The 72,089-nt window shown below is 33.8% G+C and overlaps 1 pseudogene; it reads left to right on the forward strand.

Annotated features, from left to right (window-relative positions):
- The first annotated feature begins 32,083 nt into the window (after positions 1 to 32,083).
- Positions 32,084 to 58,125, forward strand: LOC109457147 (guanine nucleotide-binding protein G(I)/G(S)/G(O) subunit gamma-5; annotated as a pseudogene).
- The last annotated feature ends 13,964 nt before the right edge of the window (positions 58,126 to 72,089 follow it).

A 72,089-nucleotide genomic window follows, 5' to 3' on the forward strand; every position in this document is an offset into this window, starting at 1 on the left:
AAAAAAATATATACAAGTGGACATTTTGGTCAACGTTGCCAAAGCAGTAGTTTGCTGTAATCAGAAGTGTATGGACGCTGACGGTAACCACTTTGAGCACCTCTTGGAAATGCAGAAGTCAAATGTAATTTGTATTCATCTTTTGTTGTCGGTAGATATTGAGTATTACAATTTTAAGAGTTTACTCTTTTCTTACATTGTGTATACCTTTTTTTTTGGCACCCTCTGTATATTTATTTGACTGCAATATGTGACACAGGAATTAATGACAATACACTGTTATCATGAAAGTTTATATGTAAATACAAAAAAAAAAACCCTCAAATAAATAGAATAATGAGGAAAAACATTTGAACAACACTTCATTGAAGATAAATTTAATTAAAAATAATTATTGGGAAGGTTTTAAAACTCATTGGAAAGAAAAAATGCAAATTAAATTTCAACCTCCATTAAATTGGCAACATTTTAAAAGTCTGTGTATATGAAATGATTCTGAGGATGTGTAGTAATGGGCAAATTCACATCCTGCTCTTGTAAAATAGTATACTGGTAACAGCACTTCAGAAAAAATGTAGACATTGCTGAAGTTGAAGTACTCATATCTGGTGAACTGGGAGTTTTACTGTTAGGTATAAAACCAAGATCAGAGATTATTAGAATTTATTTATGTGTGTGGACCCTGTGGTAATCTGATAACACCTATGGATGACTTCTCAGACTAAATTTTTAAATGAATCAATTAAAATACATAAAATTTCAAAGAAACAATTATCAAAATATTAATATAAAAACTATACACAGAGGAAATGTCAGCGTGAATTCATTCATGTAAATTATTTGACATTTTTTTAATAATTCATTTGTTTTATATTTACTATAGAGCACTAGATGCCAGAAAATAAGAACATAAACAATACTTGCAGAGAGTCTTACATGATATGAAAACGAGAAACATCCAGTTCTTGGGGATGCTATTATGGGGAATATTGCTAACTCAGCAGGGTGTGTCTGAATTCAGAGATCAGAAAGTTGGGGTAGGACTACCTCATATGTTTATTTATAACAGATATTTATGGAAGAGCTCATATTCCAGGCTTAGCTTTAAATTCTTAACAAATCTCAAGATCCTGCTCTCTTTTACCAGATCTCCTGATGTCGACAGACTATGATATCAAGTAGTAATAAATGCTACAAGAAACATAAGATTGTATAAGAGGATATGTAATATAAATGTGAAGGACTGAAGCATAATGTATAAGACCATCTGGGAAAAGATCATCAGCATTTTACAGAAAGTTCATCATTGTTTACAGTTTTGAGTAGTTCTGAGACAATGATATAAAGCCATAGAACACTAGTGATAATTTATTCTAATGACAGTGGGTTGGAAGAGAATCGGGCTATTAAAATCATAGAGATCGATGCAAAGAAACTCAATATTTAAAAGTGCATTTTAGTAGAGTGCCAAATTAAAGAAAAAAATAATTTAATGAAAAGGTCCCTAAATCAAGAGGTAGTCACACCAGAGGACATGAACAGTGACAGGACGATAACAAGGCAACAGAGTATGTACCGGTTCTCAATGTATGCACAGATATCTCATAGGGTAGATATCAGTACTCCACAAATTCCATTGATAATTCCCTAAACGTTTCAGTGTCCTAATCGCTCCATCTATTTTATGGATAGATTTCTGGAGATTCAGGAAATCCTCACAAATGAGGCAAAGCTCATATTCTTAGTGCAGAGAAATAAGCTAAAAAGCATCCAGTAAGGAAATTTACATTAAAATACTTTATAATTTCTGCCCTAAATGTGGCACTCTGAAAGTATACAATATATGGTATTGAGTTTATTCTTTTCTTTATTGTGAACAAATTTATACTAATTTTGGACTCAAAATTTATGAGCAATTTCAACATTTTAATATGATGTTACGTGAAAAACTGACCTAATATCTTTGAACTTTCCCTTGTTCCTCTTTCAAAAAAATGATACTGATACTCCCTGACACATTAAAGGTACATTTTAAATGTGTACTTTTGATATATATTTCTAACGGTATAAATATATTTGTAATGGTGTATCATCCTCATCAGCATACGAGGGCTGGCAATTAAGTTCGTGATCTTGCTGCAATGATGTTGCTAAAATTTTTTGGTATCAGAGGGATTATTCATTATGGATTTGTACAAACTGGACAGTTAATCAAGTTTACTATTTGGAAGGGATGAAAAGGCTGCGTGGAAAAGTTAGATGAAAAAGACCTGAACTTTTCGCCAACAATTCATGGCTCTGGCATCACGACAATGCACCAACTCACAGGGCGCTGTCTGTGAGGGAGTTTTTAGCAAGTTAACAAATAACTGTATTGGAATAATTCACCTGATCTGACCCCCAATGACTTTCTGAAGATAAAGGAAATATTGAAAGGAAGATGTTTTGATGACATTCAGGACATCAAGGGTAATATGATGACAGCTCTGATGGCCATTCCAGAAAAAGAGTTCCAAAATTGCTTTGAAGGGTGGACTAGGCACTGGCGTTGGTGCATACCTTTCCAAGGGAAGTACTTGGAAGGTGACTGACTCTAGTAATATTCAGCAATGAGGTATGTAGCACTTTTTCTAGGATGAGTTCATGAACTTAATTGTCTGATCTCGTATATAGCCTATACAATCTGTAGTTTAATTTTATTGAATATTTTAGGTTAATATAAAATAGTTTGTGTTACCATTTTTTATATCACAAAATAAAGTATTTGTAGAGCATACATTTCAGCATACATCCATGTAATCTGTACAAATATGTATTTAAACACATAACGCAGAGAAAAGTGCCCATGTTGTAAGTGTATAACACAAAGAATGATCCTAAAGATCAGTAAAACACCACCCAGGTCCAGAAAAAGCCAGAATAAAAAGTATCTCTGATGTTCCTGCTGGATCACTATTTCCTCGAGGCCTCCTCATGAAGTGTAAAAGCATCCCTGACCCTCAACACAATAATTTGCTACATGTTTTTTTAAACTTTGTATTTACAGAATCACTTTGTAATTATAGAATTGTCTCTAGGCAATTTCACTCAAAATTTTATCATTGTGAGCTTAATCTATGTGTTATGTATAGCGTTAGTTAATTAATTTCAGTGCAGTACATTATCCCATTGTATGACTATATCCAGTGTTTTTATCATTTCCACTGTCGATGGATTTTGAGTTTGGAGGGTGCTTGTTTTTAATTTTTAATGTTTGTTTATAATTGAGTTTAGAGTTATTATGAATAATACTGCCATGAACAGCTTGTTCCTATCTCTTGGCACACAAGTGAATTCAATTCTTACGAGTTTATTCTTGAGCACAGAGTTAAAAGATTATAAAGTTAATGTTGAAAAATTTTAATAATGTTAAGGATTTTCCAAAATGTTTTTATAATTTACAGTCTCATAAGCAGTTCGTGTGGAAGCCTATTCCTCTACTTGTTGCTAACCCCAAAAATGACAATATGCGTCATTTTAAATATGTATCGTAGCTTATTACAGTATATATTAAATTTTCCTGATTTCTATGAATATTGAAGAATTTCCATATGGTTATTGAAATTTGGAAATTATCTTTTGTAAAATATTTGCTCAAATCTCTTGCTCAGATTTCTACCGTGTTGTCTTTTTTATTGATTATAAATATATTTCATATAGAAAAATCACAACACACATACTCCCTCACGCAAGGGACAGGTCCTTTATTGTATATAGCTTCTATAAATATTATTTATTCTCCCACTATATGTCTTGCCCTCACTCTTTTAAAGTTGTGTTTTAAAGAACTAATTTCTGAATTTATAATAATCCAATTTAGTCATTATTTTTCCATTGTGGTCAGTGCTTTTTGTATTCTGTTTAAGAAATTCTTGCCACCTTTGAGATAATAAAAGTATTATTTTTTATTTTTTTCTCATTATTTTGCTCTATACATTTAAATATGCAATCCACTGAAAAGGATATTTTTATTTAATTCTAATCCGTTTAAATCGTAGAGTCTACTAACACTTCCTTTATGTTTCACAGAAAACTCTTCCCAGGAATCATCTAGAGCCCTTCATTTACAAAGTATCATACAACATATATTCAACAGTTTTATTCCACACTTCCCTAGCTTCTAGGAAATTTCCAGAATCTTAAGTTTCAGTTGTCCAGAATTCAAAAATGCAGCATAGGTGGTACATGAGAAGGAATAAACAGAAAAAAAAATGTGCTTGTGTTTGTGTGTGTATGTGTGAATGTGTGAGTATATTTGATGATCATTCTTTTGTAATTAAAACCAGTCAAAATTATTCCAATAGTAATGCATTCATTTTGAAAATATTCAATTTTAGTGATTTGAAGTAGTCTGCAATTACTTTATCCTCTGTGATCTATAGTTCAGCTCACAAACTGCATGAATGGGCACTGCCTCACAGGTACCATGTTTCCCCGAAAATAAGACCGGGTCTTAAATTAATTTTTGCTCCAAAAGATGCATTAGGGCTTATGTTCAAAGTATGTCATACTGAAAAATCATGTGAGGGCTTCTTTTCCGGGTAGGTCTTATTTTCTGGGAAACAGTAGTTTACAAAACAGAAACAAAAAAAAGTAGTGTTCTCATGTAAGATAGTACTATCTACTGCTTGCTTGATTTAATGGGTGGAACCAAAAGTTTTGTTGCTAATAAAAGTAATCTTTGTAAAATTACCCAGTCATTTGGAGTGCTATAAAAGAGCTGTTGTCAATAAAAACTGTAATTATTTCTATGGTTTCATTCCATTTCTGTGATAATTAGTTATTATCATTATTTATTACTGTATTTTATGGTTATTGCTTGCAATTTCCGACTTTAAATACTAAAAGCATAAATAGTGCTAATTTAATTACAGTGTTAGAATTTTTAAAACTGCATGCAGTGTTAAGATTATTCAGTATATTTCAGATGACTATTCTAATAACAATTTTAATTTTTGCCTAACTTCTTGTTCATCATTATTTTGCACAAATTGATATGTTTCTAGTCTTGATAATTGTGATGCATAAATGAATGCTATTCTCATGGGGATGATTTTAGGAATTAAATTCTATAATGTTTGTAGTTAAATAAGGAAAAAATACTGATTAAAAAAGAAAAATCATATATTTAATACATTATATATTAATTATTTAAAGGCATCTTCTAAGAGAGACTTAAAAACTTAAAATATCATGCAATATGAACAATATGAAAAAAAGGATGACAGCTAAACCTTCCTCCAATTGATTTATTTTAGATAAGGCATAGGGTCTCTATTAAGATTAGGAAAGTTTTGTTCAAGATTTATCTTGAACTTGCTGATTCTATCTGACTTTGTACTTCCAACCCCTTGTAATGTTCATCAAAGTATCAGTGAATTGCACCATTGAAAGATTAATAGATTTCATGAATGGGAAAAATAGTCCCATTTGAGTAAATAGTAATTAGCCAGGAAGAAATAAGAAGATGGATGGCATTTTGGATGCTTTCAAAAGTCTTCTTGTATAACTTAATGAAAACTAACACATTCAGAGTAAGGATAACAGTAGTCTGGCAATAACCTCTTGTGACAACATCCTTGGATTGACTAGAGATAAAAGACATTTCTATGGGGAGTATGAAGGATAATACACATCATTTACACACATGTACACTTATATAGAAACACATACATACAAGCCTTCAGAAAATAACAATTCAGTGGGACTTGCAGGTTCAAAAAAAGCAAGATGGAGATGTCTTTGTAAAGACAGGAATGGATCAGAATGACTTCACCCAGATTCCCTGGGAAAGACTGAGTTAGAAATTTATATACTGGAAATTTATTAAGGAGTGTTCTCATGAACATCTATGAGAAAGCAAGGGAAGCAGGACTGAAAAGGGGGAGAACAGATCAGCTTCAGCTCATTCCATGAAGAGCTTTGAAATTCCTACACCTCATTGAGGCACCATGGGGGTCTTACAACTACCATACATCATAGTCACATGACTACAAGACATAGTATACATGATTAATAAAGTGGCAATACTAAGTTCTTCCTATCAGCAATTACTTTAAAAATAAATGGATTAAACTCCAGAGTAAAAAGACATGTAGTGGCTATATATACTTAAAAACAGGATCCAACTATGTGCTGCTACAAGAAATTTACTTTAGATATAAGGACATATATAGGCTGAAACTGAGAGGAAGGAAAAAGATAATCCATGCAAATGGTAACCAAAAGAGAGCAGGAATGTCTACACTAATATACAAAATAGACTTCAGTCAAAAATTGTTATAAGAGACAAAGATGGATACTATAGAATGATAAAAGTATCTATTCACCAAGAATATATTAATATTATCAATATTTATGCACCAGACTTTAGAGTTCTGAAATATACTCATATGAAGCAAACATTGACAGAATTGAATGGAAAACAGACAGGAACACAATAATAGTAAAAATATAAAAAATTAGTACCCAAATTTCAATAATGGATAGAACAACCATATAGAAAAGGAATTATAGGACCTGAACAAAACTACAGACCAAATGGACCTAACAGAAACCCAGAGAACACTTCATAAACAGCAACAGAATGTACATTAATTTTAAGTGCACATAGAACATTCTCCAGGATAGATCACATGTTAGGACACAGGAAAAGACTTGACGAATTCAAGACGATTGAAATCACACAAAATATCTTTTCTGATTACAGTGGAATGAAACTAGAACTCAATAGCAGAGAGAAAACTGGAAAATTCACAAGTATGTAAAATTCAACAACACACTCTTAAACAACTGATGTGTCAAAGAAGAAATCTCAAAGGCAGTGAGGAAATGCCTTGAGACAAAGGAAACCAAAAACATACTACACACCAAAACTTATGGAATGCAATAAACGCTGTACTATAAGGGAAGTTTATAGCCATAGATGTATACATTACAAAATAAGTACACCTCAATGAACTTTACACCTCAATGAACTAGAAAAAATAATAAACTAAACCCAAAGATGGTAAAAGAAAGGGAATGATAAAGATTGGAACAGGGATATATAAAACAGAGAGAAGAAATCCAATAGAAAAAAATAAATGAAACTAAGAGTTGTGATTCCAAAGACATATGTGTACAACCATGATCATAGCACCACTAGTCACAATTCCCAAGAGGGTCAAACCAAAGTCCACCAATAGATAAAATACCAACAAAATGTGGATATATGTGCAAAGGAATGTCATTGAGCCTTAAAAAGGAATGAAATCCTGTCATATGCTATAACATAGATGAACCTAAGAACATTATGATAAGTAAAACAAGCCAAACAGAAAAAGACAAATACTATATGATTTCATCTATATACGTTATCTATAGTAGTCAAATGCCTAGAAACAGAAACTAAAATGGTGGTTAACAGGGGAGGGTGAAATGGGACTTTTTATTTAATAGGTATAGAATTTCAGATTTGTAAGACAAAAGTTCTGGAAAATTATGTCAGAACAATGTGAATATACTTAACACTACTGAACTATATACTTACAAATAATTAAGATGGCAAACGTTATGTTATGGGTTTTTACCACAATAAATATTCTCTCTCTCTCTCTCTCTCTATATATATATAGATAGATAGATGATAGATAGATAGATAGATAGATAGATAGATAGATAGATAGATAGATAGATAGAGATAGAGATAGAGATAGATAGATATACACAATATATGCATACTTTAAGGAAGGAAAAAACTGCATTATTAATAAAATTGTAATACTCAATATATACTGGGAAAAAAGATGAATACCAGACATGTTTGACTTCTGCAATTTCAAGAGGTGCTCCAAGTGGTTATCATCAGCGCAATTTTAATACAGTTTTTTTTTCTTTCTTAAAATGTGTATAAATTTTTTGGCATCCTTGTATGTGTGTGAATATACATATAGTAAATCTATCTATCTATCTATCTATCTATCTATCTATCTATCTATCTATCTATCTATGTATATGTATATATATAGTCAGACAATTAAGTTTGGGAACTAATCCTAGAAAAAGTGCTACGTACCTCATTGCTGAATATCACTGTGATCACCTTTGAAGTACTCCACTTGGGAAGCCAGTGTTTAGTGCACCTTTCAAAACAATTTTGGAACTCTTTTTCTGGAATGGCCATCAGAACTGTCAGCATATTACCCTTGATGTGCTGAATGTCATCAAAACGTCTTCCTTTAAATATTTCCTTTATCTTCAGGTAAAGAAAGAAGTTATTAGGGCCAGATCACGTGAGTAGGGAGGGTGTTCCCATACAGTTATTTGTTTACTAGCTAAAAACTCCCTCACAGAGTTCTGTGAGCTGGTGCATTGCTGTAATGCAAAAGCCATGAATTGTTGGCAAAAAGTTCAGGTCGTCTAACTTTTCCATGCAACCTTTCAGCACGTCCAAATAGCAAACTTGGTTAACTGTCCAGTTGGTACAAGATTTTTTTTTTTTTTAATTTATTTTTTAAATTTATTGGGGTGACAATTATTAGTAAAATTACATAGATTTCAGGTGTACAATTCTGTATTACATCATCTATAAATCCCCTTGTGTGTTCACCACCCAGAGTCAGTTCTCCTTCCATCACCATATATTTGATCCCCCTTACCCTCATCTCCCACCCCCCACCCCCGTTACCCTCTGGTAACAACTAAACTATTGTCTGTGTCTATGAGTTTTTGTTTCTCATTTGTTTGTCTTGTTCTTTTGTTGGTTTTAGTTTATATACCACATATCAGTGAACATTTGTGACAACATGGATGGATCTTGAGAGTGTAATGCTGAGCGAAATAAGTCAGACAGAAAAAGCAGAGAACCATGTGATTGCACTGGTACAAGTTTAAAATGAATAATCTCTCTGATATCAAAAAACGATTGCAACATCATTGCAACAAGTTTGAGAACTTAGTTTTCAGATCTGTGAGTTCATATTTTTAACTGCAGATTGTTTTATCAATTTGTAGGTTATTTTACAGATGCCACAATAGTATTATCATTATAATTCATTTTCTCTGATTTGTTGCCAAAATGAATAATGATAGTGTAATTTGATGATGATAAAAAGATTAAAGTATTATAGTTTATTATTTAATTCATTGACAATCATCTTAAAATTAAGTTAATTAAGCTAGAAACCTAAGCATCACCTTTGACTTATCCCTGTTCATGGTAAAGATCTTTGCTAGATGTTCACTTTTCTTCATTCCCAAGACATATCATCCCATATTTTTAAATTTTGTACAAATTTTGATTCGATAATTCCACATCTAGGAAGTAATAAAATATATGTTCAATTATCTATATACAGAAACATTTGAAATACAAATTTTATCAAAGTACTGAGGAATGTTTATAAAAATTAATTTTCCTCCATATGAATGTGATATATTACCTTATTCTATAAAATATACTTTATGAATGTAAAATGCTCATATTTAAATACAAGGTTATGAAAAGGTAAAAAAATAGAGTATTATTTAATTTTCAAAATCACATTTCTATGTATATATGTGGATATACATAATATATGCAATTATATGTGCTTTTAAAGCCCATTCATAGAATATACACATATGTGTGTGTGTATATATATATATATATATATATATATATATATATATATAATACAATTATATGTGCTTCTATAATCCCATTTGAAGACCCAGAAGTAGAATTATATAGACATATAATTTAAGTATAGTACTTGGTATACTGTTGTTTTAAATATGGTGTTATAAATGCTTTTATTGTGGTTGTTTAAGCATTCTCTATTGACCATGTAATTTTCCCATTAGAAAATAATTATATGTGATTTTCATATATATGATTATAAATATATACGACAATTTGTTTTTTGGGGATAATATAAAATTAAAATTGAATCATTAATACAAATAAATAAAAACAAGAAATTGTGATATTAGAAAACAGAATGCATACATATGTATTATATGTATGCTGGAGATGAACCACAAATTTGATCCTTCTTTAGACATCATACCACTAATAATAGTCAATAACAAGATTACAAAAATGTCGGGTCAGTAAAGCACAGGTTTTCCAGAAGGTGAAGTTGACTTATTTTTCTCTTTTTGTCCACTTGGAGAGTATACTGTAAAGTGTAACAAGTGGCATGTTTGCAGTACTATTATCTTATGAACAGTGACAGGTTTTATTAGACTGTCTGCTATGTTTGATAAACATAAAATAATTATATAAATTTAATATTTTTAAACTTGAAAAAGAAACTATGACTGATAAGGTAAACTAGCTCCACGATGGGGGAAAAAAAAAAAAAAATATATATATATATATATATATATATATATATATATATATATATATATATATTTCTTGAGGAAGTAGGATGAAAAGAGGAATTATTTAAAAACAGATGTCAAAGCTAGGTGATTCTCCCATATCTAGTTTGATCATGAGTATATCTTTAAAAGGTTAGCATTCCTTGTGGGAGACTCCCTTTTTGGGTAAAAACATTCTATTTTAGAATTACCCATGATGAAAGCCTGCACGTGCCCTAGAAAAAAACTGTTTTGAAATATCAAGTAAGCTATTATTTGGAAAATGTTTCAAAATAAAAGTTTTCTTGAAGATGTACTGAATGTTCAGAAAATAGTTTAGTGGTTTCCAGAGGGTAAGGGGGGTGGGGGTGGGAGATGAGGGTAAGGGGGATCAAATATATGGTGATGGAAGGAGAACTGACTCTGGGTGGTGAACACACAATGGGATTTATAGATGATGTATTACAGAATTGTACAACTGAAATCTATGTAATATTACTAACAACTGTCACCCCAATAAATTTAAAAAGAAAAAAAAATTAACTGCTATTTTTACAATTCTATCATGAAATAATATGGTCTATAAAAAAGATCCCGGAGCAAAATTTAGAAGTATGGAGGAGGATGTGTATTGTTTAACCAGCTGCTATAAATTTAATGTCGTAACATTATTGTCACAAAGAATTTTATTGATTTTTTTTCCCAAGTTACTTATCTACACATTTATTGCATCAATTCCCAAATTTATTTTACTATGAATTCCAGTAAGAACATATAAATTAACTGCTATTTAAAATGAATGTAAAGAAATCTGATTTAATTTGAATAAGGATTTAACCGAATACAAGTATTGTGCTGACATTTAAATGCTTTCCTTTTTGCTTGACTTTGAAAAATGTCACGTAACTTAAAATTTATTTTATCAACATGCGCATATTCACATGACTCTCTTTGAAAAAGAACTTCAGTTTGTGTTCTTCTCCACTGTATGGTATGTTTATAAATCTAAATGGATTATTCCATTGATTTACACCAGTACCATTAACATACATACATTCTAATGGTATTTTCTTTCTTTCTTTCTTTCTTTCTTTCTTTCTTTCTTTCTTTCTTTCTTTCTTTCTTTCTTTCTCTCTCTCTCTCTCTCTCTCTCTCTCTCTCTCTCTCTCTTTCTTTCTTTCTTTTTTAATTAGGAAGACTAAGGCTATCTGGTACCATACCAAGCATATAATAGTTAACCTAGAAAATAGCCCTTAATGGACATTCTCTTTTCCCATTTTACAACAAGGAATTGAAAGCATTAATATGGAAGCCATCCCAGGCATGTAACTTACTAAGATAGTTCTTCATTTCTTAGCTCAGAGTTGCCTTTGCATTTACATCTGTGGGTATTTGAATCTGAACCTAAAACATTTTAATTCCTGAGATATCACAACTTTAAGTTCCTTTCCTAGTGCAGGTTCTGGGAGGGAGGGTGTTTTAAGACGCTAACACGGTAAAACTTCCATATCAGTTTTCACGTGGTAACAACTCTCTCAAGTACTTATGATTTGTGGATGTTCTGCATGCATCTAAAACTAAAAAGAAAAAGAAAAAACAAATATGCAATTTTCCTCTCTATACTTAAACCTAATAATAACTTTACCCGTGTCTCATGGTGTCTGGCACTGCTTTGGATATTAGAGTTTAAAAGGACTAATAAATAGTACCTCTTGTGTCAATTAACTATTGCTACAAAAATGAATCACACTACAGTATGGCTGGAAATTACAATCATGTATTGTGATCAACCTACATACAGATCAACTGGAAATTGTTTGATTTAGGGTAGGTTCAGCTTGGTGGCTCTACTTGGTACTAGGATTTAACTGAGATTAACTAGGGCAAGATACTTCCCATAAGTGTTCCAGCAAGTGTCCAAATTGAAATGGCAGGAGCTTCAAGGGAACTTTTATTTGGCAAAATACAAAGATCCTCAGTCCTAGAACAGGAATTTGTACATTGTCACTTCCTCCCCATTTATTTAGTCAAATTTATATATCGGGGGTGCCAAAAAATATATATACATTTTAAGAGATTGTCAACGTTACTCAAGCAGTAGTTCACCATAATCAGAAGTGTCTGGATACTGATGGTAACCACTTAGAACACGTCTTGTAATTGCAAAAGTCAAATGTGACTTGTGCTGAAATACAAAGTGTCCACTTATATACATTTTTTGGCACCCCCGGAATATGTGTATGTATGTATATTATGTGTGTGTGAGCATGTGTGTGTGTGTGTGTGTGTGTGTGTGTGTGTGTGTAGAGAGAGAGAGAGAAACCTCTTGTTAAGATTATCATAAATTTCGACAGGAAGAGAATACCTTTGCATAAGAGATAAATCTTTATATTAGTAGACTAAATGCCAAATATCTCATTTTCCCTGTGTTCAGTTTTAAATTTAGTGTAAACTTAACCAAAATAACATGGCATACTTTTCTCCTATCAGATGGGCAACATCAAAAAGTTTGATGACATATTCTCCTTATAATCCTTTGGGAGTATAGACTCTTGCATACATTGCTAGACTAGAATAAAAATAATGTAACCTCAGTTTCAGCATTGATATATAGAGAGCTGGGAAGACATCATTTCTCTCATCTTGCAAATTAATGACTTTTCTTGAATTCATCAAAGAACTAGGTTGTAAGGCAAGCAACCAAAACAAAGAATATATTGTGGTAAAAGAATGATTTGTTTGAATTTATGATTGCTGTGAACTCTTTATAGAGATCAGATAATTACATGTAACTAGGAATGACTGCTTAAAGGTTATGTGTTTATAGGTTTCTTTCTTCTCTTCTCTTTATTTGATTTTACATAGGAGGAAATGGACTGAAAGCAACAACTAGAAGAAAAAAGAGAGCACTGATCTCATTTATCCAAAGGAGAAAAATTCACTGAGTTAAGCCAACCTACAACAAAATATTTCATAAAATAAAAATGTTGGACACTCAGTTAAATCTGAATATCAGATAAAAACAAATATTTTATATGTATGGCCCATACAACATTTGGGGTGTTTTTATATTAAAGGATCATTCATCGTTTAGCTGAATATCACATTTATCTGATAACACTCTTTACAATAAGTGTAATTCCACTATAAATTCATGTAACTAATTTATTTAGAATATAAATTGTCACTCAGCAGCTCTGCCAATGAGTTCTTTTAAAAAGTGAACAAAATGATATAAAATTAGAGGTTATACATGGTACTTTGTTTCAGGTACTCCTTTTTCAATTTCTCCCTGTTGTCCTGAGTATATGTTTCTATATTATTTTATAATCCCAACTACTGCTTAAAATACAAAGATGCTATAAGTAAATATATCTAGTTGGATTAGTAATATGATACAAGTATGATTGGGTTGCTAGAGAACTGGGGAATCATGATACATTTAGTTCTTTGCTCATGGACAGCAGTAGAGGATCCTAGCTGATAGGTAGAAAGGAAGCAGCTGCAAACTATAACTTTATTTATCAATTATATTCATTTTTCTTAGTGACATAATGAATATCTAGGGAATGTCTAATGTCAAGAGTGGAAAATAAATAAAGCAGAGGGAGAAGTGTAATGTGGAACAAAAAAATTTAGAAAAGTCAAGTGCAACCTGAAGAACTAACTTACTGGTTTGACCTCATAATCAATGTCTGCTGAAATAGAGGATTAGCAAAGGAGTGAGTACATATGAACCTTTATTCTGCATTTTAATAGGTTACTGCAGATTTTCTACAGGTAAATTATAATTTATCCAGAAGTCAGATGTCATTTCTATCATACATGTAGAGAGAAATATTTGTGATGGTTTTAGTTGTTTGGTTTACAGAAGGAAAAACCTAAAGTATATCCCAGTTTGGCTTTATGTTGCTAAACATGTCTTGTTTCTCTCTCTCTCTCTCTCCCCCCACCACTTACTCTCTCTTCCTCCAGACATTCAGAAAATATAGTGCATTGAAAGAGAATTTATTACTGCTTACCATCAACTCTGGCCAGTAACCAACTCAACCATCACTACAAAAAAGGATAGCTGAACAGATATCTGTGGTCCCATATTCATTGCAACTTTATTCATAGTAGCCAAGATATGGAAACAACCTAAGTACCTGTCAGTGGATGAATAGATCAAGAAAATTTAGCATATATACACAATAGAATATTTTAGCCTTAAAAAAGAAGGAAATCCTGCTGAATACAACAACATAGATAAACCTGGGGGACATTACGCTAAGAGTAATAAGCCAGACACACAGGACAAGAACTGCATGATCTCACTTACATATAGAATCTACAAAAGTCAAACTAAATAACAGAAAGAATTGTGGTTACCAGGATCTGGAGGGTTAGAGAAATGGAAAAATGTTGGTCAAAAGGTACAAACTTTCAGCTATAGACAAGAAAGTTCTGGAAACTTAATGTATAGCATGATGACTATAGCTAATAACATTGTATTGTGTGTTTAAAATTTGCTAAAACAGTAAATCTCAAGTGTTTTCATCTCCTCCTGAACACACACACACACAAATGGTACCTATGTGAGGTGATGGATATGGTAATTAGCTTGGTTATGGCAATCACTTCACAGTATATACATATATCAAAACACCGTGTTTTACACTTGAAATACATATATCATTTATTTGTCAATCATACCTCAATAAAGCTAGAGGTGGAGGAAACATAGTCAATTTTCCCAGATCTTATTTATGCTCGACTTATTCTAGTTATGATCCTTCAAATAAGAGACAGCAATTTTGTATAGCTAGTGATTAGTTCATTAAAATATTCAATGGCTTAACAATTAGTGACAAAAATGATGAAAGCTTATAATCGTATGTCCCACTCAAAAAAAAAAAAATCTTTATCTATCCTAACTGATTTTTCCCATCTCTGATTTTCTTAAAAACAGAATCTGGCCATGCTGATTTGTGCTAAACTCCATAGTAAAGTGAAAAGATTTTTGGATCAGAAGAGGAACATTTTTAGACTTACACTGACATGACCTTAGGTTTGTATGTCTACTTGTTTCTTCTTGTGTTTACTCTATTTCAGCTGAGTGTGAAATCCCTCACATGGCTTCTGAGTACCAAATGAATAATTACAATGTATATTATCAGTGTTTTAGTCTTATCTCTAACTAGACTTTTAAAAATCTTGTTACCCAAATATTTTGTAAAGTCCTTAGGAATAGTAAGAATTTTTCTTAAAGCATTTATTTCCCACAATATCTACCATTTTCTGTGTAAATTTATAAAAGTGAATCTTTTCAGGCTGTATTGAGTATGTTGCATGCATTACATCAATTACTGCTTCTTAAAATAAGAGTATTATCACTTTTCCATTTTGTAGATGAATAAAGTGATGTTTAGATAAGTTGAGTAACTTTCACAAGGACAGACAGATATTGAGTGGCAAACCTACCATCTTAAAAATCAGGGATTTTTAATTTGCAAACCCAAATGTTAAATCTCTATGCAATCTATCTGCATCTTATATGCCAAGTAATTAGTGAATTCATTCAATAAATGAGATGATCAAAGTACAGATTATCATAGCATCAGATAATAAAATTGTAAGAGAAAAATAGCATGCTTTCCACATTCTTCATATACGATAACTATCTATTAATGTGAAAATAAATGATGCATTATAGAATTGTACACTTGAAACCTATGTCATTTAACTAATCATTGTCACCTCAATAAATTTAATATAAAAAAATTGGGGGTATAAACTCCAATTTTTGCTTTCGATTTTTACCTTAAATTATTTTTCAGATGTTGAAATTTACTCCAAAATAGTGAGAAGTACACGGATAGCTGTAGTTCTACAGTGAAATATTTTAGGTAAAAGTACATAATGCCATGTCTCAGAAGTTGTCTGAGATTCAGCTTATTAATTGGAATAGAACCAGTGATTCTCAAATGTAATGGTTCCCCTGGTATGCTGAAATAAAATGCACGTTCATGGGCACTATCAACAAATTATGGTTTAGCATATGTTAGAAGAACCCTGTAAATGTGCATTTTAAAAGACGTCATAAATCATTCTGATACAGATGACCCAACATTCCTTTAGCCCATCCATTGAACTCATTGTAATCACATTCTTAAATGAGAGGATCACTTGGTACAGCAACAATACTTCCTTCCATTGCACCACTATAGATAGAGAGAGAGAGAGAGAGAGAGAGAGAGAGAGAGAGAGAGAGAGAGAGAGAGAGATTTAACAACAAAGTTGTAAACAACTTGGAACAACTGTGAATTTTCCATGAAATCATAAATCAGTCTAAAGTCATTGGAAAACTCATTTTCAATGGAAAAGGGATAGGAATTTTAAGACCTAAAATATCAGAGATTTTACATAAAGTTATTCTGATGATAACAATAGAAACAACATGCACAGCAATTTAAATAACATATAAATTAGAATTAAATGCACAAAAATCATTTTTTGAAAATAATAGGCAGAAATTGCCGTACTATGAGTGATGTGTGACACGGAACCTTTCTGTTGTGATCAAACAATACAGTGAATTCTGCTGCCGAATGCCATCCAATGGAAAGGCAGGGATCTTCAATATGGAAAATGGTACGTTGAACCTTAATAATAGTCTGTGACAAGTTTCAACTTGTTCGGTGCAATCAGTTGACTGTGAGCTACAGTTGAGAGAAAGTGTGTTTACAGTGTGCTGTAAATCATCCTCCATCATCCAATGCTCTGTGTCACACATCTCTTCTGGTAGACTGCTATCTGTCACCATATACCAATATTAATTCAAACTGTATCAAAGACTTAACCATAAGACCTAAAATAATAAACTGCAAAGAAGAAAACATAGGTACTAAACTTATGGACCTTGGTCTCACAGAGGATTTTATGAATTTGACCCCAAAAGCAAAAATAAATGAATGGGACTAACAAACTAGAAGGCTTCTTCACAGCAAAAAACAAAAAAACAACACACAAACAAACAAAAATGTCAACCGAACAAAAAGGCAACCAATTGAATGGGAGAAGATATTTGCAAACAATAACTCTGATAAGGGGGTAATATCAGAAATATATAAAGAACAATAACAACAAAAAGACAATCTATTAAAAAATGGGCTGAGGACTTGAACAGATACTTCTCCCAAGAAGACAGACAAATGGTTAACAGACAAATGAGAAAATGCTCAACTTCACCAGCTATTAGGGAAATGCAAATGAAAACCACAATAAGGTATTACCGCACGCCTGTTAGAATGACTATGATCAACAAGACAGTACATAACAAGTGTTGGAGAGGCTGTGGAGAAAAAGGAACTCCATACACTGCTGGAGGGAATGTAAATTGGTACAGTCACTAGGGAAAACTGTATGGAATTTCCTCAAATAATTAAGAATAAAATTACCACATGACCCAGCAATCCCTCTTCTGGGTATCTACCCCCAAATCTGAAAACTTTTATCCATAAAGATGTATGCACCCCTATGTTCACTGTAGCATTACTCATTTTGGCCAAGACATGGAAACAACCAAAGAGTCCTTCAATAGATTATTGGATAAAGAAGATGTGGTACACATACACAGTGGAATATTACTCAGCCATAAGAAAAGATGAAACACTGACATTTGCAGCAGCATGGATGTATCTTGAGATTATCACGCTAAATGACATAAGTAAGACAAAATTCAGCATTATATGACTTCACTCATATGTGTCATATAAAACTGAAAGCAACTAACAAACAAGGCAAACAAACAAACTCATAGACACAGACAACAGGTTAGTGGTTACCAGGGAGTAAGGGGGGATGGAGGTGGTGGAAGAGGGTAAAGGGGGTCAGACATATGGTAAAGGAAGGAGAACTGACTCTGGGTGTTGAACACACAATGCAATATAGATGATGTAATATAGAATTGTATACTTGAATCCTATATAATTTTACTAAACAAATGTCACTCCAATAAATTTAATAAAAATTAAACAACAACAACAATAGTTATAATGATGCTCAATGAACTTAAGGAAAGAATGAATGAACTCATTGAGAACTTCAACAAAGGTATAATAAGCATAAAATAGGACATAGAAATCATAAAAAAGAACCAATCAGAAATTAAGAATACAATAAATAAAATAAAGAATGTGCTAGAAGGAATAACCAGGAGACTAGATAAAGCAGAGGATCATATCAGTGATTTGGAAGACAAGGTACCAGAAAATACCCAATCAGAAAAGAAAAAAAAAAAATTAAAAAAAAAAAAAAATGAGGATAGCTTAAGAGACCAACAATTATTGTACAAAAAAAAAGTGTAGAAAAGAACCTATTTTTTCCTCCCCAAATATGTAGGGTTCCATTATCCATTATTTAAATAACATTTATTCCAATACTTTAACATGTTCCAAAAAGTAGAAAAGACAACATGACTTTATATAGCTTCAAAATTCAAATTATAATTGTTTATTGTTGGCATATAGAAAAGTGACCAATATTTCTATGTTATATTCTGCAGTCTTTCTATATTTGCTTATTAGTTTCAGGCATTTATTTCTTGATTTTTTAAGATATTTTTCCCTAGACATTCTTGTCATTTGAGATTAAAGTCAGTTTATTTCTTCCTTTTTGCACTATACATTTTTCGTGTGTGTGTGTGTGTGTGTGTGTGTGTGTGTGTGTGTTTTATTGCATTAACTAGGACTTCCTGTATGATGTTGAGAAGGTCACTCTTGACATGTCCCTGGTCTTAGGATGAAAATATCCAGTTTCTTATCATTAAGCAAAATGTTAGCACCAAACTTAAATATGAGATTATCTCTTTTCTTATAGCATCCCTTTGATGTTTTCATTATGAGCTCCATTTTGCAAATAAGATAAATAAAACAACACAAATTAACATTAAATAACATATCTATATCATATCAATTCGACAAATACACAGCCTATAGCTGTGTCCTATTAATGATAAATCACTGCTCTGACATATTATTCTACATTATTTTTACTACTGAAAAAGTACCCGGGCCCCCCAAAAAACAGCAAAAGTGGCTGGAATGAGTTATAAGTAGTTATAGCTCTATAACGCTTGCTGATATTCAGTTGTCTGGCTGAATAAGTATACTGGTTGTTTATAGCCAATATCTGTCCTGATTTAGTAAATAGCTTGGCCACTACCATACTGTGTTAAATATGTTGAATCCTTTATTATTGCATAATATAAAATACTTTTTAGACATTAAAAATTATGTTTTGGCATGGAGTACAAAGTGAAAAAATAAATTTATAAATATCGTGTTTGATGAAATCCTGATATGGAGAGTATACCAGAAATAATTGTGATCAAGATGCTAAACTTGGATGTTAAGATTACAAGTAGTATTTTCTTTCTTATCAATGTTTAATTAAATTACATTTTCCACAAAGATTGAGTGTTAAGGTAGAATTATATAAAGGGTTTGTGCTCCTCCTTATTTAATGAAGCGACCATGAGTTTTTAATTTAAGTTTCTCTTACTGGGTTTAATTGGATTAATTCTACATTCTGTTTCATGATAATTTGTTGGGTGACACATTATAAACAATGAGTGCATTGGTTTATGTTTCTAATGTGCTGAATGCTGAATACCTCATGTTCAGCAATGGATAAACCATCTAGACAGAAAATCAAGGAAACATAAGACTTGAACAATACTTTGGATCAAATGAACCCTACAGATGTATGTATGAATATGGCATTCCATTTAACAGCATGAGAATATACATTCTTATCAAACACTCAGGAAACAATCTCTAGAATATGTCATATGATAGGCCACAAAACAAATCTTAGGAAATTTAGATAATTGAAACCATACCAAATATCATTTCTGACCACAATAGTGTGAAACTAGAAGTCAATGTTTTGCACAGCAAAAGAAATGGTCAACAAAATGAAAGGCAATTTACAGAATGAGAAAAATATTTGCAAGTCATATATCTGACAAGGAGTTAAAATCTGAAATATATAAAGAACACATACAACTCAATAGCAAAATAAATAAATAATCCCAATAAAAATGAGCAAAGGACTTGTATAGACATTTTTCCAAAGAAGATATACAAATGGCCAACAGATATATGAAAGGCACTCAACATCAATAATCATTAGGGAAATGCAAATCAAAACCACAGTGAGATACCCCCACACACCAGTTAGAATGACTGTTATCAAAAAAGATAAGGAATGATATATGGTTGCAAGAATGTGGACAAAAGGGAATCTTTGTGCACTTTTGGTGGAATTGTAAATTAGTACAGACATTATGGAATGAAGTATGGAGGTTCCTCAAAAAATTAAAAATAGAACTACACTATGATCCAACAATTCCACTTCTGGGTATGTGCTCAATGAATATATATTGAATATATATCTGCCCCTCCACATTCATTGCAGCATTATTTATAATAAACAAGCCATGAAAATAACCTAAATGTCCATTAACAAATGAATGAATAAAGAAAATGTGGTACGTGGAGAGAATTGAATATTATTTAGTCATAAAAAAGAAGGAAACCTTGCCATTTGTGACATTATGGATGGATCTTTCAGGCATTATGTTAAATGAAATAAGTCAGAGAGAGAAGGAGAAATACTGTATGATCACACTTACATGTGAAAATATAAAAAACAAACAAAGACAAAACACACAGAAAAAGAGATCAGGTTTGTGGTTACAAGAGGCAAAGAGTGGCAGAAGGGGAATTTGATCAAAGTGGTCGAAAGCTACAAACTTCCAGTAATAAGATAAATAAGTAATAGAAATATAATGTACAATACTATGACTATAGTTAATATTACTGTGCATATATACATAAATATATATATATATATATATATATATATATATATATATATATATATATATATATATATATATATAATTTGAATGTTGTTAAAATAGTAAATCCTAGGGGGAGAGATCCCAAATGGTGGAGTAAATAAACACTGTATCTGCTTTAGTCCACGAACACATTAAAATTACAACTAAATTATAGAACAATCAACCTGGAGAACCATCTGAAGTCTAGCTGAACAGAAGTCCTATAACTAAAAATATAAAGAAGCCACATCTAGGCTGGTAGGAGTGGTAGAGTTGGGAACACGTCCCACACCTACGTGTGGAGGTTGAGAATCAGGAGGGACATTTGACTGCCTTGGTTCTTGCTGGAGGAGTGAAGACCTCAGTGCTACACCAGGTTCCCCAGCCCGTAGTACTGGTGCCGAGAAAAGAAGCCCCAGCAACATCTGGCTGTGAAAATCAGTGGGGATTCCAAATGGTCAGGTGAGCTGAGAGGCTGCAGGGAAAACCACACGTCCTCTAAAACGGCCCATGCACAGACTCACTCGCATGTACTTACCTTGGGCTCCAGTGGAGGGACAGTGACTGGGAGGGCCTCAGAGACATGCAGGGAACAGACTAAGGTGTGTTGCCTCCAGGAGAGGACTAGAGACAGTTGGTATTTTCCAAGTGAGGGGTCCATCTTCCCTGCAGCTGGCAGGCAAGCACCATCTTTCCTGTGTTTAGACCGACCCCCTCCAGCCAAATATGAGTTTGATTGGCCTGGGGAGTTCTGTTGCTCTGCCCTGCTTATTTACTGGGACCCTGCTCCATCCAACTCATGCATGACCTCAGGCACTTTCTTGGGGACCTTCCAACCCCACCCGAATTGCACTCTTTATTGGAAAACTATTGGAGTCCTGAAGGCCCAGGTGGGCAGCAACCGGCCTTGGTGTGTTCTGACACTTCTGCTGAGTCACTCCAGGCTCAGCACTGGCATGAAACCAGAATTTACATTAACCTGGTGACCACAATTCTTCCCACACTAGTAACTCCCTGATACAATGTCTCATCCAACGGGCATATCATAGGAGGCATTATCAGTGGTTGAACATTACCCTAAGGGAGCTGGCAGATGGCAACAGCTTTGGGGTGTCCTGACTTTTTGCAGAGCAGAGCTACACCAGGCCTAATTCTGGTGGCAGCCATCCTCAGTTCACAGCATAGTCTCTTCCACGTTCCTCCAGGTGCAGCACAGGCAGTGAACAACTGCGGATCACTTTTTGGCTCTGACCAGGTAGACCCCAGCTGGTAACAGGCAGTCACTGACCTGGGCTTGCACTAGAGATCCTCCAAGAGGCTCCAGAACCAACATACTTGCAGGTTGGCTTCAGACCACAACAGAGCACTGTCTTATTAGTCCCACTAGAGGCACACACAAAGGGTGGTCTCAACAAGCGCCAGAGCCCACTGGGGTGAATCCCACTCAGTGGGGTAAGTTCCTACACAGTAGCCCATAAGCTGTGGACATGTCCAAACCCCACATCGAGTCAGCCTAAGGATCAATCTCAACCAGTGGTATGCTAAGCGCAATCAAAGCTCAACTATAACAGAAGGGTATGCACAACACACACACAAGGGACACTCCTGGAGCACCTGGCTCAAAGGACCAGGAAGACTGTGTCACTGGGCCCAACAGGACTTCTACTACATAAGGTTACCCCTCTAAGACTGGCAGACATAGCAGATCTACCTAATGCATAGAAACAAACACAGAGAGGCAGCCAGAATGAGTAAACAAAGAAATGTGTCCTAAATGAAAGAACAAGAGAAAAACCCAGAAAAGGAACAAAATGAAATGGAGCAAGCTAGCTACCAGAGACAGAGTTCAAAACAATGGTTATAAAGATGCTCAAAGAACTTAGTGAGAACTTCAACAAAGAGATAGCAAGAATCAAATAAGACGTAAAATCCATAGAAAAGAACAAGTCAAAAGTGAAGAATACAATAACTGAGATGAAGAATGCACCAGAAGAAATCATCAGCAGACTGGATGAAGCAGGGAATCAAATCAGTGGTTTGGAAGACAAGGTAGCAGAAAACACCCAATCAGAACAGCAGAAAGAAAAAGAAAAAAAAAGAATCCCAAAAAATGAGACGAGACTAAGTGACATTTCGGACAACATTAAGCATACAATATTTGCATCATAGGGGTACCAAAAGGATAAGTGAGAAAGCAAGAGATTGAGAAACTATTCAAAGAAATAATGACTGAAAACTTTCCTATCCTGGCAAAGGAAATAGATATACAAGTCCAGGAATCATGTCCCAAACAGGATGAACCTAAACAGGCCCACGCCAAGACACATTATATTTAAAATGCCAAAGGTTAAAGACAAAGAGAGAATCCTATAAGCAGCAAGAGAAAGACAACTAGTAACTTAAAAGGGAGCTTCCATAAGATCGTTGGCTGAATTCTTAACAGAATTTTTGCAGGCCAGAAGGGACAGGCATGAAATAGTCATTGTGATCAGAAGCAAAGAACTACAACTAAGACTACTCTACATAGCAAGGCATTCATTTAAAAATCGAAGGACAGATAACGAGCTTTCCAGACAAGAAAAACCTAACGGAGTTCATCACCACCAAACCAGTATTACAAGGAATGTTAGAGGGACTTCTTTAAGATGGAAAAAAATCAAAATTATGAATAATAAAATGACAATAGCTAAATATCTATAAACAATTACAATATAAATGAATTAAATGCTCTAATCAAAAGGCATACGGTGGCTGAATGAATAAGAAAAGAAAAACCTTGCATATGCTGCCTACAAGAGACTCACTTCAGACTGGAAGACACCCAAGACAGAAAGCAAAGGGATGGGAAAAGATATTTCATGGAAATGGAAAAAAAAATCTTGGGGTAGCAACATTTATACCAGACAAAATAGACTTTAAAACAAAGGTTATAACAAGAGACAAAGAAGGACTCAGTAAGCCCACTTCAGGGTATTTATCCAAATAAACCCAAAATGGTACTTTGAGGGGATGTGTACATCCATACGTTCACTGCAGCATTGTTTACAATGGCCAAGATATGAAGGCAGCCTGGCTGTCTGTCAATGGATGCATGGATAAAGAGGAGGTGGCACGTATATTAAATGGAATATTGCTCAGGCACTAAAGGGAATGAGTTCTTGCCATCAGCATGGATGGACCTGGAGGGTGTTTTGCTGGGTGGAGTATATCAGATCCAGAATGACAGATGTAATGTCATTTTGCTTATATGGAATCTAAGAACCAAATTAACAAACAAAACCGAAACAAACTCATAGATACAGGAAACATTATGATTGTTGCAGATGGGAGGAGAGTTGTGAGTGTGGGTGGAAAAAGGGGAAGGAATTAAGTGCATTGGTTGTTACAAAGTGTTTATGGGGATGCAGAGTATAGCATAATGAATATAGTCAATAATATTGTAATAACTATGTATGGTGTCAGAGGGGTTCTAGATCTATTGGGGTGGTAGATGGGAGGAGTTTGGAGGGCAACCCTGAAAAGGTGAACAGATTAAAATGTACAAGTGTGTAGTTACAAAATAGTCATGGGGACGTAAAGTAAAGCATAGAGAATATAGTCAACAATGTGGTAATAACTATGTATAGTGCCAGATGGATACTAGACTGGTCATGGTGAGCACTTTGTAAATTATATACATGTCTAACCACTATGCTGTACACCTGAAATTAGTATAAAATAATATTGAATGTCAAAAAAAAAAAAAAAAAAAAAGGTAAATCCTAAGAGCTCTCATCACAAGGAAAAAAAAAAAATTTCTTTTCTCTTTTTTTCTTTTCTGGAATGATGGATAATAACAACTTATTTTGGTAATTACTTCACAATATATGTAAGTCAAATCACGCTGCACATCTTAAATTAATACAGTCCTATATGTCAAGTATATCTTAATAAAACTAAAAAAAAGCAGAAAAAAGATTGAATTCCATTGGAATTCAATATCTCATACTTTCTGGCAGTTAGAAGTGGGTTCTTTTATATGTTATAGGCTCATAGGTGGGTAGAAAGGAAAGGGGGATTTGAAACAGAAATGGGAGGTACAGGGTAGGCTGAGATACAGGAATAGTTCTTAGTTCTCCAGAACAGATACTGTGTGAGTAAAGTAGTTTCTGTGGACTTAGGTTTATTTTAAAAAGAAGAGGGGGGTGGTTTAAGGTCACAGGCTTACAATTTTTGTAATGTAAAGAATATAGAAAGATCTTAACTCAACACAACTACTTAAAATGCAGGACAAAATACTCTTTCAAAAGTAAGTATATATTTAATTTCTGATATTGGTAGCTATGAAATGTTTTGTTTTTAATTTCTAGCTAGATTTCTCTGTTACATATTGACGAAATGTATTATTGCATTCTTTCAGCTAGACCACAGATAAGAAGTGAGAGAACACATCCAAAATGTTAATAACTCAGAAATGTGGTCTTGTAGAGCTTTATTTATCTCCCAGAATCCTTGCGGACCCCAGGGATCCCCTTAGATCTCAGAGCTAGCACAGTGTCAAAACGGCAAAATCTTCATTGTGCAGAGGTCAGATTCAGCGTATCATTAATTAGTTTTGTTTTGTTTTTTTCCATTGGCAAATAACAGGAAAAAAAAGAATATAAACAGGAAAAGGGGAAGAGTGTTGAAAGTGAAACTTTATTCAGTCAGCCTGTAATATTTGCTATCATCTGTTTCTGGATGTTCCTGAATAATATCTGTTTCCAGTTTTCTCCACTTCAAAGTGTCTTAGAAAGACCATTGTTTAACATGGAATTTAATAGCCAATATTAATGAATCTTCCTTGAATAGTCCTAATATGTTTTTTATGCTGTTGTATTGTTTTAATTCTTTGGTGAATCTGATCTTCATCCTTGTATTTAGGATTTTGCATATATACTCAAAAATATTATTGCTATTTTTGTTATTTTGTTAAATTTGTCATGTTTTGTTATCAAAGCTGTATTACCATTGTAAAATGAAGTGGAAGTCATTCCAACTTTTTCTGTGCTTAGAAAGAACAGAAATTCTCAATGCTTTGAAAATATGAGAAAAATCCTTTGTGAAAACTTTTGGGCTAGAAGTATTTATTTCCTGTCTACTTATTTCTATCACTGTTTCTTTTCTAAATTTTAAAAAGTATTCCTTAATTCATTTTGTTTTTTTACAAACATATTTTATTTAATGAACTATTTCATTATTAGCCAATAAATGACCATCCAGATATATGTCTTTAATCTTCTCTGAGCATTTGATTGGATTTTTTAACTCTTGATGATAGGATGTTATAATTTATTTAAGCTTATTAATAGTTAATAGAATGTATTTGGTCAGTGGAGAAAAATTCAAAAATGTAGAGAACCAAAGGAGTGCTCCATCCAGCCACGGACAGGAGATAATTACTATGGATATATTCATTTATTCCCTTAAAAAAATCAAGAATATGCCTGAGCATATCTCTGTGTAAAACAATTTCATTCTACAGTATTGTTTTTAATGCTGGCTTAGCACGTGGCATGCAATTTAATTTCCTCAGACTATTCTTGCACACCAAGGTCATGTTCAGATTTTTACTATTGAAATGGTAAAAATGATTTTATAAAAATGATAAACAGAATATTAGACTCATTCACTTGGTGGAATCTTTTTGTCTTGGAAGATAACATGTGGTGAGAATGGCACACAGAACATTAATTTCTGCAAAATAACAAGTGCTATTTAGCTAGGGTCTTTGGAAAATGGTTTTCTGGTTTTAATCTACTAAAGGGTTTCAATATTGCAAACAATCAGAAGGAAAGTATATAAAGATAATTTGTATGTTAAAGTTCTCTGCAAAATTCAGTTTTTAAAGGAGCTGCTAAAATATAGTGTAACAACTGAGAGATACAATGGATCTTGTAGAAGGAAGATTTATGGCTGTTGCATTTATTGGCTTGTGTCACCTAACCTTGGCAAAAAGAACCTTTTTGCTTTTGGGGTGAGACAGTAAATCTACATGTTCTCTCCCTCCATCCCAGAACCTTGTCTTAAGCTTGTCACTTTTTTCATTCATCACAGATATACCTAAATATGGGTGAAATTCTGGAATGTTTATTATTATGTCTTGAACATTCTTTATGACTTCACTGTGCATAATTAATTAATTGTAATTAATAAATACTTTTCTTTGCCCGTATGTAGAAAAGATTGTTGTTATTTTGAAGAATGCACTTTTTTGTTTGTTTGGCACTGCTCTGTTGTTTTATTAAAGGAAAATGTAAAAAGCCTATTTTTGTATGACATATGTTTAAAAAACATTGCCAGTAATTATCACTTGTTTCTTGTACAAATAACATAAAAATCACACACATATATATATAAAAACATCAGACAATATGCATATATTCTATGTTGCAGCAAAATGATTTATGCTCATACGTATATACAATATGCACATAGGCTATATAGTACACAACATACATATGAATGGGCTTACCTGCATGCTTAGATCATTTAAATATATTTATACAACTTTGAGTTAAACTTGATAAAAATAAACTATGTTACATTAAGAACTAAACCTTGTTGCTTTTCCTACATGTTGGACCATTGTACTTAATTAATCAAAAGCATTTTCATTTTTATTGTGAGTAGTTCCCTTTAAATTATCAATCAATTCTTTTTAGCAATATTAATTTCTTCTATCTTGGCTGAGATCAATGAACCATTCAGAGATTGCTCTATAATATAGAAAGCAAGAAGGTGTGGCCACATGTATGACTATTACTGAAAGACACTGAGACACAAAACCCACATACACGTCATGTGCAGACACCAAAAACACATTTTTATGTGTATTTAGGAACTATTATTCTAATGCTGTCTTTGATTATTTTATTCACCATTATTGTTAATGTTTATTGCTATTATACTTTGAAAATAGTTTAGGATTATCTTCATTTAAATTAATTGTCATTTCTAGTAATTATAGTGGAATTGTGATTTCTGAAAGAAATTTGACTTTTCCTTTCCCAGAAAATATCTTTTTATAAGAAATTCAGATTTTCTGTTATTTCTGTGAAAGCAAGGCAAGTCACAAAAATAGTATAAATGCAATAGTACCCATCATAACATTGTAAAATAGCTATTAAGCTGTTTTTACTGATTGGGCTAAATTAAGATTTATTTTCTTATTATAAATAAGAAATTATATTTGTATATGATCAGGAGAGACATCTATGAGAAAATAATCATCCTGGAAACCTTTTGACTTGTTTTAAAAATCTAGTTTTTATAGAAAATTCATCAGTAAAACCAATCACTTGGCTTAAAGCTTAGAGAATCCTCTCATTTACTAAACATAAAATAGCATTTTAGTCTGCATAAGATTTCCTCTTCTACTTAAGACGATGCTCCTACAAATGAGTTGTGTACATTTTGAAAAGAAAATAAGCTTGTTAAATGCTTCACGGCACTATTTTATTTAAAGAAAGTCAATCTTTTCTCAGTCTTTCCCATAGCCCTAATCAATTGGTTAAGTGATATAAAATGGCTATGATGCCTATATGATAGGTGACAACAGAGATTTGCATATACAACATTTAAGTAAAGGAAGCAACAGTAAAATTCTCAGAAATTTACCTCTCTAGAGTTGATTACTTTGAATGCATAAAGCTACAATTTTATTCATATTATTTTGAATAAACTTTATCAATTCATTTATTACAAAAGGAAACTTCTCTCAATGTAAAAATATCTAGATGGATTTTTTGGCTCATCTATTTCCATTATGTGTCATAATATTGAAAAAGAAAAATCCTCTGAAATTTTAATTCTTATTAGTGTTCTAATTAGCAAGAGCAGCAAAAGTTTTTTGACAACCTTCCCCAGCTTAATATGATGTCTGAGCAAAGAAGTATTTCCCACATAGTCAGTATGCAGGTTATGGTAATAATTTAGAAGCTTATGATTTAAGTGTGGAATTCTACCAAAATATGGATAGGACTCATTTTCGTTTTGGAGAATTCTAATGTTAGACTAGAAAAAGATCTTAATGTGGTGTTTGTTGATAGGGTATCTAGAGTTTCAGACCAAATATCTGCTGGGTGTCATAATGGATATTGACATGTTGAAGGAGACTGCTGGCTTTGAGAATTTTGCTCATTTAACCACCTAATCTTGGACTTTCAAACTCAAATATTTTTTCGTTATTTATACATCTTTGAATTTTTTTTTTTCAGTCTGGATGTATGGACCAGAGAGCTTATTGGTTTCTAATTATTTTGAATTTTTAAATGTTTTTAGTTCCTAATTCAAATAAATATTTGTTTATTGCAGATAATTTGAAAAATAACATAGAAGAAAATAACCATAACACCGAGATAGAAAAAATTTACAGTGCATATTGTTGTATAGTCTTTTCATCTATCTATCTATCTATCTATCTATCTATCTATCTATCTATCTATTTTTAAAATAAAATTGCTACAGTACCCTATCTATTACTATAGAACATGTACTTTGTATTTGTAAGTTTTACACTATTATTTAAACAACTGCAAAGTCATTGATCTGAATTGTATAACGTTATAAGCAACACTGGAATAAATAAACATTAGATATATATATGCAAATGTCCACAACTAATTCCTTAGGAAAAATTCATAGAATTGTAATGAAAAGTTCAATATATTTTAAAATCACTTGATGATTGTCATATTTCACTAGAAAGGTTATACTGAGCAGATGGTATTTAATTCTGTGACGTGTTAAATAGCTTATGCAATTTTATTAGTTTCTAATTTTATCACTTTTTGGATAAAAGATTTTGCCTGTAAAATTTCTTTCTTCTTTTAGGGTATTTTTTGTGTCATTACTGGTCTATATTATAAGAGATCCAAATGATGAGACTTGAGCTGAGTTACAGAGAACTGAGCTGACAGGTGTCAAAGTAGCTAAGAAAACAGTCAAAATGGAAGTTACAGTGAAGCCTTTAATAATTCACTGTACAGTGTAAGCAACAGGCTGAATTGTAGAAAGCACTGGCTTCCACACAGTTCCATTTTTTTCTCTTGGATGGTACCAGTGATTGTCAGATGGATTATCACAGATGTCGGAAATAGTCTGACTGTTAAGGGAGTCCCCATCTAAAGGTTCTTGAAGTTTTATGGAGCTGGGGGCTGAGAAGAGGGAGGATGATAAGGGTTAAGACTCAAAAAGTATGGAGTCTGAGTTCATTAAATGTGTCTTCAAGGTTTCTTATCTTCATCAGATAAGGGGACTTAACAGAGATGCCAGAGAAACACCTCTGCTGAAGGCCCCAATTTTAAGGTCTTTGACTGGAGGTGCTTGGGCTAGGACTTCAGATATGCATCCAAGCATGGTAAGCTAGCAGGGGCTGAGTTCTTGATTGCCTGAGCCCTTGACTCCAACTGCCTTCAGAAACTGCAGTGCATTGGATGTGCACCAACTCTTATGTGGGCAGAACAGCTCTTCTTCCTACAAGGTATGCCAAATAAAGCCTTTGTAATTGACTATATTCAGGCTTGAAAGATTACAAATAAGTTCTTGGCCAAGAACTGGACTCCTCAACATGTCACGTCAAATGAAGGTAAATATTGATGCTTCACATGGTACCTAAGCATACATATTACATCACAAAAATGTTAATTAGGATTTCATAAAACATAGCACATTTTTGCAGGAGGGGAGATTTATCAGCCTGCTTTCTGACATTAGGAATTTGCAGATGCAACAGCCTTCTCTCATTTGTAATCTCTCTTTCCCTTTCAGTCTAAGCTGTCAATGTTTTTGCTGATATACAATTCTCAGGAACTTGACTAGACCGGTCTCCCTTATGTCACAGGGAGTCAGTTCCTTTGACAAAAGGCACATCCACACATCTTTCTGAAATAATCCCATCTTTATAGTTGCTTTCTGCTGAAATGGAGGAAACCGATGTATATGTATTTTTATGGAGGCCCATTAGTTTGATTTAAGGGTTTTATGAACCACACCCTTGATCTCTTGTGACTGAATACTCCTAATTTTTGGTATATCCCAGTTCTAAGAAAAGAAATACGGAGTCAAACATGTGTCTTTTACTCTAGAGCATGCTTTTCTGACAGTGAGTCTCTTATATTACTGTCTTTCTCATCTAGATAGATGAATCTTCAAGTCCCGGTTATTTTTTCTTTTACAATTCTACCTCAGTGTGTTTTTATTTTACTATAAGCAGCAGAAAGAAACCAGACCATACCTTCAACACCTTCCTTGGAAATCTCCTGGGATAAATATCCAAATTGATTTACAAATTTTCTATACACATAACTGCAGGACGCAATTTCATTAAACTTTCTGCCAATTTCTATTAATATGCTCCTCACCTTCTGAACCACACCAGCAGCACCTATAATTTCCATATTTCTACTAATAATCTGTTCATAATGATTGAGGTACTGTCTAAGGCAATTTAGATTTTCTCAGTTCCTTTGCATCCCTTGCTAGTAGATTTATTAGCACACATATTACTGCTAACAGTTTGTTCACAAACGGTTAGGCTTTTTCTCTAGGAACTCTAGGCTTTTTCTATCATGTTTTTCAAAATTCTTGCAGTTCTTGCTAACTATTCATTTCCAAAGCCAGTTCCACATTCTTAGGTATTTGTTGCAATACCCCCCACTTCTGATGTCTAAATCTATACTACTTTTCTATTATTATCATAGCAAATTGCCCCTAATTTAGTAGATTAAAATAACAAAACTTAATGTCTCAGTTCTGTAGGTCAGAAGTTAGGGTGGTCACAATATCAAAATCAAGGTATCAGCCAGTATGGACTCTTATCCGAAAGCTCTGGGGAAACAGCCACTTCAGAGTTCATTCAAGTTGTTGGCAGAACTCAGTGTCATAAAGGCTTATGAGACTGAGGTCATTGTTTCTTTGCTGGCTGTGAGCCAGGTCAGAATCCTCTCTCAGCTCCTTCAGGCAACCTGCATACCTTGTTACGTTGGACCTTCCCTCTTCAAACCAGCAATGGTGGATTAAATCTTTCTCATGTTTCCAAACTCTCAGCAGCTTTTTTGCCTGCACTTCTCTGCCTCCAGCCAAATAAAGTTTTCATCTGTTTAGATTAGGCCCATCCATACAATCCAGCACAATTTTCTCTATCTTAATGTCTGTAAATATAATTATAAACATTTTGTTTTGTTTTGTTTTGTTTTTGTTGATTTTTTGCCATGTAACATAACATATAAACAGGGTCTGGAGATTAGTGTGTGAACATTTGCAGGAAACCATTATTAATGTACCACTTTGAGGACACACACACACACATACACACACACACACACACACACACACACACACACAGAGTTGACTCCTGAAGAATGTGACGGTTAGTGGTGCCACTCACCCCACATTTTAAAATTGGCATATAACTTTTTCTTTTTTTTTTTTTTAAAGAGGGCGCAGCTCACAGTGGCCCATGTGGGGATTGAACCAGCAACCTTGGTGTTATCAGCACCATACTCTAACTAACTGAGCTAACCAACCACCCCTGGAATATAATTTTTGACTCCCCCAAAACTTAACTACTTATAGCCTGCTGTTGACTACAATCTATAATACAAACAGTTGCTTAATACATATTTAGTATGTTGTATGTATTACATATTATATTTTTATAATAATGTAAGCTATAGAAAAGAAAATATTATTTTGAAATCATAAGAGAAAATACATTCACCGCATTTATTAAAAATAGTACACATATAAATATACCTGTGCAGTTTAAACCCATATTGTTGAAGGGTCAGCAGTGTGTGTGTGTGTGTGTGTGTGTGTGTGTGTGTGTGTGTTCTATTACACTCCCATTCTCAGCTATAATGCCAAAACTCCGTTGTATTTAGCTTCCTAATGTAATTCTTAAAAATAAATATCTTTTTCCAGACTTAAGTGAGACTTTTTTTGCTAACCTTCCTGTTATGGATTTAATTATCATTTGTATTAGAGAAAATTTAATTGCCCTTATAAAACAAATATTATCAGTCTTTTTATTGATTAAACCAAAATCAATAATGAGTACAAAAACAAATTATAGCCCACCATTTGACACCAAGGTGCAAGTGTGAAAATAGGTCATATATTCCAGTACATGAAATAGCATTAGAATGAGAAAATATTTTTTAAGTGGCATTTATGAACATGGAGCAAATATAAACTAATAAAATTCTGTAGTGTAGCATATAAATGTGAAGAAAGCTTTAAATGGCTAGGAGCCATAAAGGAAATAAGCAGAATAAATGAAATGTAGCAAGTCTAAAATTATACATAGAAGGATATTACAATACTTTTAGTAACTATGAGTTATGATTTTTAAAATTCCAGTATTTCACTAGTTTACTTAGCATATTGTGCCATGGACATAGCAGTTGATATAGAGACCTTTGTAAAAGTAAGTTAGCCATAAGCTATGGAGGCGCTTGCAAACTGCAAGAAATTTTTATAAGCCACCTTAAATTCATAATTAAATTGAAACTGTCAGTAGAATGGACAGCAACATTTACCTACTCAGAAACATTTTCTTGGCAAATGTAAAGGGTAGTGAACATGTCATTCAGTACAAACATTTGCTTAAAATTCTTGTAATTGTGATTGTTGGAATCCAGCACCAAAACATAAATCCAAGTAATCAGTGCATTCAGGTGAAGACCGCGAGATACATGTTCATGGAATATTGAATACATTAAAATCACAAAATTGACATCACTCTTATAACTAGAATTTAGGCATGCTCTTTACATTTTTAAAACACACGAGAGATGAAATTCATTGTCTTTCTTTCTTCCCTTCCACCTGTGGTAGGCTATGCTATCATCTAAATTGCCTGATCCCCAGAAAAATACCGAAGTCTACTACAAGCAGAATCAAAACTCCCAGCCCTCCTGAGGGAAGTAATTGGCTCAGGTGTAGTTTTATAGTAGAAAAATGCCTTTCACCTCTTAATAATTTGAATGAGTTAGTACCTTTAGTAAATTACATTATACTCCCCAAAATGATTCCAATTTTACTTGTAGAATGACAAAAATCCATATTGGCAATTGTGAAATTTCCTCTAAAATACTAATAAACACAATGTAATGAAAGTATAACCCTATGGAGAAATTCAAACTGAGAATTAAACTACAAAATGTATGTGTAGAGGCAAGAGGTGGGAGTGGCTAGAGACTATTAATAAGGCTAATGGAGTTAAAATATATGAAATTAGGTTTCACCTCTTAGCCAGTCTAAGCTTCAATTCATGAAATAGATCACATATAGAAAAGAGAGTCACCTATGCTACTGCATGTACCTTACCTTAGAAACCATATCCAGATAATGGGACAGATATCCTATACTAGACCAGGTGTTTCTTTTAGAGCTGAAACCCACTCATTACACTCATCCCCTACTCTTCGCCTTTATAATGTATTCGGATACACCAATGTTAAGAGAAGAAAAGTGAAGAAAGACAGAGAGAGTGGAAGAAGGAGTAGGTGTGATATGGCACATTGTTTTATGGGAGGATTTTCTTATAAAGTATTCTAGGCAGAAGCAACTACAGGAAGAATCCTCACTGCAGTTTATGCTAGAAGTATTTGTTTTTATTTTTACACTACTTTATTATATTACAGTACACAACACTTCAGATTTGGGAAAATTCACAGCAGTCTTGCTGAAAAACATTCTGAGCAATAAAAAATTCCTCCAAGAGCTATGCAGATTAACACAGCCCCCAACTTAACTTTGAGAAAGGAATTCTACCTACCATCATCCAGTAAACAATAAACAGAAGGACAAACCTGAAATTTTAGGAGAAATCGGATCTGGAAAATGTCTACTTATATGTAAATAAATAAAAGCCAAATATCTAATGTCTCCCATTTCTTCTGTGTTGGCCTAAAAGTTGTTAGATACTCTCATGTATCTTAAACTGAAGGACAACTCTACTTGTGTTTTTCCATATAACTACAGTTTAATGAGGATGGTTATAGGGCTGAGTTATAGGCTCTTGCTGTCAGAGTGATTTTGCAATTTCATTTCAAGTTTGATGAAAATGAAGCAATAGAGACCAACTTTTCTCTTCAGCTTTATGCAGATATCTGTGGTGTCTGCATAATACTTCAATTCTTATGCTAGTATGGGATTAAAACAAATAATTTTACAAAAAGTTTGACATGTATGAAAGGCTAGTTCTCTGTTGCTTTTGCTATACATGCTGCCTAGCACAACATGGAAAGTTTGTCACTTGGTATGACTACCCTTGTCCCTAGTATGAGTATGTTTAAATTCTCATGATCTAACATGGTTCCAGGTCTACCTTCTCAATTTTCTTCCAGAACTGATTCTCATCCTCATCTCTGTTCTCTAAAGGTTGAAATACTACAACATTGACTTTCCAAGTCATTGTTATATCCTTTGATCTTGTCTAGGATATACTGTAGGTTCTAGATAATCCTCAGTGCTAGTGGCAGAGAGACAGAGAGAGGGAGGGGAGGGGAGGGGAGGGGAGGGGGGGGGAGGGGAGGGGGAGGGGAGGGGAGGGGAGGGGAGGGGGAGGGGAGGGAGGAGGGAGGGGAGGGAGAAGAAGGAAGGAAGGAAGGAAGGAAGGAAGGAAGGAAGGAAGGGAGAAAGACTTCCATCTATTATTATGTTTCTGATAGTCCCCATGATTTTTATTATTCTTTTTCTATTTCAGTTGACATTTAGTTATTGAAAGATACGTTCCTGAGTTCAATTTGCATTACGATGCTATCTTCTTAAGATTTATTTTTGTCTTTCTATTTTATTCTTTCTTTCATTCTTCTTTTAATTTTTAAGACACTTATAGCAGATTGTTAATATGATGGTAATAATTTTTAATGAAAAACTCAAAGAACTGTGTGTTCTAATTACTAAAATAATTGCCACAGACTACAAGAGCAATACCTCCTGGGCAGAAGTGGTTATTTCTAAAGCAGGAACTCTGAATTTTTCAGATGTAAGGAATGAAAGAATTCATCAGCAAGAATGGGTTTAGATTGTTGCATGTGCACAACATAATTTCTAGTTCTTTATCCATGTCTTTAACTCTATCTAAAATGGTCTACCTACTGTACTTTCAAGACTACCTCTTACTCAACTAGCTCCTAGCTCCTAGGCAGAGTTCTAAGATGATCCCCAAATTCCTGTCCTCTGGTGGACAAGTCTTTCTAACTCGCTCCTTGAGTGTGGGCAGGACCTGTGAATATGATGGGATTGTCATTCCTATAATTACATTACATTGTATGACTCCATTTTAGCAGATCAGAAAGACATTCTTCTTGCTTTTAAGAAATGAGCTTCTATTTTTTGAAAGGAACATGTTGCTAGGACTTGAGGGTACCCTACAGAAACAGAAGCTGGGAGAGACCCTCAGCAGGCAGTTGGGAAGAAAGCGGAGATCTCAGTTTTACTGCAGAGAACTGAATTCTGCTAACAAACTAACTGAGCTTGGAAAAGGACCCAAGGCTTCAGATGATATTGGTGATCTTGGTGATTGATGATACAGATCATTGATGCCTTGATTTTAGCCTGGTGAGACGCTGAGTAGAGGGTCAAGCTATGCCCAAACACCGAACCTACAAAAACTTATAAAAAAAAATATGTGTTGTTTGTGACTTTAAGTTTGTGGTATTTTTTTATATGGCAATAAAAAAATAATAAAAATGCACCTCTCAAATGCCAACCTCAATCTGAATTCGATTCCAAGTAGTCAAATCACTATTAATTATGTTGCCTTTTTTATTTTCTTTTTAGAACATATCAACATTTGAAATTATATATTTACTGGTTGAACAAGAAATAAATCTAAAAATAGTTAATAATTGCATTCTTATAATGTATTAGTCCTTGTGCATTATTCACTTATGCTTCATTTTCACCTCATGAACAAGATAGGATGTTTTGTATTTTACAGGAGCAATTCTGAGACATTGATATAAGTAACCATCTCAGGATCACATAATTACCAAATGGAAAGATTTGGATTTAAATCCAAGTTTTTCTCATTTGGTATCCCTCACTATATTATTCTGCCTTAAAGTATATATTTTGTATTACTATACCAATTGCAATTTATTACTTTGGTCTTCTTATTGCAAATACTAGCATTTTTCTACACATAAAAGAAAAATAAAAGATAAATATATTATCTGTTATAGAGCCAAGTACTTATTTTCAGTACTTCATGACTAAATATGCTTTTCCTTCTCTTCACTGAAATACCCAAAATAAATTTTTCTTATGAAAAATAGTTGACATTGAACCATTAAAGCAATAAAAACCAGAAAATCCAGAGAGATTTTAACAATGTGAAGATCAGTTGCAAAATTGTCCAGGTCTATTACAGTGGAGTCTCAAAATGCTGTATTTGATAGTTACGACATGAAATAGCAAGTAAAACATGGGTAGAAACAAACTATAATATATTATAAATGCAAATTATTTTTCTTATTATGAAAGTAATTCAAGTTTATTGTGGAAAATTTAGACATTCCTGATAAGGAGAAAAAAACAAAAACAACATTTAAAATCTACAGGTAATCCCTCCAATTAAGAAATGGCAATTGTTAACATGTAGCTATAAGATTTCAATATTTTCCTATTTTTACATTTGTACAACTGGGTTCATATTGCATGTAATTTTTAGAAGTTTTTTTCCAACTAACAATGTAATGCAAACACCCATTCTTTACATATTTATCTATATTGGTTTACTAACACTGGTATGTTTACTGTTGAACTCAGGAGAGTTTTCCAGTTGTATCATTAACCAAAATGTGCATGTGGATCAAAATTCTTCTATACAGAAGACATGTGCACACCCTTTATTTTTCCTGTATGATCAATTCCTAAAATTGCTGTATCAACAGGAACACACACACACACACACACACACACCCACACACAGGACTTCAGTATATATGCATATACTGAAAGGTTTATGCAATTTTATAGCAATTTATACATTCATAAGTTGCATATAAACATGACTATTGTCCTCCATATTGGATAATGACACTTTCAACATCTCTACCATTACTAATCACTCAGTTATTTAAAATATATGTATTAACTTTTGTTTTAAAAAATGTTTATTGCTTTTTGCATATGATTAGTTAGTTTTGGTGCCATTTTTCTTTCTTTGTGGCTTTTACATGCTTTTGATACATTGAGAATTTCATGTTGTTGTTTTTTCTCTAATATATGGTTCTGAAAAGATTTCCAAAGAAACTATCCTTTAAGGCCAGATGTTAAGATACAAATATTTCATTAGTAAGTAGGGTGTAACAGAATAGATTGCGATTATGAAATCATTAATAAAATATAATGCATTGAATATCAAAGGTATAACATAGATGGTAATCTGCGTTATCTATCTCCCTTGTAGAAATTATCTTTAACGTGTTTAACCCCGACCACCTCCTACCACTATCTTGTTGTTAATATAAGAATTGTTTTCCTCTTTCTGAAACAATATAAGAATTGTTTTCCTCTTTCTTTCTAGAGCTCTACCTGAGCTTTAGATCCCATTTATTTTTGCCTTCCCATAAACTTGGCCCTTTTTGTTTCTACTCTTGCCTCCTCTAATTGTAAGCCAGCTCCTACCTTGTGCATAGAGTAAGCACAAACAATTGATTTATTGTTGTGAAGAACTTTGTCTCAAATTTCATTTTTATTCCACGCTACAAATGGAGATATCCAAGTCACCACCTCAGAGAATACTGGAAAGAAAAGATATATTTGTGTAACTTGCTTGCTATTTCCCCCCTTCTCTCTTATTGCCTGCTCGTCCTACCTCTACATATATGTGTGCGGGCACAAACAACACACACACACACACACATAACATATTACTTATCATAATTATATGTAGCATATTGTCTTAGACTGCCATAACAGAATATCACACTGGGTTGCTTTAAAAAACAGAAACTTATTTTGTTACATCTCTTGTAGATGTACAAGATCTTGTAGATGATCCTGTAGATGTACAAGATCAAGGTAACAGAATGGTTGGTTTCTAGTAAAACATCACTTCCTGGCTTGTCGATGGCCACCTCCTCTCTGCGTCCTCATGTGTTGGGGAGAAAGAGAGGAACAAACCCTCTGGTTTCATTTCTCATAAGGGCAGTAATCCTATTATGAAGGAAGGCCCCATTTTCATCTAAACCTAATTATCTCCCAAAGACCCTGTCTCTGAAAGTCAACACATTGGGGGTTAGAGTTTCCACATATGAATTTTTGATAGACACAGCTCAATTTATAGCCCATGTAGAGTTCTTTTTTAAATGTTCTTATTAAGATAACTAAGGTAAGTTATCTTATTAAGATAACTAAGGTACATTACCCTTTTCATTTATCATTTTTCAATTCAAGTTATCTTTCTGAGTTATCTTTTTTAGTAGAACATACATTTTAACAAAATTCAGTTTATCTATGTTATTCTTATAATAGCTAGTAGATACTGCACGTGGATTTCATTTAGAGTATATGCTTCCATTATTACATATAGTCTTAAAACGTTTTTTGTCTGTTTCTGTCTGGATATCCCATACACAGTGACAGATGTGGCATAATTCCCATATAAATTGCCAAGTCTGGCTTTGTTTAATTTTATATATTCAGGTGAAATGCTGAAGAATCAGAATTAATTTCCCAGAGGCATTTTCAAATTTATAAAATATATGCAAAATCACAAAGAATATAGAGATTGCTCAGCGAAGATTTTATGATTACTGCCTGTGTTGCTCTTCATTATTTCTCACTCTTCTAGAAGAATAGCTGAAATTAGAACAGTTAATATTTTTTTTTGGTCGCCAATTTTTGTACTGCTATTTCTCATTTTATCTCATTTATTGTATTTGACACATAATGCCCATTATTATTTTAATCTTGGTTTTGCACTTTAAATTTCACGCAGAAAACAATGAAGATTCTTTATCATTGAATTTCATACGGTTATACGCTATGGAAGTCTCATATGCTTTAAGTAGGTATGTAACAAACACACCCATGAACACACGCACGCACACACACACACACACACACACACACACACACATAAACAAGAAGTAACAGTTCTAAGTCTTTTGTTTAACTAGGTAGGATTCTGCGACTGTTTGTCTCCAACTAATTAGAGGTAAAACCCAAATATAAAGCCACTATGCCATAGTGTTCATGTACAAGATTAAATGTTTGTTTGTTTTTTTATTTGTTTGTTTTGTTTTGTTTGTTGTTCCTAAAGTTCAGAATTGCTTGCTTGAAACTCTGATTATCTTATAAAATGCACAGATTGGGAAAAATATTTGCCAAAAAAAAAAGTATTTTTGGTAACTACTTACATTCAAAATATGCAAAAAAAATTCTTAAAATTCAACTGTAAGACAACAAAAAAACCTAATTAAAAAATAGGCAAATAATATGAACTGACATCTGACCAAAGAATATGCATAGAAAAGCGGTAAATAAGCATATGAGTAGTTGCTTACCATCTTATATCATGAGGGAATTTCAATTAAAACAACGAGATACCCTTACACATTGATTAGCATGGTTAAACTCCAAAAAATGGACAATACCAAATGCTGGTGAGGATGTGGAACAACAGAAATTCTTATTTATTGTCAGTAGGTATGCAAATGGTACAGCCACTATGGAAGACAGTTTGTCACTTTCTTTCAAAGGTAAGCCTTGTTTTCCTACATGATCTAGCAATCATGCTCCTAGGTGTTTACCCAAATGAGTTGAAAAGCTTTGTTCACACAAAACCTGAAGCTTTGTTCATAATTGCCAAAAATTGGAAGCTACCAAGATGCCTGTCAAAAGGTAAATTGATAAACTGTAGTACATCCTTACAGTGGAATAGTCACTGATTCAAAGAAATGAGCTTTCTGGCAGGCATAGACAGAAGTGTTGGCAGGTGCCATTGTTCCTTTGTTGAGCCCTCCCCTAAGACAGCCTTCAGACTCAGGTGAGCAGCCAATCTGAGCTCTCCTGTAATCTGGGTAACTCCTCTCTTTCCTACTCTGGCAATTCACTGAGACTCCACCCCAGCTAATTTATGTGCCAGTTGAACCTCTTTAAGAGGCTAATCCACATAAGCAGCTGGCCTGGGCCCACACTGCAGACTTTTCTAAAACCTCTCAAAGGTCCACAAATGCAAACAAGCAGTGACTGGCCTTGGCATGCCCTGAATCTCTTGCTAAGTGGCTCCAAGCCCAGTAGTAGAGGCAGTCAACCTCAGTTCATAGCATAACCACTCCCAGGTGTTTCCAAGCCCAAAATGGACAGCTACCAATCACAGATCACTTTGTAGCTTCTAGTATTAAGTGGACCTGGGATGGATGCAGGCAGTGGCTGATCTTAGCCTGTACCACAGCCCCTCCTAAGAAGTCCCAGAACCATCACTCCTAGCGGCCCCCTCATACCACACTAGAGCACCACCTAATTACTGCCACAAATGATGCACACAAACGGTGGACTCAGTAGTCCCAAGAGCCCTTCTGAAGTAAATCCTCTCAATGGGGTCAGCATTGGCACAACAGCTTGTCCATTGAAGTCATGTCTAATCTCCATAGACAGTTAGCCTGAGGGTCAGTCCCACCTGCTGATGTGCCAAAAGCAATCAAGATTCAACTACAACAAAAGAGTGCCCACAACTCATACAAGGGATACCGCTGGAGCACGTGGCTCAGGTGAAGAGGGAGATTGTACTACTGGGCCCCACAGGACATCTAATGCATAAGGCTACTCAGCCAACACAAGGAGACATAGCTGATCTGCCTACTATATTGAAACAAACACAGGGAGGTGGCCAAATGAGGAGAAAAAGGGACATGAAAGAATAGGATAAGACTCCAGAAAAAGAACTAAACAAAATGGAAGCAAAAAAATCTATCAGATACAGAGTTCAGAACACTGTTTATAAGGATGCTCAATGAACTTAGGAGAAGCATAGATGATCTCACCGAAAACTTTAACAGAGATAGGAAACATAGAAAAGGAGATAGAAAACTTCCTTAACCTGGTGAATGAAATAGACATACAAGTCCAGAAAGTGCAGAGATTCACAGAAAAGATGAACCCAAAGAGGCCCACTCTAAGCCTTATTAGGGGATCACTTCATCAGTTATATAAATGCCTGTCCATTATGCTGTACACCTGAAACTAATATAATATTGAATGTCAAATGTAACTGAATAAAGAAAAAAGAAATGAGCTCAAGTCATGAGTAGACATGGAAGAATCTTAAGTACATATTGCTTAGTTAAAAAAGCCAGTCTAAAGAAGCTCCATACTGTGTCATTCCACTTATATGACATTCTGGAAAAGGCAAAAATATAGAAACATTAAAAATGTTTAGTGGTTTGGAGAAAAGAAGAGGATGAATAGGAGAAACACTGGGCGTTTTTAGAACGTGAAATTATTCTGTATGACACTGTACTGTTGAATACATGTCATTGTTCACTTATCAAAACCTGTAGAACTACACAACACAAAGAGTGAACCTAATATAAACTATGGAATTCAAATAATACTATTGAATCGTTATTGCCTAATCAATTATAACAAATGTGTCATACTAATACAAGATCTAATAATAGTGAAACCTGTGAACACGGAAAAAAGGGAGGATTTGGAAACCCTCTGTACTTTCTGCTCAATTTTTTGTGCCCCTAAAACTGTTCTGAAAAAAATTGATTAAATAAATGAATTAAAAAATGATTAAAGAAAAGAAATGAGTGATTTCTCACTTCTCAATTTTAAATAGTAAAAATACTTATATATAATTATGTAAGGTTGTTAAGTATTACCAGAAAATCAACCAACTGGAGGAAAGACTACACTGATAAACAGATAAATTAATTCCTGCATGTCCAACATTAATTCAGGAAACAAAAATATGAGAAACTTATTAAACATAAGGAAACTTAACACCTATTTAAAACCTTTCATAAAATTACAGCTAAGTTTAAATATATTTGTGACAAAATAAAATAATAATTTCCTGTAATCTCAAACATGCAGTTACTCTTGACCAAATGCAAAAATATAAGGAGATAAAAATTCTAAAAGTAAAAAGACAAGAAAAAATGGATTCGAGAGATCCAGTTACTGTTTATTTGAGTTCTAAATGAAGAAAATCTAAATCACAGCCAATTTAGCAAAAAATATATTGCATTATTTTATTGACTATAACAGGTTAGGCATACAATTATTTAGCTAAATTTTCTACTAGATGGTTGCAAAATTTTAAGAAAAATAATGTGTATATAGAGTGAAAAGCATGAATACACTCAGCAGTTAGAGGGGATTATAACCAACATTATGTAGAGGAGATTAGAGAAGATCTGAGAGCAGAAAGTAGATAAAAATGGTTGGATAACATCTGGGCAATAATCAACATGGATTAGCAAAAAGAAAACTCTACAATTTAAAAAAAAGATTAAAAATACTGCAGTAGCTAGAAGTAAACAAGTCTCAAGAGATCTTTTTATAAAATGGAACTATTAAATACATATTATTGTCTGAGGACAATTCACTAACTATGTGGAACAGACTGAATACACAAAAGAGAAAGTACATGTTCAATAGAGGATGTTCTTAAACCATATGGTCAGGAAGAGCAACAATGTTTTAATTTAGGAGGAGAAAGATCAATTAGTTCAACTTATAAGAACAGATAAACAAGGCTTGTATTTATGGTGATGTTTCTAAATGTCTAAAGGGGCAAGAATTTGAGGGAAATTATGCAAAATTGCTCCTGTTATGTTGTGGAGGAAGGAAACAGCACAATTCTCTTTTAAAAGTACAGTTGGGATTTCTATTATTGCTCTTTACTCTTGGTATGGTGCTTGAGAAGTGAGTGAAGAAGGGTATAGAGGTGAAACACATGTAGGATGAATGGTTCTGAAGACCCTGTAATTTGAAAACTATAAATTTTAGTGGTGACCACCTAGATGAATGATTTTCTCCCATCACACTTAGTAACACAGATATAGGATTACAGTTATCCACATGTTTTTTTCTTTTTCCTTTTTTCTGGGTTTTTGTGGCTGAAGTAAGGCATGGGAAGTAACTAGGGTGATGGTGAAACGTTAGTAACTATTAAATATAAGATATGGACAGAATGGGTGTTTTGTTGATCCTTATATTGAGAAATATTGGGAGATCACAGGAGTGTAATTCTGAGTTCTACAGTCTGTGAATAGGAGTGAGGAGACGAAAAGTTATGAGGTTGTGGCCAAAGATGATAGTTCTGGATTTTAATATTTATATGGTGAATGAGCCCTTGGGGACAAGAATATCTAGGTTAGTGTATCTTGGAGTGTTACTGGGAGAGTTACATGAATCAGAATAGCTTGGAGTTTCTATAATTATATAGATTATAGAGTCCCAATTCCAGATGTAATAAAAGCTTTGAGGGTGCTGCCTGGGGGTCACCACTTTTAATTCAAACCAGATAATTATTTATAAAGTTGAAAAATCACTGATAAAATTATGACAACTAAGAGCACAGCAGACGTTGAAGTTAATCAGAGTTTGAAAATTATAAAATAGTGAGGGTAAGATTCTAAAACAATGAAATCTTTGACATTAATGATAAATGTTTAAATGAAGAGAAAAAAATAAAAAAACAAATAATTATCTTAATTCATCAAATAGGTGGATGTGGCCACAAGTTAGCATGGCTTCCTTGCTAATTTTTCATGATCTGAAGTGGGTGGTATGACTGAATTAAATAATCCATGTGGGTAGAAAGTTGAGAACCGATGAGTAAGAGATCAAGAGTAACACCTCAAATACAGGGCTGAGCTCTGTGTAACAGCCACTGGGTCATTCAGTATACCTTAATCAAATAGGTATGTCAAATTCATGATGAATATTACCAGCCTTTGATATATAAGAAAGTTCAATCTTTCAGAAAACCCAAAATATTTGAATCCATCATTCCAGCACTATGGCATTTGCCCCATCCCTGCCTCAAGGCAATCAGCTGATAACATGAAAAGTTTAATATGGTCTTGAAGTTTTACTTAAAAATTTAAGATAAATACTCAGGAAAAATGATGTTGAGGATTGGCATTTCTGGAGCAACATAGCCGGTTAACAGAAAGCCTGGGAGTAGTTGCTGTCATGAGCACCATGGCAGGGCCAAATTTAAGGCATTCTGAATACCACAGGACAAAATCCAGACTTATTCCCCTACTCCTTTTATGAGGAAGTTCAATATAAGGTTCCTTTCCTGCACAGAATTAGATCATGAATATGTAAAACTAAAATATAAGAGTTTGGCAGCCATGGCTTCACCTGGAATGGCTACTGAAATTCAGAGGCAGACCCATTTAGCTGTCAGATGAAGCAGCAATCTCTATCAGCATGACCTTTCATTTTCAATTCTCTGTGGTGTGGAAGGAAGTGCATCCACTCAGGAAGCAGTTTTATATAAAGGAAACATGCAGCAGTTTGACTGCTTATATGGAGCAGAGGAGAACATGTATTTATGAGGAATTTAACCCAAGAGAAAATAATCAAAATCAGATCTAAGGAACTCAATGGCATTGGATCGTAGGCAATAAAAAAGGTATGTTTTAAATATTAATGCCATCTTTAGATAACTTTTCTTTCTTTTTTATTCCTCATGTTTTCATTCCTCAGTATTAGCGCTCTCCAGATGGAAAACAAAGAATAGCCTGAAGCAATTAGTTAATTAATCTCATTCCATTTGGTTATAGTTGTTAATAGAGGATTCCACTATGTTCCAGAATTTCAGATTGCATTAGATTCCAATACAAATTATCTCTGTGTGTGAATATAGGTGAGTGTGTGGTCTATGGTATTACATGAGCAAAGTCTGCGGCTTCATGTGTTCTTGTGTATTTTGCTGATGGGCTTCCTGAAATATAGGAGGTCAGGCAGGCACTGAGAGTTAAATTTGCTCAGGCTATTTCAGATCCAGAAATATTTTCAATATGTATTCATTTTTTGAAGCAGGAGTGAGATGTGTTACTGCCGCTGTAAAATTTTACAGTGGCCTTGCTGTGAACAGAAATATGGAGTGATTAAAACATAACCAAAATTTCCTTAATAACTTCATTAAGTTTACTAAGATGTTCTTTGATTCAGAGGTAATAAAGACAGACAAATGTATATAGTTACATTGCATAAAAACAAGGTGAAATATAGGAAAAAAATGCTACTGCTAATACTAACAACTGTGTAGTTGTTAACCTAAGTAAATTCAAGGCTAATTTTCTTAACACAATCCAAGCAATCAATCCAACAAATGGATCTTGGGTCACAGTGTTATTTCTTAAAATATTCAACACAATATTTTGAATGCTTTTAGATATAAGCATGGTATTATTAAAATAGCTTGATAGTTATTGAGACTGATAATACCAAAACCTACCTAAATCAGGGTTTTCAGTTACCTGGAAGAAATTGTACAGTTCTACTGTCTGTCAATTACTAGTGGATAAAATCCTGCTGCAATGAGCCCCCTTGAAAGCTGCCACCATTCATATACCCAGCTGGTGCCCTAGAAATCTCTTTGGTAAAGCAACTAAAGAATTAATTCCTGGCATATCTGCCTTATCAAGGATCCTGCTCCAGGTGTTCGGCCAGCATCTATTCTACTAGTACCACACCAATTGTTAAAGATTTTGAATATTGCCTCTGCTGTAAACTATCATCATTTGAAATTATCAAAATACTAGAAGATGATACATTGCCCTTTACAAAGAGAGAAAAGGCAGAATACTTTTTTTTTTCCTTTTAATCTATATTGATGCCCAAATACAGTTTAAGGAAACTGAACTGAATTATAGGCAGCAATGTGGTTTTTGATAAGCTAATTTAGGCCAAATATCTTCACACCAAAACAATACACTTAACAATTGCAGGGGAGTATATTCACTGAGAGAAAGGAAACAAAGAGCTCAGGATTTAGCATCTGTTCAAGTGCCTAGAGAGAGTATGGCTTAGGTTGTTAGAGTGCTGCTGTTAGAGTCTCCCAGCGGGCTCTCAGATGGGAGGAGGGAAAACAGAGTAGACAGCTGGGCGGGCACACAGGGGGCATGGCTTGGGTCCCATTACACTTAGACAGCATATGTGCAAGATAGAAAGGAGACTTCTGAAGTCATGTCTGGATCTCATCTCATGAACTAGGCTGTGGTTCAACAGCAGCATGATGATATGAAAAGGAGGGAAGTAGAGCAAGGAGGAGAAGGAGAGAAAGAGAGAGACAGAGATCCGGGCACATCATACTCAGCACACTTGGCTCCTGCCAACAGGTAAATCACCATCTTGCAATTTATCACACAGCTTAGTATTACTATCAGTGAAGTTTTCTTAAGGAGTTAAGAATTAGACCTTATCCATGCCTACAAATATTATCGGGAAGATAAATATAGCATTTTCACGTTTGTTTCTTATAGTTTGCACATCACACTTTTAAACTTACTTTTGCGTAAATGCTGACAGTGACAGGGTAGGGACTACAACGAAGGAGAAAGGCTGATTGCTCACACAGGACTTCACAAAGAAATGGAAACTTGAAGGTTAGTATCTGATCCTTAGTTTTAGAAACATGATTTTCTTCCCACACTTATTTTTCCAAAGTTCACAAAAGAAGTAATGTATAAACTAGAATTTCTTCTTTCCAATAGAGAATCAGAGCAAGGAAAGTTACCTGGAGACTCTTCATGGGACACATGACGGGGCCTGTAGTACCCAGCCCTGCTATAAAATGTTTGCTGTCTAGTTCAAAACACTCACCTTTGTCTGTCTGAGCACAGACCCTCTGGAGAGAGCTCAAGTCATACTGATAAATGTGTTCACTAAGAAAATCTCACTTCATTTAACTGATTTTATTGTTCATAAATTATCTATATTACACTTTCTTTGAGTTTAGCCAGGTTTAAGATTACCTAGTAGTTCTCTTGCTGAGATTTAGGTATATGATGAATCCTTTCTGTAGATAATAAATCATATTCATTACGTATTGATTTTTGAAGTGTACCTGTCAAATGGTCATTTTATAATCAAGCTTTGAAGGAAAGTTATTCTAGCCCCATATATTCCCAAAATGTTATACTATCTAATTCATTCAAATCTCAAGAATATGAAGAGATTTTACTTGAAATTTTTACGTTGTTTGGATTGTTTGTCTTATCCTGCTCAATTTATCCTGCTGACTTGTGTCATATGTCTATATCACCCATTATCCCCTCTAATTTGCCCCTCCTATAGATTTCTTAGCCACACTTCGTCATTAGTTTAAGGTTTTGTCACCTGACACAGTGCTTTCCTCTTCACTTCAAACCCAAAAATCTATCATACAGTGGGATTTTAGCATCCAAACAGACATTCAACATGTGAACTTCTTAGTTCCTTAATCTTCTCACCTTCTATGACCTTCACATTGACTCTATTTCAGCCACTTGTTTCCATAATTATCTAGATTTGCTGTAATTCTGAACTCTTGAAATCAAATATCCCACTCTTTCATCCAAATTGATCCTTACAGCTCTCACATCTGGCTGCTCACTACATCTATCTTGCCATCTTACCAAGAACTGCAGTCTTATTACTTCTCTAATGCCTCCACGTTGATCAGCCTGCTCCCCAAATCTCCACTACTGTATTTTTTATATTCCCTATTTTCTAAACTTAACGGCACATTATTTTAATCATTATCTCCCCGACATCCTCACATTTTTTTTCTTATTTGCAATTCTATTACATGCTGCCAATAAAACTGCCATTTTGCAAAAGTCTGAATATTGATTTCTCAGCTTTTCCACTCAGCTTTTAAAAACTGCTGGAGAAAACCACAGTTAGACACACTCGTGACATCATGCAGGCCACAAATCATTCTGTATTTACCTGGTCACAGTAACTATTCAAATATTCTTTAATTTTCTCAAATTGTCTATTCTAACATATCTGCCATTTATTCAAAGCAACATTACAGAGAAATAGAAGCCATTTCCAAGGAACATCATTAACTTTTGACAACCACCTTATGTTGGAGTCTTATCTTCTGGTGACACTGCTCTCTACCCTGTATCTTTCTGTGTACACACGTAATGCATCAGTGATTAAACATGTTCGAGAGTCTCACACATTTAAACATCTATTTGTTGACTCCATGTTTTCCCCTAGATAATAAGCAGAACCAAACCAAACCACTTCTTTTTCTACCTTTTAATAAATACGTGGCCTGACACAATTTTATACACCTGTTTTCTATGATGTTTACCTTCTCTGCACTTCTGCAATTAGAAATATGAGTTGCCACTCCATGAAAACTCTTCTTGTCTGAGACACAAAAGGCATACGTGCTATTGATTCCAATGAGTACTTCTTAGAATTGATCATACTTGACTTTGATCTTTCTAAAGAATTTGACCTTGTTGACTGCACAGTAATCATTGAAATGTATTTTGTCCTTAACTTCTAGAGGGCCATATCTTATTACCCTCCCAATGTTTCAAAGCTGTTTCTCAGAATCCTCTCTAAGTTCTCTTCTGTTATCCATTGTTTAAATATTAATCTTTTTCTGAGTTTTTGTCCTTGAAACTTTTGTTTTTGCCATATGTAATTGCTCTGTAACACCATTTAAATGCCTTCACTTGTTACCCTTTCTTGGTTTTAATATATACCTGAGATTGAGTATATTTGGATTAGTAAAAATTGACTTTAAAGACAGTTATTTTTTATTAGATTCCTTCCAAACCACTATTACTCAAAGAGTCTTAAGGGGTGTTAATGTGTAAATTGCATATATTGAAAGTAGCACCCCCTCAAGGTAATTATGGGTAACATTAGTTTTTTCTTGATTCTAAATTCCAAGTCCATAGAGTAAAACTGCTATTGGGCATATTCACATAATACTCTCTCTGATACTTCAAACTCATCTTGTGAAATATCAAAATCATCATCATCTCTCATTCCCCTTACCACATTTCCCTGAAAATAAGACCTAACCAGAAAATAAGCCCTAGCATGATTTTTCAGGATGACATCTCCTGAACATAAGCCCTAATGCATCTTTTGGAGCAAAAATTAATATAAGACCCGGTCTTATTTTTGAGGAAACATGGTATATTACTCATTATAATAAATGGTATGGAGGTACAATAAACAACCCTGAGTTTCATGCAACAAAAACAAACACATATACTGAGTTGAATGAAGATGTTCCAAAGATATTCAGGTCCTAATCCCCAGGATCTGTGAACATGGTACCTTACATAGTAAAAGTGTCTTTTCAGATGCGATTAAGTCATTTAAGGATTTTTTGAATGCCCTGTGTTATTTGGGTGAGTAGAATATAATCCTAAGGGTCCTTATAAGAGGGAAGTAGGAGTCATAGTCAGAGGAGGAGATGTGAGGATGGAAGCAGGGGTATTAGAGAGATCGTTGCAAGTTGCTAAGCTGCTGGCTTCAAAGTAAGAAAGGGGCCGTGAGCTAAATAATATGAGCAACTTCTAGAAGCTAAAAAATACAAGGAAATAGATTCTCCCTTGGAATTACTCCAAATAATGCTGTCTTTCCAGCAACTTGATTTTAGACTCACAAGAGACTCATTTCCAACTTCTGACCTGAAGAACTGTGAGACAATGATTGTATGTTGTCTTGAGATACTACGTTTATAGTATTTTGTTACAGCAACAGTAGAAAATAAATACAAACAATAAAGATTTACTTCTTATAACCACAATCCAATACAAGTTCTCCTTGCTCTCTTCCATGTGATGCATATTTTTGATACTTTAAATGTATAGTTCAGACGTGACCCCAGAAAAGAAAGAGAGATTCTGGACAATTATGTTCAAAGTTTTATGGCAAAGCCTGAAAATGGGATAAATCACTTCTGTATGCATGTCATTCTAATTATAAAGGCGCCTGAGACATATAAATTTGATGAATACTCGAAAAGTATTGATGTTGGTGAACATCTAGCACACCTCTGCCATTCAAATGTTCATTTCATTCTTTCCCTTGTATATAGAACAAACTCACAGTCTCCTTAAAAGACACTCCCAAGTCCCCATCCGGTCAGTGCATTCAGGCCAAGGGTAAAGATTTCTGGATAATGCTCAGTTATTGCCATTAAGTCTACATGTTTTTCCTCTGGCTAACAGTAAACTAAAAATACAAGTTGTCTGTACTCCACTTTCATTTATACCCCTATTATGCAATGTCACAGAGACAGGATAACCTAAATAAATGATCCCATTCAAAAAGAGAGATAAATGGGAAACACATAGTAGTTAGTACTTAATAGCAATCCTGAAATTCTTCTGAGAAGATATTGTGAGGATACCCTTTTCATCCATAATTTTTATAAAGTTACACTTGAAACTTTGTTGTTTTCAAGGTAGTCAATAATTGGTTTAAGAGAGAGAAGCCAGATGCTCAGAAAGCAGAGCAATAAAGCAGATTTGAGAACAGTGACTCGAGAAAAACTTAAGGTCAAATAAATCATAAGCATAAACCCCCTGACACCTGCCAATGGAAAATACAAACAAACAATCAAAAGTATTTGAGACTTAAAACAGATTCTGAGGACTTAACTTTCCAAGATCAGGAGGCAAGTTATCAGAATAATACTATATAGCCTCCATGGAGAGCATTATCCAGAGAACCATAGCTCAAAAAAGGCTTTTTGGATACATGTTAATAAGTACGAAGTCAGACAATTACGTTCCTAGAAAAAGTGCTACATACCTCATTGCTGAATATCACTGTGGTCACCTTCGAAGTACTCCCCTTGGGAAGCTATGCACCAACACCACAGCTTAGCACACTTGAAAGCAATTTTGGAACTCTTTTTCTGGAATGGCCATCAGAGCGGTCATCGTATTACCCTTGATGTCCTGAATGTCATCAAAATGTCTTCCTTTCAATATTTCCTTTATCTTCAGGTAAAGAAAAAAGTCATTGGGAGCCAGATCAGGTGAGTAGGGAGGGTGCTCCAATACAGTTATTTGTTTACTGGCTAAAAATTCCCTCCCAGACAGTGTTGTGTGAGCTGGTGCATTGCCGTGATGCAAAACCATGAATTGTTGGCAAAAAGTTCAGGTCTTTTTATCTAACTTTATCATGCAGCCTTTTCAGCACTTCCAATAGTAACCTTGGTTAACCGTTTATCCAGTTGGTACAAATTCATAATGAATAATCCCTCTGGTATAAAAAAAGTTTAGCAATGCCATTGCAACAAATTCTTGAACTTAGTTGTCAGACTTTATATATGCATGCCAATATTTTTCAGTCCCAAGAGACCACACACAAAAAAAAGACTTCTATGATGACATAAATCCTATTTAGAGTTGAGCTGTGTAGTATATACACTCTGATTATTGTTTCCTTTCCTGTCCTCATTAACTTTAGTTCTTCAAGGCCAGGGGTTCCAACATACTTGCATATTTCAGTGGGAAATCACACAAAGGTGTGAAAGCAGAGGAGTATCTTTGGGAAAATAATCTGTGACCACAGGCAAATGGCTAGGCATACAGACTCCAACAATAAGTGTCAGTACATCCTCAACTCACCAAAGCCAGATATAACTCATTTTTCCTCACTGTCATCATCCTGGAAAGAGGAACAGGTCACCGATTTTCTGCAGGCCCCACAGAGTAGTCAAAAGACACAATGTGTGTTTGTGGACTTCATCTCTTGTATGAGGTTATGTTTTCTACAGCACTTCTTCATACACCCATATAGCACCTCAAAAAGGAATATATGGGATGGGGAAATAAATTTTTATCCAACAGAATAAGTTATCAAAAGACATGGTCATTAGCTTGGACAGAAATCACTAGAATTGGCCATTATGACAATTCTCCGTTCCCCCAGTTCACTCCATTCACCAAATAGAGAGTAAGAGAGATAAAATCACCAGCAAAGAAATTAAGAAAATACATTTTCTTTGCACATATAATTTAATATGTAGGTAAATTTATGATCTCACTGTAGTTATACTAAAGTTCTTCCAATAAGTATAAAGTTTAAGTGAGAAATTCAATAATCTTGGGTTACAATTTTCTCATTGATTAAGTGAAAAACAAGAGACTTTTTGATTACTAAGTTTCTTTCCTATCTACAATTTTGTGTAGTCCTTTTAATCTCCAAGTCTTTTTCTTCTGCCATACCCCTTGGACAGCTGGACTAACATAATAGCATCCTATTTAGTCTCTTTAGTGAGTTTGTGCAATAATATAAAGAGTTTAATCAAGATGTAGACAATTAGAAGGACGTACAGTCAGGTTCTGCTAGGTGGGAAGAAAATAAATGCCTTCAACTTCAGCATAAACACATTAGCTACATGTGAAGATTTAAACCATCTAATTTACATAATGAACATTTTATGCCACATTATTTGCACCTGGTTTACAAATTTTCTGAGCTTTTCACAACAATTATCAGTAATCGTACCAAATTGTCAAATATCCCAAAGTGACATTTTGTTAGGTGGTTATCAAAAAGATTTGTTTCCCCTTCGGTATTTGTTGACAGTTTAATTTGTTGCAATTTATTATGTAAGGAGAATTATTGAAAAAATAGGTCATTTTTTTTTTCTTATGTTGGGCAAGGAAAGAAAGAATAAGATAAAAATATATATAAAGTTTCAGATCTCTCAAAAATGAAAACATTTGATACTGTGGCATAAAAAATGTGTACATCTTTTAAAATATATTTATGACAAAAATCACTGGTAAGTTAGATGATGTAGGTAACAAACCAATATACATTTTACACTGTAAATCTCACACCATAAAAATCATTGTGAAATTTATTTCTATTACTTTTGGCATTTTATATGTGCCTCTAGTCTTAGGTACAAAGGGATCAAATATATACCCAATTTTCATTTGCTTTCATTTATCAACATAGGTAAATTTATGTAGATAAATATTTCTAGTAAACAATTTACAAATTAAATTACATTTCATTATATTACAATACAGTTTATCTAAACAAAGCTTTATGTAGAGAATTATAGTACTTCTAATTTTTCTGTTTGAATGAAAACTGTGATGAACAACCTTGTATCTCAATAGTGACATGGAACTCTATGTATTACCTTGACATAAATACTTTGAATGTGAGTTCTTTGGTTAAAAATGAAGTCTAATACTCTTTAATTACTATTGCTAAATTGCTTTCAATAATTTTACAAAAGAAAAACACACTTAAAATTGCTTATTGTTTTTATCATCTTTGATTATTTCTGTTTTATATATGTTTTATAATGTTACCTTATTAATAAATTAGTATATGTAGATATGTACTTAGAGGCATTATTGAAACTTTAGTCAAAACAATGTTTTGGAATCTATTGAGACAGAAGAGATGGTTTACAAGAGATGTTCACAGCAGCATCACAAAGATCCTGAAGTATGATCTCAGATAACTAGGAAAAAACAACGTGTTTCCTTCACATTGAGCAAACATTGGAGTTTGAGATTGAGTTGTCAGCTACACATGAAATGAAAAAAAAGGATTTGTTGAGCGTAAATGAACACCAAAGAAATTCCACAAGTAAGGGAATAGAGGGTTTTCTCATTAAAACAAAAACTGGTGTAAGAATTAACCAATTACTATTGGTTAGGTATCCTATGAATCTAGAGCTGATCAATTTCTGAAATGTTTACATCTCTGTTGTAATCAGCCCACATTTAAAGCTTCCCTCCAACCCTTCAGTTATCATGCTGTTGTGGAGGAGAGTTTTGATGTACCTGACCTTACTTCTCCAAGCCTACATCAGAATTATGTCTGAGGCAGATCTTAACAACAGGGGAAAATAAAAGGTTAATTGCAGAGATGAGAACCTGCCTTACATCTGCCATTTCTCCTTATAAATCTGAAAACTAACCGGAGTAACGAGAGCTTCTCCTGTTCTGGAACATAGGAGAAATACACCCTCTGGATAAATTTTAATTCTATTAATTTCAAATCCCCACCTTGTTTCCTACCTTACCTAGTTTTGTGTTTTGCTTCTGCTTATTAAAAAAGATAGATATCACTATTTTTTAATAGAACAAATAAGAATGGCATAGAACTTTATATATGTTCCTCTCTCATTTCCCGGCAATTCAAATATTAATTTATCCGAGGTCCCTCCCAATGTACAATAAAGGCATAATAAATTATTTGGAACATTTAGTAAAATTTTTCTCTAAAATTGAAGACGAATATTTGCATAATCGGAGATAAATTGTTTTTTAACCATCAATTAAAAATACTCATATACTGAATGACCAACAAATCTTTGTGACATTGTTCAGATTAGTTTATCAAAGTACAGCTAGCATTTACTGGGCACCAGCTAGGTGTCAGGCATTTTGTTTAGGTCTTCAGGTCACACTCTTAGGGTCACATTTCACTCCTAATGTGTAAGTGATATAAGCCCAGCATCTGAATTTAGGAGATTAGGAATAAAAAAAAATTGCTGAACTTCATCTTTTGGGGAAAAAACACACACAAAAAAAACCTGTAACATAATTGATAGTATTAATGATTGCAAATAATCTTGCTAATGACCTTAATGATTGTTTTTGTGTGAACATTAAAATTTGAACAAAATCCACTTATTTTATAGCTGACTCAGAGCCTGTGGATTGTGATATTGATCACACCATTGATTTGCTGTCTGGCACCAAAGAAGGGTACTTAATAGCTGTCAGTTAATACTTCTGAAAATATGGAGTTGAATGTGCTCATAATGCTGTTTTGACAACTTACTGCTAAAATGTCAAAATATTCACAAATCAACATATTTTAATAATGTCACTTTCATATATTGCTAACATGAATGTCAATGCAGTAATATTAAGGGGAAAAACCTGCTAATTTACCCTTTCTTCCATGATGCCCATCATTTCACAATTGACATAGGGTAGAATTTTCTGACAAGATTATGAAAATCTATCCAAGGCAAAATTAAAAATATGTTTAGGTAAAAGTTCTGACTTTTATATGAATATTCGAGAAAAGTAAGTAACATCCATGCTCTGAGAATATATTAAGCATTTGATCTCAGACCAAATATGCATAGACATTAAATAACACTTAAGAGTTTCAAGACAAGCTATAACCCCTGAAAGTTATGCATTACCGATTTTACGCTGTGTGCACGTATACACACACACACACACACATACACACACAGACACACACACACATACACCACCCCATAGCCGAACTTTAGGCTGTAATTTCTGACTACATTAAACATTTTGCATAATGAACTGAAAAAGAAAGAAATGAACTTTTCAACAGGCATTTATAATAAGTTAAAATATGGCTCATTTTTTTTTCTGCTGTAATTTGTTAATTGAGGGAGAGGAAAGAGAGAAATCACAAAAATGGATTTAGCAGCTGCTATGAGTCAAGCCTCATTCAGTTTATACAACCATGTGAAGTAGAAAGCTCTTGGAGAAAGATTTTAAGGTTTCTCCAAATAAGTTAGAAAAAGTTAGGGAGGATTTGGGGACTTTCTGACTGTTGGGCTAATAAATTACACTAACAAGGTATGATGATAGTATATGGCATGATATACAGTCTAGAGCAAGTTATTAAGTGTATTATAAAGGAAAACCCAAGGAGTTTTCCCATAACCAACCCCAGTCATGGTGACGAGTCTAAAGACAGAACTGAAAACATAATACAAGAAAATCAAATTGAATTTACTACACTCAATGGAAAACCTTTGTTAAGAAAAGATTGATGGTTCACATGGGTTAAGAAACATAAACCCCAAAAGGGCTAGATCTAGGGTATTTATTCTGCACTGTTCTGCTGAAATAGTTCTTGAATCTAGATGATAATCAGTAGTTATTAATGTTGTCACATTGGTGAGCTAGGTTTTTCTCTTTGTTTTTTTTTTTTATTGAGGCGAAGGGATGATTCAATAGTCTTCTCCATGGCTTGGTTAAAACGTTAGTAATTATTTTACTTATTTTTCCTATGCCTTCCCCCCCTGCCCCATTTACCCAGTACAGTGGTTCCAAAAGTGGTGATGCAAATCCAGCAGGGTCCATTTATTTTATTGTATTTAGAATTTTCTTTTTCTACTTCAATTTCTTGACCACCAAAACAGAGGGCCAGACTTGGAAAATTTAGATTTATTTTAAGCCTTAGTTTTATTATTTATAAAATGGGAAAAATATATTAATAATGGTGACGGCCATAATGTATGAACCGATTACTCTAATGTAAAAATCCACTTGTTGATATGAGAGTATGTTTATTATATACTATTATAATTATTATAATGTTTTTTTACAAGGAAAGTAAACATGTAATTATATAAACAGTAATACTATATTAAACATCCATATACATATATATGTATATTTATGTTGTTATATATATAAATATATAAGTATATATACATATATATGTATATTTATGTTGTTATATAAATAGAAGAGAAATAAGCCAATTTGTAGAAGGTAATACTCCAGAACTCTAGATCAGAGATCAGCACACAAAGAACCAGAGACCAAATCCAGCTCATCACCTGTTTCTCTGTGAACTAATAATAGTTTTTAGCCCATCATCAATGAATCTGCTAGGCTCTTGCCTGCGCCATATCTGGTTCCTCCAGTGTCATCGCTATGAAGAAAGGGATTCAACAGCTCCGGCTGGAAGCTGGGATCAACTGCATGAAGGTTTCCCAGGCAGCTGCAGATTTGAAACAATTCTGTCTGCAGAATGCTCAATGTGACCTCCCGCTGACTGGAGTATCTTCAAGTACAAATCCCTTCAGACCCCAGAAATCCTGCTCCTTTTTGTAGTGAAACTCTTTGGAGGTTTTCTAAACCATTTTTCATGAACCAGTGATTGAATATTCAAAGGAGAGCTAAATCTGAAGTCTGTACAGAAAGCTTATCCCTATTTCATGTGCCATACTGCATACAAACTTCTGCTTTTGACAGTCCTTAATTAACACCTACCTCTCTGAATTTTCATGAATGTCTATTTCATAAGGGTAATTGTTTTATATACACTGCCAGGAGCATACAATAAAACACTTAGTATAGGAAATAAAAAGAGTAGTGTTTATAATTTTACATGGTTAAAAAGACAAAAGAAGAAGAATATGTTGTGACATGGGAAAATTTTATGAAATTTAAATGTTAGTGTCCACAAATAAAGTTTTACTAGAACACAGTCATGCTTGTTCACTTACATATTGTCTATTGCTACTTTTGTTACAACCACCAAGTTGAGTAGTTGAGACAGAGACAATTTGGCCCAGAAAGCCTGAAATGGTTATTACCTAGTGTCGTGTCCAGCACAATGAGGGTTGTGGGGAGCGAGGAGGGCGGTGCAGGGTTAAGAAAAGACAGTAGAATAGAGTGCAAGTGGAGGCCAAGGGACCAGCAGCCTCAAGGTCAGTGCTGTGGCTGTGGTGCCTAATGGGGCCTGCACATTAGCTTTTATTAGTTAGGTGGGGAAGCAAACGAGATAAAGCTTGTCAATCTCAAGATCTGTGAGTTCCATACACCATAATAGGAAACTGATTCAAGCCAATCACCCTTGCCTACAGGCAGCTGGATTGTTAGTCTCAACTTTCCCAAGGGACAAAACCTACATGCATATGAATAGATGGAGAGTGCATCATCAAATCGCTTCTCTTGCAGGTTTTGGGAAGGAATGCAGCCACAGAGGCAGAGGCTTTCCTTAGCCTGAGGAAGGTAGGAGGTTGTGCCCACCTCTATGAACCCCACGGGTTCTCCTGTTGGTCCCACTGGGCTCTGCCTGTCTTAGGTTGCTTTCCATGTGGAAAGTTGTACCCGTCATTGGTTGACCAGCTGTCTTTCTGTGACCAAACAGGGAGACATAAGATGCAAACACAAGGTTTAGCAAACTCCCTAAAAAGATCCATCTCACTCTCCTTTCTTTGGGGGCAAGTACAAGGAAACAAAGGGTTAGGCTGCTGTGTGGCTACAATCTAGCCCTTTATGGAAAATAAATTTGCTAACTCCTGTTCTAGGTCATTTCTATAACTGTGTGAATTTCCTGCTTTTTCTAAATTTTCCAAATTTAATTGAAATTATTTTTGTAAAATTAAAGTAATTCTCTGTTCACAAATTATTGTAAGTCAATTTTAAAACACCATTATACTCTCCTAAATTTGAAACAAAATGATTCTCTAAAAATTTATTACTATTAAAATAGACTGAATGTGAAGGCATTTCAATTTGATCACTTCATTTTAAAAATATTTCAACTAATGTTACTTTGAAATTTTAAATGAACATTTTAATAAAGGACATTATATATACGCTTATATATTTCATTGCTTGTTTGCTTTCTAAGATTGATGTAGACAGTTAAAGTTTCCACTGATGGCAATATTTGGCAAAGTTTTAAGGTTAAATATTCAAAGTGAGCTCAAGGATTATTATACCTGTTTGTAGCCAAAAATATCTCTCAAATGTAAGGATCCCAGGAGGATTATCTGTCTACCCTTTCAAATAATAAATGGTTCTTACTGCTGTAATTACTGTCTTCTTTCAAAAAAATGACCTCCTATTGGGAATACATTGAATTGAAATAAAAAGCGCATTTGCTCCTGTGAAATAAGACAATTGGTTATGGCTTTGAAAGGCATCAATTATAGGAGATTAATCTTGTGTTTGTGCATTCTTAAATAAACCACAAATATATATGTATATATAATATATATAAATAAAAAGCATATATAGGCATGCACATATATGTGTGCATATATACAACCTTCCTAGAGAATGTTTTTGCACTGCTTATCTTCTAAGTGAGGGAAAAGATGTCTCACACTTCTTCAAACAGTGTACTGGAAACCAATTATTTATTAATATTCATTATGCTATACGATATGTAATATAAAGGAGACTCAAATATATATCAATTTTATTTTTAAATATAGAAAGAAGACACCTGAAAAACTTGTAGCTAAACTTCTCAGGTGTGTATTGCTTTTGAATATTTATGTTTGGTGGAAGAGGTAAAGTAGGGGATTAGGAAGAGGTGTGACTTTAAAAATATGCCAAGAGCAGCCAAGTAAATAAAATGGTACACAATCTATTATGCATCCACTTCTCCAAGAGACAGCAATTTCATAACCTCTGTTTGCCATGCACTCTGCTTCTTTCTGTTTGTTAGATTGAGGAATCCAAATATTATATACAATTTTCGCCTTTGCTCATGTCTTTTGAGCTATCTAGAAAGCTTTTATGCATTGCTTTGATGAGCAGTGCATAGTTTAATGATGTTTATTCTAGGGGTGGCAAGTGTAAATTGGATTCCAGGAATTTAATTATAGATCATTTTGTTGCCTCCTTCTAAGAGTCTAATAGAGAGACTAATTTGATAGCTGGATGCAGGATTTTATTGAAGAAACTTTTCCAGATGGGATTTCCTGCCCATGCCTACCACTTCTGTTTATGCAGGTTGGTCAATGTTAGAATTATTAAATATCAAGACCCTTAGATTTAATATTTTGTTCCTTTTTAAAATTTGTGTTTACTTTTTCCCTTGGCTAGAATTTAATATTTTTAGACATAAAGAAACAGTCTTTTATGTAAGCTATAAGGCATCTTCTAGGTATGAGGCAGCAGGTTTGCATGGAAGAGACAAAAATGAAAAACATACATCTAGTAATTCTCCCACATCTTAAGAGTTATTATGTATGGAAAAGAAAATGAGAATATATTTTTACAGACTTATTTAATATCAGACCATGATATTATGAACCAAATTTAATGTCATGGGTTATTCCTAGATTTGGAACAAATAAGCAATCCATATTTAGCAGTGGAAGGACCATTGTGAAGCCAAATGGGCTATGGGAAGTTAAAGGGAAACAGATATATTTAACTTTATTATTATTATGTTTTTAATGGGAGCAGGTAATTTTTCTCAGAGTTATCCTTGAAAAAAAGTTGTCCTTCCACCTCATTTTACTGATGTTTCCTTCTGATTATAAGAATGGAAAGAAGCAAGAAAATATTAAAAACACATACTAGCTAACGGTTGACAAAGATTTGACAAAAGTTCAACAATATTAACCCTATGACAGCAAATACTATGGGAGCCAAGCTTGAATCCCTGGATCTCTCTTACAAGTTCTCTGCACGTAACTATGATCTTCCTCAAGCTTTCCCGTTTCCAGCTCACATTTCGGGCCATCATTAGATGCTCTTGGCCATTAGAGCTGCTAGATTTTCAAGGAAAACCAGAATTTACTGAGAAATTTGTGACCTTGGAGAGACCGTGGCTGATGATTGATATGTAGGGTGGATTCTAGTTTAACCTCTAGAGTTCTCTAACAGATCAGGCAGAACCTAGACATCACCTGAAATCACAACCTAGTTTGACTTTCTCCCTTTTCCCAGTCTGCTTTCCCCCACTCCATTACTTATTTCTTTCGGAGAAGTCATTTATACTCAAATACTTGGGTCTACTTCTGGGAGAACCCAACACTAAAACATACACTCATACCACATATAAGATTGTTTTCTGTGAAAGTCATTAATAATAGTAAGACAATGTGCATTTTCATAATTAGGTTTATGGTTAGTTGAAAAGAAATACCTATCATTTAAAATGTTTCCAGATTAGTCTGTAAGACATCTATGGTCAGGGAAGAACTACAAGTACTTTTTATTTTATATGCCTACCCAAATTAATGAAAAATAGCTGCCTGGAATTAATGTACAGGGTGATGGATTAAAAATATTGTGTTTCTCAATTAAACATTAGAGAATCTAGCACATAATAAAAGCTTAATAAAATGTGACCTATATATCTGCCAAATAAAGATAACAAAGGCAAGAAGGAAATAAACTTCATTTGTTTTATAATGACTTGGTGATGCTGTCTAATGAGTTTGTGTTTGTTTGTTTGTTTGTTTGTTTAAACAAAGTAACTAAGTATGCTTCATTCTCATCATTATTACAATAAGTCTATGTTAGGTTTTCCTGTAAACTCTGTTTTCAGAGAGATTTCCACTTATAAATACAGTACAATTGCCTCCTGACAAGTACCCATCTATGTAACCAGAAGAGAAAGCCCAAAGTAATCATCCTTTATACCTAGGAAAACCTAATTAAAGCAAATTATGTAAAGAATAACCATGTTTCTAATTTTCATATAAACTAAAACTATATCATGGTAGTGGGAAGAAGTATGTTAGAGAATTTTTTATCCTGAAAGAAAGCTTTAGAGCATCTTATCAAAATAGCATGGTATTGGCAGAAAAAAAACAGACACACAGATCAATGGAATATAATTCAAAACCCAAAAATAAACCCATATATATATGTGTGTGTATATATATATATATATATATATATATATATATATATATATATATAAAATGTATATTATATATATTGCATATATATGTTATATATATGTGTGTATATATAAAATCATATATATATGATTTTTGACAAAGTAGCCAAAAGCAAAAATGGAGAAAGAAAATCCTCTCCAATAAATAGTTCTGGGAAATTGTACAGCCATGTGCAAAGAAATGAAACTAGACTGTTATTTGTCACCATATACCAAAATTACTTCCAAATGGATCAAAGATCGAAACATAAGACCTGAAACAATAAACTGTATAGAAGAATTCATAGGTACTAAACTTATTGACCTTGGATTCAGAGAGGATTTCATGAATTTGACCTCAAAGGCAAGGGAATTAAAAGCAAAAATAAATGAAAGGAATTATATCAAACTAAAAAGCTTCTGCACAGTAAAAGAGACTATCAACAAACAGAGGCAACCAACAAAATGGGAGAAGATATTTGCAAACAATATCTCCGATAAAGGGCTAATATGCAAAATATATAAAGAATATGTACAACAATAACAACAAGAACAAATAATTCAATTAAAAAATGAGCAGAGTTCCTGAACAGACACTTCTCCCAAGATGACATACAAACGGCCAACAGATATATGAAAAAATGCTCAACTTCAATAGCTACCGTGTTTCCCCGAAAATAAGACCTAACCAGAAAATAAGCCCTAGCATTATTTTTCAGGATGACATCCCCTGAACATAATCTCTAATGCGACTTTTGGAGCAAAAATTAATATAAGACTCGGTCTTATTTTCAGGGAAACAAGGTATTAGGGAAATACAAATCAAAACCACAATGAGATACCACATGACATCTGTTAGAATGGCTACCATAACCAAGAAAAGTAACAACAAGTGCTGGAGAGGCTGTGGAGGAAAAAAAAACTCTCATATACTGCTTGTGGGAATGTGAATTGATATATCTACTATGGAAAACAGTATGTATGTTCCTCAAAAAATTAAAAATAGAATTACCGTACAGCCTAACAGTCCCTCTTCTGGGTATCCACCCAAAAAAGATCTGAAAACATTTATCCATTAAGATATATGTACCCCAGTGTTCATTGCAGCATTATTCATGGTGGCCAAAACATGGAAACAACCAAAGTGTCCTTCGATAGATGATCGCATAAAGAAGATGTGGTACATATATATAATGGAATATTACTCAGCCATAAAAAATAAAATACTGCTATTTGCAACAACATGGAAGGATCTTGAGATTATCATACTAAGCAAAATAAGTCAGAGAGAAAAAGTCAAGAACCATATGACTTCACTCATATGTGGAATATAAAACGAAAGCAACAAAAGGAACAAGACAAACAAAGTAGCAAAAACTGATAGATACAGTTTAGTGATTACCAGAGGGTAAAGATGGAGGGGGTTGGTAGAAGAGGTTAACGGGAGTCAAATATATGGTGATGGTAGGAAAACTGACTCTTGGTGGTGAACACACAATGCACTGTATAGATGATATATTATAGGAATGTACACTTGAAACTATATAATTTTACTAACAAATATTACCCCAATAAATTCAATAAAAGTAAATAAATAAATAAAAAAATTTGAATCAGAGGAAGAACCTTATGATCTACATTATTTAAGCTAGAAATAAAAGTGTTGTTAAAAAAAGAAGAAAAAAAAACATACTTAAATCAGAACCCATAATTAGTGCCTATAGTAGAGAACCTTACTACATTAGAATGGAAAGTCAGTGCAAAATTTCACCTTGTTAATGACAATCAATAACTGATGTTGAGGATATAGCTAAAGACTAACAAATGCGGACTATAATGGACATTTCAAGTGCAATATCGCTCTTATCTGAAACTTTCCTGTGTCCTCAAAGAAATTGACTGCAATTATTTTTTACAGAGACAAATATAGAAATGAAAGAAAACATGAAAACAAAAAAATATATTTCTACACAGCATAAATAAGGTAAAAGAGATAAATGAAGCAAATAAATACTAAAGTTTTACCTGACATTATAAATTGACAAAACCTGGCATACACAGTTGAAAAATCTAAGGTTACAATATACAGTGTAAAAATGATAATCTGAAGCCAAATAAACCAGAAAAAGAAAAAAACAAAATGTATAAAAATGCATTACAAAAATGAATAAAAGATAAATAGGGGTTACGATATTAATACTAAACAAAAAGTTAAGGCAAGACAGAAAAATCAAAATATTATATATATGGGCATTTGTATCAAAGAATGGAGTTCTTTTATGAAAATATGCATCATGAATGTCTGCAGCATTTATATGGAAAAATGTATCAACAAGTACATACCTACGTAATTTATTACTGCTACATTTTATTGCATGGTTTTACAATGACTACTTTACCTACTTCTCTATATGTCTGGCATTTTAAAGATATCTACAATTCACAATGTATACATATATCAAACCATCATGTTGAATACCTTAACTATATGCAAATTTTATTTGTTAATTATACCTCCATAAAGCTGGGGGGAGACGATAGATGATAGATAGATAGATAGATAGATAGATAGATAGATAGATAGATAGATAGATAGATAGATGATAGATAGATAGGTAGACAGACAGACAGACAGGAACTGCTATAAAAAGGTGTTTAGAAATGTGATAATGAGGTGTGCTAGGGAGGAGAAGCATTCTATGAAACCATGATTAGATTTCAGTCTTTCATGAGTCTATGCCTCTGGTCTGTGAACTGAAGAGATTCTCAGTCTCTGCCTCCCTGACCCCCAACGTTCATTGGACAGATTGGCTAGAGTGGGATAACACCCCAACAGGTCAGGCTCTGGTTAACTAATTTCCCTGGGGGAGGGCTTTGACATATTTCAGAATGGTTCCTTTTCCCCTGCACCGAAATACGAAAGGGTTTTCCTCTGACATTAACTCTGGGAACCTAGTAGAGCTCCTGGAGGTAAATCTCACAATATTGTGGCAGCCCTCCTATGACTGGATCATTCTGGAGTTTTTAATTCTCAGAGCTGCTATCATGGTGCCTCCAGGAATTCAGTTACAATTCAGGATTTACTGCCAGAGCACTGGTTCCCAAGGCAGATTCCATTCACTTGTGTCTCTACTCCAGGAAACCTCAACTTCCTGTGTCACCTGTCTGTCTCTCCATTCTGGAGGGCAGTGTTTTGCTCTGTGTTCTCCATTCTCTTATGGCTTTAAGAAGAGATTTTGTTTGTTTGTTTGTTTGTTTTTTAGTCTACTTCGATTTTATAGGCTGTCAGGGCACAGTGGTGACTTCCAAGTTCTTTACATGTAGAACCAGAAGTTACCATGATACTTTGGAATGAAAATTTTGCATCACAACTTCATTGTAAGGCCTTAAAACTGTTGGTTCTTACATGTACCCTAAGTATTTCACCTGGCATATTGAATACCTTAACCTAAAACAGTTTAAGAAAATGAAAACTGCAGAAGCAGAAAGCTTAATCTGAGCTGCTCCTATTTGCCCTTCTTCCCTGAACAGGTCCTATAACTTCCATGTGCAAGGTGCCCTCCCTGTGCCAAGAAGAAAGGAGACATCCTTGTCACCAGAGAAGGGGAAGTTGTGGGCCAAGCCATCTGTACAGACAAACCTTATCTTCCTAGTTACTTCTTCCCATAAGTCTTATTGATATGTAACTAACATGTAGTCTGTAAGAACAAGGTGCTGATGAAGGTTCTCATTCATCAACTCAATGAGCTGATGTAGGTAGATACTGAGAAATGATTAACATAGTGAGTTTAGTTAAATTCTATCGTTGATTGCTTTTCTCGTGATGAGAACTTTTAAGTTTTATTCTCTTAGCAACTTTCAAATAGATGACACATATTGTGAACTATAGTCACCATGTCATATATTATATCATCAAAACTTATGTATCTTATAAATGAAAGTTGTACCATTTGACCATTTTCCCCCATTTCTGCACCCCCAACCTCTGTCTCTGGCAACCATCAATTTGTTCTCTGTTTCCATGAGGTTTTTGTTTGTTTGTTTGTTTGTTCTTAGAGTTCACATATAAGTAGGATTATATAGTATTTGTCTTTCTCTGTCTGACTTATTTTACTTAAGGTCCCTCCATGTTGCCATAAATGACAGGATGCCCTTATTATTTTTTATGGCAGAATAATATGCCAGATGCGAGGTGATATCTCATTGTGGTTTTGATTTGCATTTCCCTGATGAGTTGGTGATGTTAAGCAACTTTTCATATACCTGCTGGCCATTTGGATGTATTCTTTGGAAAATGTTTATTCAGTTACTCTGCCCATTTTTAATTGGATTTTTCCCCTCTGTTGTGTTGTGTGTGTGTTTTTATATAGTTTTGTTTATTAACCCTTCTCAGATGTGTGGTTTATAAATATTGTTTCCTATTCTGTAAGTTGCTTTTTCATTACGTTGATCATTTTTTTGCTATGCAGAAGTTACTTCCTAGCTACTTCTTCACCATTTACTACTCACAATTTCTACTACCATTTACTACTTTGACTTATTAATCTTCACAAATGTGTTATTTCTTGGTCTAAAAGATATAAACGATTCCTGTCTCTTTGGGTCTTCATTCTCTTGTGAAGAAGACTTCATGAACATGTAAAACTTGAATAAAATTTGTATGCTTTTTTTCTTGTTAATCTGTCTTTGTCAGTTTAATTTCCAGATCCACCTGGGGACCCTAAGAGGGCCAAGGAGAGCTTTTTCCTTCCTTATGCTGTCCTGAGACTTTCTACTCTAGTAATGCAGTGTTATGCTGAACATAAAATTTTACACATATGACTCATTTCACCTCATTAATTTTTATATAATGGGAATAAGCTTGTAAAACAAAATTATTAAAAAAATATAGGCTTGAAATTTGTGTCATTTGTTAAAATGAAATACTATAAAGCTATTAAAAGTTAGATCATCAAATAATATTTAAGCAGATGTCACAAATACTTGAAAAATGATGTTAAACGAGATAAAGAGTAACCCTAACAATATAGTCTCATACTTTTACATAATTTATCAGTTATCATTTATATATATTAATGACGAGATATTTACCTAAATTTAACAATTAAATAATGTCCTTTTCTCAAGCAGCACATTACTAATGACAGCCGCTTGGAAAAGACAGATGGAAACTTAAAATTACTGAGCAGTTAAATATGTGTGTGTGTAGCACTGTGTTTTATACACCCAATTGTGTTAAATCTTCGTAATGATGCTGTTAGTTATATCCCATCAGAAAACTTCAAGAATTCAGAAAAGTTAGGGAACTACCAAACCTGGATGAAGAAATTCTAGAGTTCCAACCTTGGTTTTCCTGTCACTTTAACCTGCGTTTTTCCATGAGACCTGTTAGTGACATAGGCAATAGCCTCTGCAATTGGCAGCATATTGTGCAAGACAGTCGGTTGTACAAGGCTGTCTAAATTCAGACATTGTAGTAAGAGAGCTCAATCCTTCTCAATTCTCCTTGAATTCTGGCAAAATTCTTCAGAGCTGTCCACCCTGTTTCTGCTTCCTTTCACTGCTGACCCACAGATAAAGTGAGACTACTAAACTAGACAAAGGATCGGCTGTTAAGTAAACGATGTGATTTTTAGGAATACTGGACTACAGGGAAAGTATTTCTGAGGAAAAAAAAAATACCTTACATATCACACAGAGAAATCTCATCTCATACTTAGAAGTGAATCCCTTTGATTTAATAGCATTTCTTGTACGGTGCAAATGCTTTAACTTCTTTATGGCTCAATCACAGGTAATAGGAATACGAAGGTCCATTTGAATGATAAATAAGGATCAACTGGACAGGAAAGGAAGTAAAGTTAATGGGCTGAAAAGTAGAAAGAAATGATTTTAGAATATTGTAGTGAAGGGTTCTAACATTGAAAATTTGAAAGCAGCAGTCAAAAGTGAGAGACAGGGAAGCACAGATTTGGGCATTTCCTTTTTATTCCAGGGCCCAGAGTATCCACCCTAATTCACAGGACCATTCTTAGTGCAACAGGGAGCTTGAGTGAATTTGACAAAGACTTCTTTTGTACAAACCCTGATTTTCTCTGAACTTTTCAGAATTTGTAATATTATTTCCCCGAAAATAAGACCCAGCAGGACAATCAGGTCTAATGAGTCTTTTGGAGCAAAAATTAATATAAGACCCAGTATTATATTATGTTATGTCATGTTGTGTTGTGTTGTGTTGTGTTATGTTATTATATATGTTATTATATTAAGACCCGGTCTTATAGTAAAGTAAGACTGGGTCTTATATTAATTTTTGTTCCAAAAGACACATTAGAGCTGATTGTCCTGCTAAGTCTTATTTTGGGGGAAACATGGTAGCAGGAAGGTTTTCATTTTTTCAGTAGAATTCAGAGCAAAACAGAGGAAAATCTTTGGGAGAAATAATAAATATACTGGTAATTGACTAAGTTCCTCTTTTCATTTTTTCTTTCCTTCTTCCTTCCCTCATTCCTTCCTTTATAGCTTCTTTCTTTCCTCACTTCTTAAATTCATTTTCTTTCCTTTCTTCCTTTGATCCTACTCTCCAAGAATATTTACTTCACTTCTTAAATGTGGTAGATGCTTTGCAAGATACTAAATATGAAATAAGAATGAGACTTCATTCCTTTGCCAACAGAATCAAGTCTAGTGTTTCTATTCCTATAAATTAGTACACAGAAGGAAAGCCAGCTTCACCATACATTAGAAAAGAGTATGTTGGCTAAATTTTAAATTATAAATCGAAAATGAAATTATATACATTTATTTAGGATTTCAGTTTTGTAAATGAAGAGTATTAAGATGGTGATGAAACTTATCTTTAAGAGACAGTATTGATGTTAGCATCAGGATGTTGGAGCTATTTATATGTTATTTCCATTTTTATTATTTATTTTCTGTATAATACAAATTCTATGCCAGTGATTATTATTATTTGGAAACACTGAGGGGCTCACACCCTAAGGCAAGGTGTACCTGAGCTCTTGGCCCAGATGGAAGGATAGGGGTAGGAGGTTTTATGAAAAGGAAGATTAGAGAAAGAGATGAAGCATAAATTTATATGTGCAGTTTTATGTTTATTTGTGTTGCATCATTTCCTCTCGAAAGTATTCATGTTTTTCATCATATGTTCAGGAAGGTCTGTGACTTCTCCAATTTTAAAGACTATAGAACTAAATTCAAACATCAACCAGATAGGTTACTTTTTATTTCATTTGTCCTTTTAAATATATTTTCAAGTTATTCCATTAACAGATAGACATTTTAAGAGCTTTGGCAAACACACCAAGAAAAAAGAAACTATGCTAAAATGAACTTTTGTCTTCCTTTCAAACTCTCTGCCTTAGCATAGCTCTGCAAAATGCACTCACAGTAAGTAAAATTTTGTTGCCAGAACTTTTATTTTACATAATATCAGGTATACTCTATACCGGCCCAATTACAGAAATTAACATTTTGGTTTCTTTACAGTAAAATTATGCCATGACCATTTATTTTACTCTATGTAAATATTTGATTTCTTATGGCTAAATTAGCACTACATCAACCTAAACACGTTCCTTTCCCAAAAATCAACAGTTTTGCACACTCTTTAATTCATGATATGATATCCATATCTACAGTAAAATGACAGTGGCAGCAACAGCAGAAAGTTAGCTGGATGTAGAGAATTAATTAATTCTCCATAATGACTTAAATCTAGGCATTGCCTTTAAAAAGTTGGCACTTATTTTTTAGTGCAACCCACAGAGCTGTAAGGAAATGCACAGTGGTGGTTACATAGCAACAGGAAAGCAATTTTGGATCCAAAGCTAATAGATGGCAAATAATCCAGATGTTGCTCTATGTGCTCCAGACAGATTACTGAAGTCCCCAGTACCACTACTTCCAGTTAGATAAAATCTTTATTTTTTAAGAATTGGATAGGTAATGCCTTTGGACACCTTACCTTCAATATAATTAAAGAATTATAAGGAAGAAGAGCTCTACTGAGAGATTTTATTTTCAGCCTCCGAAATGCTGCTTGAAACTTGGAATCCCCGGTAGAGGATCATTTCTTGGTCATGCTCCTTGAAGTCTAAGAATCTGAGACTGAGATTTGCTACAAAATAGACTAAAATACTGTCCCTATGGTGTGAGTTGACTCATAAAATTGACTCTTACAGATACAATACTATCCCTGCTATTCGACTATCAGCCTGTTTCCTGTTTCTTAAGGCCTGGTCTTCAGAAGACACCTACTTAGAAGCATGCTGCTTGAGGCAGAAACAGCTTTGGAAAATGCTATGTGTTAATTTATCACAGTTTGTGCTTTTTGTCTCAAGAAGAAAAAAATAAAATTTAATTCAAGCCCACTGAGGGTGTAGCAAAGGTATTGCATTTATTTATTAAATTATGTTTTAAAATATTCTTTCTTGTTAGTATATTCGCCGAATACATAAAGAGTGACAACTTAGTACGACACACTGTGCTAAAATTCCAGGTGGCCCTAGAACAATATAACAGTGCTTGACCTCTTTAACTATACTGTCTGATAGATGAGACAAACTAAAACAATCATTATTCTTTAATTCTCAAAGCAATATACTTAGTTAGAAAAACTACACATAAGATATGTGAAAAAAGTAAAAGTATATGCATACATAAATAAGCATACATATGCACTTGTACCTTTTCTTTAATTCCAACACCCTGAATACATGGTCTTTAATATTTATATATTAAACATATAATTATATTAATATAGTAATATATTTATTGTGTTATTTTCTCCTTTTTCTCCTCAAAATCTAATTCTAGCTCTACCTCTTTATTTGCATATTTCTGACAAATAGGATGAAAGTAAATAACAAGGTTCTAAAAGAGCTGGCAAATGGAGAAATCTAACCAATGCCAGAGAATCATGGAGAGAAAGACATTTCATCTGGACTTGGAGTGAAAACGTGGATTAACAGCTCTGTGCTTGGAAAAGATTATGAGAGTATAGCTTTCCCTATTTTGAAAGTCTGAAGGTGGAAAGGAACAATATGGTTTCTGGAATGGAAATAAGACCAGGATAGTTGCCATGCAAAGGTTAGAGGTTCTTGGTTCAGCTAGTCCAGTAGGCAGCAGTTAGCTCAAACATCTACTATTGTAAAGTACATGCTAACAAAAGTCTTCTTAGCTAAGGAAAGTCACTGAAGGGTATTTAGCAAGATCATGACTTGATCACATTTGAATTTTTTAATTATAAATCAAGATGTAACTTTGGGAGAATATTGTGGTACAAAAAAAGTAGATGGAGCTAAAACAGTTAGTAATCTATTACAGTGGTCATAGTGAACAAAGATTAAAGTTCACACACACATACTGACCATCCGTGAAACCAAAGGGAAAACCTAGTTGCCCAAAGGGACTAGAG

This window comes from Rhinolophus sinicus, linkage group LG05 (genome assembly GCF_036562045.2).
Source record: "Rhinolophus sinicus isolate RSC01 linkage group LG05, ASM3656204v1, whole genome shotgun sequence".
NCBI lineage: Eukaryota > Metazoa > Chordata > Mammalia > Chiroptera > Rhinolophidae > Rhinolophus > Rhinolophus sinicus.